Source organism: Acomys minous (assembly GCF_964271855.1).
Source record: "Acomys minous genome assembly, chromosome: 7".
Classification (NCBI taxonomy): domain Eukaryota; kingdom Metazoa; phylum Chordata; class Mammalia; order Rodentia; family Muridae; genus Acomys; species Acomys minous.
The window spans coordinates 120,803,069-120,875,157 of NC_140488.1; the positions used below are offsets into that span (position 1 = coordinate 120,803,069).

The window sequence follows — 72,089 nt, forward strand, 5'->3', positions numbered from 1 at the left end:
ATCCTGCATATCAGATATTTACATTATGATTAATAACAGCAGAAAATTACAATTATGAAATACCAATGAGATAATTTTATATCTGGGGTCACCACAACATGTAGTACTGTATCAAGAGGTCACAGAATTAGGAAGGTTGACAACCACTGCTCTAGATCTTGTGAAATTAACTGTGAGTGTAAACCATCACAGCATATTAATGTCAGCAGTAATTCAGTTTGACTTAAATGAAAAGCCCCTAGAAGTCCAGAGGAGATGTGCCTTCATAATGGGGACAGATACATTATAAAGTTATCCAGAAAATGGTAAGTGAACATTTCTACTATTCCCTTTCATTTCAGCCCCAAAGGCCAAAAATATCCCAAAGAACCAGATTGGTTTGGAGAAAGGGAATGATAATTTTATCAGCATTATTTCAAGGCACGTACTTAGGGACCTACATGCTCATCATGCCATCTGAAAAGAGCAATAAATGGTCACAGCCAACAACACATCCAGAAAACCTAAAAAAGTTCTTCACCTAATGTAGGGTACGTAACACCTCAATCAAGTGGCATACTCATTCAATATGTATCAATAAGGGTTTCTCTTACCGAAATGAAAATTCTATGACCAAAATTATCCCTTAGGGCATGGGAAAGATGTTTTATTTTATTTTTTTTACAGGTAGTCTACCATACAAGGAAATCAGCGCTGAAACCTGGAGGCAGCAACTGATGCAAAGGGCATGTAGAAATACTGATTATTTGTTTACTCTCAATGGCTTCTTTTGCCTGCTTCCCTATAGCACTCAGTACTACCAACACAGGGGTGGCAACACCCATAGTGAACTGGACCCTCTCACATTATTCATCAAACAATAAAATGGATCACAGGCTTTTCCACAGTCCACTATGGTGGGGAGAGTTTCTTAATTGAGGCTCTGTCTCCTAATAGAAACCTAGCTTTTGTCAAATTGACATAAATCTATCCAGCATACTACAAATGACATAAGAAAGAAAGTGTTGAAATTGTTTGAGGAGATAGAGCAAAACAGGTCAACAAAAAGGCATCCTTACCGAGTCTTGGAGAATAACCACTGTTTCCTCCAAAGATAGATAAGGTATAGCTGAAGTATACACTCCAAGAGGAAGAAAAGCTGTCAGCTTGAGATGTAGCCTTTGCCTCTTAGACACCTAGGTTCTGAGTGCTGACCACTACTCTATTGTCCTAATGAAGCACATATGATGTGATCTCAGTGAGACTTCCTCCCCCTGAGAGCCCTGCCTCCCACATCCTGTCCTTCTGCCCAGGTGATTGGCTAAACAGCGCTTTATAGATCATTGATACAGCCACTCAGCATTTCACCACACTCAGGACTGAAATCAGTAAATTAAAAACAGAAAGAATAATAGAAATAATCAATGAAACCAAGAGTTAGTTCTTTGAGAAAATCAGCAAGATAGACAATCCCTTAGCCAAACTAACTAAAAGGCAGAGGGAGAGCATCCATATTAACAAAATCATAAATGAAAGGGGAACATAACAACAGATACTAAGGAAACCTGAAAAAGTCATTAGGTCTTACTTCAAAAGCTTGTGTTCCACAAAATTGGAAAATCTAAATGAAATGGATGGTTTTCTGGATAGATTTAACTTACCAAAATTAAATCAAGATCGGAGAAACAGTTTAAACTGTCCTATGATCCTGAAGGAAATAGAAGCAGTCACTAAATGTCTCTGAAAGAAAAACAAACAAACAAAAAACACAAAGAAACGAACAAAAAACACAGAGCCAGATGGTTTTAGCACAGAATTCCACCAGACTTTAAAGAAGAGCTAATGCCGAACAGTTCCACAATATGGAAACAGAAGGAACATTACCAAACTCATTCTATTAAGCCACAGTTATCTTGATACCCAAAACACACAAAAACTTGACAAAGAAAGGGAATTATCACAGGGACACAGGCATGGTTCAGCATATGAAAGAGAAAAATATGTGATCATCACACTAGTTGCAGAAAAAGCCTTTGAGAAAGTACAACGCCACTTCATGATAAAAGTCTTGGACAGATCAGGGATACAAGGCCCATGTCTAAATGTAATAAAGGCTATTTACAGCAAGATGATAGGTAACATCAAATTACGTGAAGAGCAACTCAATGCAATTCCACTAAAATCAGGGACAAGACAAGGCTGACCACTTTCACCATGTCTCTTCAATACAGTACTTGAAATTCTAGCTAAAGAAATAAGACAATTAAAGGAGATCAAGTGGAAACAAATTGGAAAGGAAGAAGTTAAATATAGCTATTTGCAGATATAATAGTATACATAAGTGATACCCAAAATTCCATCAGTAAAATAAAGCTGATAAACACCCTCAACAAAGTGGCTGTATACAAGATTAATTTTTAAATTCAGTAGCTTCCTTTTCAAGTCTCTGATGGAGTTGAAGACCATGTAGCTTAGTTTTACAACAAAACTTAGTTGTCTAGGGGTTAAGATGTATTTAGGTCTAGATAGGTGTTTTAAGTTGATAATGACAATATGTGATAGAGATAGATTTACACTCAGAAATTTACATGCACCAAAATAGGAAAGATGTCTTCTTTAAGGCTGTCAATACAAATAGCCAAAAACACTAAGAATGTAGCCTTTATGTAATTCCTGATTGTGTCACAGTTCTTCTTGCCATAGGTAATCTATTGTGTCTATGTGTAATAATATAAATGTATATGCAAAAAAAAACATCAGTAGCCCTCTTGTAAACAAATGACTGTGAAGGAAATTAGGGAAACCACCCTCCACAAGTTACAAATAATATAAAGTATGTTGTTATAACTCTAACCAAATAAGACAAAAACCTGTATGGCAAGAACTACAAGTCTCTGAAGAAAGAAATTGAAGAAGGTATCAGAAGATGGAAAGATCTCACATGCTCATGGATTGGTAATGTTATCAGTAAAAATTACCATCTTACCAAAATCAATCTACAGATTCAATGTAATTCCCAGCAAAATTCCAACAAAACCCTTTACAGACTGTGAAAGATGAATTCTCAACTTCATATAGAAAAACAAGAAACCCAGAATAACTAAAACATTCCTGTACAGTAAAAAGATTTTCCGGAGGAATCTCTATCCCAGATCTCACGTTGTACTATAGAGAAATATTAATAAAAACTGCATGGAACTGGCATAGAAATTGACAGGTCGATCAATGAAATTGAATTAAAGACACGGAGATAAACCCACAGACCTATGGACACTTGGTTTTTGATAAATATTGATGGTCCAACTAGATATCTACATAAGTAACTGGAAATACATAACTATTTATGACCCTACACAAAACTCAAGTCCAAGTGGATCAAAGACCTCAACAAAAAAACAGAAACACTAAGTTGGAACCAGTCTTGCACTCATTGGAACAGGAGACAACTTCCTGAACAGAACACCAACAGCTCAGTCTCTGAGATTAGCAATTAGTAAATGGGACTTCATGAACCTGAACAGATTCTGTAAGGAAAAAGGACATGGTCAATAGCACAAAAGAGCACCCTACAGTTGGAAAATATCTTTAGGAAACATACATCTGAGAAAGGACTAATATCCAATACACATAAAGAACTCAATAAACCAAACACCAACAAACCAAATAATCCAATTTAAAAATGAGGCACACAGCTAAACAGAGAATTCAACTATACTACAAATCCTGGGCCCAAAGAAGCTAAGTAACAAGTAGGGTCCAAGGGAGGCCCTCCTTGAATCTCACTCAGATGAGGAAATAGATAGATGGTGGAAGAAGAAGTAGAAAGGGAATTGTATGAGAGAGGGTGCAGGGAGGGAAATGAGGGCTGGAAGCAGATGTGGGGAGAGTGTGGAGGGGAGGTTTGAGGGCCTGGAGGAAAAGGGAAACTGAAGGCATGGGCATTACAGAGACAACCTGGAGACCTGCAACTGGATAAGCTACAGGGAGGATATGGGGATGTCTCTAGCTGAGCCTACTAGCAGCAGGGGACTTGAGACTGAGGAGGCCAACTTCTAGCCAGGCAGGACATATAGTAGTGGGAAGGGAACACCAGTTCACCTAGAAAACCTTCTAACCAAAGTTTACCCTGCCTACAAGAAGTATAGAAATAAACATAGAGACTGAGGGAATGAACAACCAATGCCTGGCCCAACCTGAGATCCACCCCATGGGAGAGTGTCAACCACTGACACCATTAAGGACACTCTGCTATGTTTACATACAGGAGCCTAACTTAAGTGTTCTGAGAAGCCCCATTCAGCACCTGATTGAACCAGATGCTGAGATTCACAGCCAAGCATTAGGAGAGCTCAGGAGAGTACTGTGGATAAAAAGTGAGAGGGAAAGATAGAAGGGCTCAAAAGGGATAAGAATGCTGCAAGAAGACCAGTAGAGTCAACTAACGTAGACCCATGGGGGCTTACAGAGACAGAAGCACTATGAAAGAGAATGCATAGACTAAATATAGGCCCCCTATGCGTATGTAACCTGTGGGCAGTTTGATCTTCATGTGGGTCCACTAGTAAGTTGAGTGCTTGCTGTCTATATCATAGACTCTGTTGCGTACTTTTAATCACTTTACCCTAGCCAGGCTGTCTTGCCCTGAGAGGCTTCATCAGGAGCTCCACCCATCAGCCACTTCTCCCTGAGTCAGGGCCAGTTAACCCCTAGAACTTCCAAGGAAAATGCAGCAATATATCCACACTGAGACTGCAGCTAAAGTTTTAAAGGTTGATTGTGATCATAGATTCAGTATCTTTTATTTTCTTTTAAATGTGTTCTTTCTTATATTTTATTTAAACATAATAATAATAAGAATTATTATTATTATTATTATTATTATTATTATTATTATTATTATTATTATTATAAGGTGTTCCATTTCATAGTTAGCTATAAGAAAGATTTATTTAAATGTTTAAATATCTCACCCATCACCACTTTCTACTTTTTTGCCACTGTGTATACTAAGCAACATAAAGAAAACATTGCCCCACTTACTCTGTTATTTATTTATTTATTTATTTATTTATTTATTTATTTATTATGGGCATCGCTCCACTTAACCTGGCAAACATCTTCTGTAAACAGATAATTATTTTACTAATTCCAGAATTCTGTGGAAGAAACCTATTGACTTACATGGAGCAGGCGAAGTTATAAAGTATCTGCAAAGAATATTTTCTAAAAGTAAACAGGAAAATGGAATTTCCTAATCAAGATTTTCTGCTATACTGCTCTTTGATCAAAGGGTTCCCTTTTGAAGAATTTTACTTGGGGGACTCCTTTAAATTGGCATGGTTTTAAAGCAAGGCCATGGTGGAAGCAAATGTAGCACTTCATTTAAATGAGTTTTTCCTTGACCTTGTGAGGCGCCTGTCCCCTGCATCCAGCACATCTTTAATAAGGAAGCTAAACATGACTGTGCTCTCTTACCTTTGAATATTGATATCCTTAGAAGCCTCTCAGGCTTTGCCTCTGTAGTTATTGTGTCATGAGAATCTAGTTCCAGTCATTTTGTAGATTTAATATCCTATTCAACTCTTTAAGTAGTGATAGGCTGTGACCATATGGTGGAGGAGAAATTTCTCCTCTGTCACAGACCTAGGGGAGGGGAATATGGTGAAAAAGGGAGGGAGGGAGGAATGGCAGGACACAAGGGGATAACAATTGTGATGTAATCTGAATAAACTGTTAAAAAATAAAAACAGTCCTGGATTATCAGTTAAACAGAAAAGATACTACAAAATAAAAAAATAAACTTAATACCTGGCATGTCAACAGTGACACTGGCACCTGAGTATTTCTGAAGTTATTTGAGTGGATCTATTGTCTGTTGCTATATATAGAAAAAAGAAAATCTCAAATTGTTTGGTTTTACCAATAAAGTCTCAGGATCCAGAGTTGGGGTGAAAAACTAGAGGCAGATAAAGCACCCAGCTGATCTTCCTACTCTGCCAATATCCTAGAAGAAAAAAGCCTTTCTACTCAGCTCAAATCTTAAAAGGAAAAAGCCAAAGCCAAAGGCCAAAAGCTAAGTAAAAATAAAACCAGCAAAAGATTCCCCAAACCTCCTTCTTCTCAATGCTATATTAATTACCCATCTCTCAATGTAGTTCCTTTCTATTTAGTCCCTGTCACCTGGTTTCTTGCTCTGCATCTTGACCTAGGGTTAACTTTATTTAGCTCTTGTTTACAGAAAGCCCTTCAATCAAAGGTCTATGCTAGGTCTGAGTCAGACCACACACAACAGTTTAAAATAAACAGTAAATTCTTGGATTAAAAGTGTTGTTCTAGGGATGAGCCACTCCCCAAATAGAAAAAGGGTTTTACAGTTCACAATCTTGGAATTCACAATGGGATCAAATATTCTACAGCAATTGTCAGTGAACACATGGCATCCATCATTGAGATTGATGAATTCTCTCTTTGGAAAGTGGGGCATCATTATTTCTATGATCCTTAATCTTGGCAAAGCAGACAAACACTGCTTCGTTGAAGGTCACTCAGGGTAAGCCTTTCCATTGTCATGGGTTCCCACAAATTTGCCAAGGAGAGTCTCTTTGGACTCTCCTTGTGAGCAATGAGATGTTGAAGGAGGAACATCTAAGGATTCTGGCTGCTTCTTAATAATCATGCAGCACCTTCATTCATATTGGACAATTTTTACAACACACATGTGGAAATGAAATGTTAAATGTAGCGTTTGTTAAAATATCTTCATGGAATAAGAAGGCACCATACATGCTGGGTGCTGCCATTTTGGAGGGAGACCCTATATGAACCTGAGGTGTGGCAGGTCTCCTCAGGGAGACAGGTAGATCTGTAGACCCCTGGACCCCAGGACCTGTAGTCTTGGAGGTGACGAAGCTCAGGGGACCAGAGGCTGTAACTGTGAGCCTCCAGGATCCAGGGGCTTTTCTCAGGATGGTGTCACTAGCCAGGTTTCTAGAAGCTGGAACTGCCTGTTTCTGTCACCCATGAGCTCTCCTCTCACCAGGAAATGTAGATGCTGGTGTTTTGGAGTCTGCAGCATGGCCCTTTGTTTTCTCTGCAGTCACTGCGGTCCTACTTCCCAGATACCATGCAAGCTGGGTGCTGCCATCTGGGAGTCTCTCAAACTAGCATTGCACAAACATCCAAAATGCTGCTACTCTTAAAAATGTAATAAGAGGCTATATGGATGCATTGGCATATAAGAGCACAATCTGTACTCATAAAGAATATCAAAAGAATATCATTTCATTTCCCAGGACACTGGGAACTATGTAAACTATGAAAACAATAGTTTACAATTGCCTGTTACTCCAGCTCCAACCAAATGGAAGTAGACCCTTTCACAAAAAAATTGTTGTATGTCAAAGCAGGTGATACAGGAACCTGAAAAAATATCCATTAGGAGGTCAGCGAAATACTGAGCAAAGAGTAAGTAGGTACTCTAATGTGGTGTTTATTGTTTTACTTATTTATTTACTCCAATAATGAAAGAAAATGGAAGGCTACAAAGCAAAATGTAACTGAGGACTGACATATATAGTGATTTTTTCCTTCCATTTAATTTTAGGCTAAAAGTCCACATTGCTTGGGGTTTTGATTTTGTGTGTAGGGTGGAGAAGTAGAATGGAAACATGTTCTCATTATGTATTGTAAGGCTTCCAATGAAATCATTTTGTCATCACTGCTGACCTCAGACTTGAGTTAATTCACCTGTTTCAGTCTCCCAGGTGTTGGGATTATGGGCATGAGCCATCATGTATAACTTATGGAAGGGATTTTTATACTTGTTGTAAAAAAAAGTTCTGTGGATATAATTTAGCCACCTATGCATACTAAAAATATGCTACCAGTAACCTAAAGACTCATCGTGAAAATGTTTTCACTGACTTTACTATCAGGTATTCTTCATGCCTGCATTATTCTTGATGCTCCAAAAAGAAAATTTTAAGAAATGGGTTGCAGGATGTTACCTAAGGGAGTTCAGCTCCTTGAATCTTACTTATCTACAAAATTAATGGCATATACCTTCTATAAGAATATCTGAAAACACCTCCTGAAAGAAACACCCATTTAAATTCAAAATAGTATTATCGTTAAATACTATTAAGTTTACTCCATAAATGCTTTTCTTGCACTAATACTAAGTCCCAGATACTAAAGAGAGTTCCCCAGGAGATAACACCAAATGTGTCAACATAAAACACAATGTAGCAGATGATGAATAAATGAAGAGATAAGAAAATAAGGGATGGAAGACTATATTTAAGAAATTTCCAGGGCTGAAGAGATGGCCCATTGGTTAAGAGAACTGCCTTCTCTTCCAAAGGACCCGAGTTCAATTCCCAGCACTCACATGGCAGCTCATACTTGTCTGTAACTCCAAGATCTGACACTCTCATACCAACACACATACATTAAAATTAAATAAAAGAAAGAAATTTCCCCTAACTCTACCTAAGAGAGGTGTCTGCCTATGAAACTATGGGACTTGGGTATAAGAGATACTAATATGATCTTGTGATCTTCCCTAAATGGTGAAGTAAAAATACAAAGTCGATATATGGAGGCTGGTTAGGGCAGGTGTGCATTCAGATGAATGAAGGGTGAAGTGGTAGAGGATGCTCAGGTTTTCCAGAAGGAATATCATAAACAGGAGCACAGAGTGAGGGAATAATGCAGGCAAATTCTTCCTGAGATAATGTCTAATGACCAGAGAGAGCGATTCACGTAGAGAGCATTTTATAGCAAGCTTTATTCTTGTTGGGTAAATAATTTTGAACAAATTATGTTATTTTTCATACTGGAGCCTGAATCTACATCACCAGGAATGCTGGTGCTAGAATGTTTACCAAGTAACTATGTCCCCAAGCTTAAAAATCCTATTTTGAGACACGTTACAGCTAACATGGACAACCTGACATTGAATTTTTAAAAATTTTCTAGAAAGGAATTCTGTTTGTTGTTGTTTGAGATTTCCTTTGTTAATTCTGGAACATGGCCTCTCTTTGAACCATATTGGACTCAAACTCACTGTGTAACCCACACTGAAATGTAAATGGTTTTCTTCCTGTGTGTGTCTGCTTACAACTACCTACTATGAAATATTAATGAGGACTGTTATTTGACAAACAACCTAAACTCTTGAAATACATTCTTGGTATGTCCTTGAAGTCCCTTTGATGAGCAGGGTACAGTAAATAAGATTCTATAGTTAGGATAAAACATTGAGAAATTCAAGATGATGTTTCAATTCTAAACATTTATTCAACAAGTTTATGGGCACTGAACATAAGAAGTCATAAACAGCTAATATTGCATGTTGACCCTCACACAGAGATAGTGTGTAAATTTAATAGCACACTCTCACCTAGACAGGTCGTCTAGACAAAAGTAAAAAGAGAAATATTAGAGGTAACTTATGTCCTAAACCATATGGACCTAAGAGATATTTACAGGACATTTCACCCAGACACAAAAGAATCTATCTTCTTCTCATGGAACTTTCACAAAACTTGACCACATCAATCACATTTCAACACCAATGAAAATTGGAATAGCTCCTTGAATCCTATATCAACAAAATACTTGTGTATCAGAAACAAGAATACATCAAAAATATCATCCACCATAATGAAGTACACTTCATCCCAGGGGTGGAGGGAAGATCCAACATGCATGACTTGATAAATGAAATCTGCCATAAAAACAAACTGAATGGCAAAACCACATGATCATCTCATTAAATACAGAAAAGGACTTTGACAAAAATATAGTACCACTTCAGGACAAAGTACTGGAGAGACCAGAGATATAAGGGACATTCTAATTATAATAAAAACCAATTTATAGCAATCTCATAGTGAATATCCACATAAATTAAAGCAACTCAAAGCAATTTTACTAAAATCAGGAACATATTAAGCATATCCGTTCTCTCCATTCCTATTCAGTATAGTATTTGAAGTCTTACCTAGCAAGTGAATAAAAATAGAAAAGAAGTCAATGCACCTTTATTTGCCGTAGGTATGATTGTATAGATAAATGATTCTAAGAACTCAACCAAGAAACTTCTACAAACGGTAAACACTTTCAGTAACATAGCAGGACACAGAATTAATATACAAAATCAGTAACCTTTTTATATACTAGTGGCAAATGGACTGAGAAAGAAATCACAGAAACAGAACTTTCCACAATGGGTTCAAAAGTTATATAAAGTATCTTGGAGTAATTTTAACCAAGCACATGAAAGACTTGTATATTTAAAATTTTGAGAAGTTTAAGAAAGAAATTCAACAAGGTATTAGTAGATGGAAAGATCTTGGTGCTCAAATACTGGTAGGATTGATACAGTAAAAAATACTAAGCCCTACTTAAACTATTAGAAAATAAGGAACACTCCCAAACTCTATACAAAATCAGTATGACTCTGGCACTGAAAGAATGTAATAACACACACAACAACAAAATTACAGTTCATTATTTCTCTTGAACATAGAATCACAAATAACCAAAAAAAAAAAACTTGAAAAGACAATAAAGATGTACATCCAAAAGATTGTACATGTGGCCAAGGTCGCTTTATTCTTGACATACAGGAGTGGTTCAATATATGTAAATCAATATAGGTTTTAAGACAATAATCACATGAACAAATCAATATATGCAGGAATAAGCCATATAAAATCCATATGATTATCTGATAAAGACTTAAAGAGTGTAACAATAGAGGGAACCTCCCTCAAGAAAATAATGGTTACATGCAAGCAATCCACAGGCAAGATCATCTTAAATGGAAAAAAAGCTTGAAGCAATCCAATTGAAATCAGGAATGGAACACTATCCCTAATTCTTTTAAATATTATACTTGAAGTATTAGTTGGAAAAATAAAACAAGGCATGGAAATTAAAAGGATATAAATAGGGAAATAAGTCAAAGTGTCCCTGTTTGCAGATGATAGGATACTATACAATAATCATCATAACATTATGCCAGAAAACTCCTTGGCCTAGTTTGGATTTTATTGCCATGAAGAGACACCATTACTATGTAAATTCATAAAGGAAAACATTTAATTGGGGCTGGCTTAGAGTTTCAGAGGTTCAGTCCATTATCATCATGGCAGGAAGCATGGCAGCATACAGGCAGGCATGGTGGTGGAGGAGTTGAGAGTTCTGTCTTGATCCACAGCCAGCAGAAGGGGACTGAGTTCCACACTTGGTGGAGTTAGAGCAGAGGATACCTCAAAGCCTGTCCCCACAGTGACACACTTTCTCCAACAGGACCACACCTCTTAATAATCCCACTTGCCATGGGCCAAGCATTCAAAACACAAGTCTATGTGGGCCATACTTATTCAAACTACTACATTTCACAAAATCATAAATACATTCAGCAGTATGCTAGGATACAGAGTCAGGTTGCATAAATCAATAGCTTTTCTATATACCATCAACAAAATTACAGGGATCACTGACATATACATATTTACTACAGCTTCAAATAAAATAAAATATGTAGGAATGAACACATCCAGGGAAGTGAAGGACCTCTACAAAGAAAAATGTAAACTTATGACGGATATAGAAAGCAGCATAAAATGAAAAGGCATCTTATACTTGCTTTTTAGTATAATTAAAGTTGCAAAAGTGGGGGAAGGATCCAAGAAAGCATGCCAAGCACTCACTGTGTCTGATCTGCGGGACTGTACTGCAAGATGGGGCTGGGAGCTACAGAGCAGCAGAGCTGGAGTGCCCTGGGTGAGAGGGGTCCACATTGTGTGGAACGCAGATGGGTTTGGCCTCGGACCATCCAGGTGGTCCAGGGAGGAGTCCCTGCTTCTCTGAGCATGGGTGCCCAGTCCCCAGAGTCTGGATGCATGCCTGAGTTTGAGCTGCAGCTGCACTCTACATCTCAGACTCTGTGCCTTGGGATGAACTGTGGGCTGCAGTACACCCATGTCTGAGTCTACTATCCCAGAGGAGACACCAGGGTGTGGAACATGGGTGGATCTGACCTGAGATCACTGTGATAATACACGGAAGGCTCCAGGACCAAGGTGGGCAAGGGCATCGTCACCAAAGTCTACCATATGCTGTCCAGCATGCTGCACTGGCACTCTGTCAAAGACTGAATTGTGGGTTGCAGGGCACCAGAAACTGGGTCTGCTATCCCAGAGGCACCCAGAAGGTGTAGAGCACAGGTGAATCTGACCTCAGGACACCTGGCCAAACCATGGAGCATTCCCAGTTCCAAGCTGGCACAGGAGCAGTCCCCAAACCTTAGCCACAGGCTGGCAGGCACACGGCAATCTCTCTATTTCCAGATCAAGCAGCAGGCCTCAAGGCTCCAGTGTCTGGAGCTTCTAATGCAGAGGAGACCCTAAAGTGTGGAACACTGGTAGATCTAAATGTAGGACATTCAGCCAATCTACAGACAGTCCCTGAGTCTAAGCAGGCACAGTATCCACATAGCTAGCCACACACCGACAAGCAAGCACCACCCATCCATGTTCCATCTGTCTTCTGTGTTTCAGATAGAACTGGCCTACAGGGCAACAGTGTCTGGATCTTTTGACCCAGAGTATCCCCCATAGTGTAGAGCACAAGTGAATCTGACCTCACTCCACCTGGCCATTACACAGAAAGTTCCCGTATCTGAAACCATGTCACCTGTCTGATCCACCAAAGTGTTCCTTAATCTCCACAGGTGTGGAGTCTCAACCTGTAGGCATTCCCTTAGGAACTACTCTCCATGGCTTGTGAAGGACCCTAGAAACTACCACCCAATGCCATAGACAGCGAAATGACTAAAGGCCCACATCAAAAACACAAACAATAAAAGCCAAAATAATATGGCATCTCCAGAACCCAGTTATCCCAACCAGCGTTGTCCCATCACTGGAAACACAAACTCAACAGACACACAGGAAAATGACCTGAAATCCTTCATAATGAAGATGATAATGGAGGAAATTAATAACATCAATAAAAATATACAAGAAGATACAGCCAAACAGATTGTTTGAAACTCACTCCTTGAGTTCCAAGGATTCTTTTGAATCCTTAAGTCTGTTTATGTAGTCAATTACACTTTTTAATTTATGTGTGCTGAGCCATCTTTGCATGTCTGTGATGATTTCACAGATCTTAGTGGGCCCAAGAACTTAGCAAAACTTGACTCCGTGATGAAAGTACCATTCAAGCCATAAAACTCAGCACATAGACATCACTACCTGCTAAAACAAAGACCTAATCCATCAAAGTCCGTAGTTCTGGGAAAATCTCTAAATGTACTAACCTTGCTCTTTGCTTATGTAGTTCTGTTTCTAGTTTGATGTTCTTGTTAACTAAAATAGATCAAACAAGAACATTGTTTTTGTGCTGAACAGCTCTCACTGGGTTAGGATCAGGGCTACCTTGGCCTCCTGAGCACCAACTGTAGCTTTGGATGCCTAATAAACACTTTCTATTGGCTTAAATCTGTGGTTTAGCAGCCTTCTCTGAAGCATACTTCAAAAAAAATTAAGGCAAATAAGTCATGGTAGATTACCTTTTCATGTGTTCTTGAATTCTATTATGAAGCATTTTATAGGAAAAAGACTCATTCAATGTCACAGTTAATATGTCTTTTTTAGGGAAGAGACCTTTTACTACACAACAAACCAAACTCTACACAAGAGCCCTGTAGTGCAGAGTGAAGGCTAAAATATTTCCCATGAGAGATCACTGCCACCATCTATGTGCAAAACATGCATTGCAATGGTCATGTCTGTGTTAAGTTCAGGGTACAGTTCTCATCAAGTGAAGATGCAGATATTTCCATCTATGTGCAAAACATGCATTGCAATGGTCATGTCTGTGTTAAGTTCAGGGTACAGTTCTCATCAAGTGAAGATGCAGATATTTCCTTCTAACATAAAGTTCATGAGGTAGATATAATAACATTGGGTCCACCTTTTCAAATTGCCTGGTGGTATCTAGTGACTATTCTAGGCAACAGCACATAATTCTGTGAGTTTTGTGATTGAAAGTTCTATTACCTCACTCAACCAGAAGACATGGGCAATTGGAACACAAACCATTGTATTATAGTTCTGAGAAGCTATTTTTCATAAAAGGGGTACCCGAAGTGGCAAAAACATGAGTAGACATCGCATCTCTATTTAGGTGGATTGGTCATTGACTCAAGGCCAGCTCAGATCTCATTTGAGTTAAGATGCCCAGTAGGCCCTGCTGGGTCTGGGTGCAAGCTTTTTTACAAGTAGTGGAAAATAACTTGGAAGATCGATGTGTGGTTCTTACCCAATGCTCTAACCCAAAATAATCCATCACGAAGAAATTCTAGTCTTTTCCTTTCTTAAATAGTTAGCAAAATTTTGTGATAAAAATAGACTAGTAATTGACATGACCATGATTTGATGAATTAACAATTAACTTGTATTACATAATTATTCTAACCAGCCTGCAATAGCACTTTCAAAGTTTTGGAAGTAAACCTTGTATTAGAATTGAATTGTATTGGTACACTACCTTACATTAGAATAGAAGCATAATTCCTATGTGTGAAGAATAAACTTGAATTTGAATTCTATACCAATGTTTTGAAACTAAACATATTTTTCTTCAATATACATAATTCTATACCAATGAATTAAAAATCATTTTATTCATGAGCCATAATTTAGGCCTTAAGTTGAGGAGTAGAATCAATAAGCTACTTTTTGTTGTATCATTCTTAGGTATCTGCAGACCAAAGGCTTCTAAATGACCACTAACAGCTTACAACAATGTGATCATCTACTCCTTTGTTTGATGTTTTTACCTCAGATCCATGTAATGAAACTACAGGAAGAATTGAACTAATGGGAGGGTTTTCACATGCGATTCCTATCATAAAACAAAAACAAAGTATTTACGTCAATATCCGGCATAATTAACTACCATTATTACATAGCAATTAAAATTAAAGTTGTTGGGAGGAACAAGGTTGATGAATGTAGATTTTCAGTTTTGCAAGACAAATTTCTGTTAATCTATTCACAGCAACATGACTATAGTTAACAGTACCAGACTGTGCATTTTAAAGGGTGAAGTCTGAAAAAGAAGAGATTGCATAAATTGGTTTTTAACAGGAAAATCACCTTGTGTTTGTTTGTTTGTTTTTGGAAAGAGATGTAGATTTATATACTGTATGAACAAACACTGGGACCTGCCTGGAAAGCCAAGGGGAAAAAATACAAAATTTCTCTTTCCCAGTTTAGTTCTCTGCCACCTGTTGAAGACATAAGGACACGTTGTAGAAGTTTTGCTTGACAATGTTCTGGAGAACTCTGACTGTCCAGCATGAACTCCAGACATCCAGAGCAGCGGGTGAGGTTTTTCTTGACAATGTTCCAATGATCTCTGGCTGATCACCAGTGCCTGTAAATATTATGACTGCTCCAGTTGTAAATTTGCCTAAAAACTGTTTTGAAATATGGTCTTTCTTCTAAAACTGTCTTTCTTTTTTCAGTTCTAATGAATTTCACACAGGGAAGAAGTTTTCCCACAATGAGCATTCAAAGGAGGCATCTGGTCAAAGAACAGTCACAGTGATAAGGGTCTGTGATCTGACTGTGAGCACCCAAGCAGATACTGTTTGGCAAAAAAAGTGAGGACCTTGATATAACTGTACCTGGCTAGATACTGGTAGCTGTAGGAAAATGTCATTAGATTCTGCTTTGAGAGCAAAAGAAAGTGGGCTTTGAATGTCAGATTTTCAGATATTTTATAATAGAAGACCCTTTGTCAGCTAGCTTAAGCTAGGATAGCACACCTGTTGCTTTGAGAATGTAAGTCAAGTGTTTTCTTTATCAGAGAATATTTATCTCAAGCTATGCTTCTTTAACAATCATGTAAACACAGTGGTTTTAGGCCAGGGAAGTTGATAATTAAACTTTCCTGAGTATTTTTGAAGAAACAATAATCAGGTCATGCTGAGCATTGCTTGGAAATTGATTGATTTGTGCTGTTATGATTTTTTTTGTAGTTGACAATGATGTGTTCATATTTCTGTGTTAAGCTTCTCACTTACTTTGTCGATTTTTAAATGCCCTATTGATTGTAAAAGATGAAAAATCATGATGTAATGTGTAATGGAAACAAATTGATCTTCATTTTATTTATTTTTTTCTCCTTTATTAATTTATACTTGTTACATCTCAATGGTTATCCCATCCGTTGTATCCTCCCATTCTTCTCTCCCTCCCATTTTCCCATTATTCTCCTCCCCTATGACTGTTCCTGAGGGGGATTACCTCCCCCTCTATATGATCATAGGGTATCAAGTCTCTTCTTGGTAACCTGCTGTCCTTCCTCTGAGTGCCACCAGGTCTCCCCCTCCAGAGGACATGGTCAAAGGTGAGGCACCAGAGTATGTGAGAAAGTAATATCCCACTCTCCACTTTACTGTGGAGAGTGTTCTGTCCATTGCCTAGATCTGGGTAGGGGTTTAAGGTTTACCACCTGTATTGTCCTTGACTGGTGCCTTAGTTTGAGCGGGACCCCTGTGCCCAAATCTGCCTATCATAATGTTCTACTTGTAGGTTTCTAGGACCCTCTGGATCCTTCTACTTTGCCATTCTCCCATGCTTCTCTCATCTAGAGTCCCACTAGAATGTCCTCCCCTCTGTCTCAGTTTCCTGGTAAGTGAAGGCTTTCGTGGGACATGCCCCTTGGGCTAATATGCAGATATAAGTGAGTATATACCATTTGAGTCTTTCTGCTTCTGGGTTCACTCACTCATTATGATCATTTCTAGCTAAATCCATTTATCCACAAATTTCGGGAATTCCTTGTTTTTAATAGCTGAATAGTATTCCATAGTGTATATGTACCACAGTTTCTTTATCCATTCTTCTATTGAGGGACACTTAGGCTGTTTCCATGTTCTGGCTATTATGAATAAGGCTGCTATGAACATGGTTGAGCAAATTTTCTTGCTGTGTGCTGGAGCATCTTCTGGGTATATTCCAAGGAGTGGAATAGCTGGATCTTGAGGAAGCCCTCTTCCCATTTTTCTGAGATAGCACCAGATAGATTTCCAAAGTGGTTGTACTAGTTTGCATTCCCACCAGCAATGAAGGAGTGTTCCTCTCTCCCCACATTCTCGCCAGCATGTGGTATTGCTTGAATTTTTTATCTTAGCCATTCTTTCCCTGATGATTAAGGAGGTTGAGCATTTCTTTAAGTATTTCTCAGCCATTTGATATTCCTCTGTTGAGAATTCTCTGTTTAGTTCCATGCCCCATTTCTCAATTGGTTTATTTGGTTTGGTGGTGTTTAATTTCTTGAGTTCTTTATATATTTTGGATATTAGAACTTTGTCACATGTAGGGTTGGTGAAGATCTTTTCCCAGTCTGTAGGCTGTCGCTTTGTTCTCTTGACAGTGTCTCCTGCCTTACAGAAGCTTCTCAGCCTCATGAGGTCCCATTTATTAATTGTTGACATTAATGCCTGGGCTGTTGGTGTTCTGTTCAGGAAGTTGTCTCCGGTGCCAATATGTTCCAGGCTCTTTCCCATTTGTTCTTCTAAGTGACTTAGTGTCTCTGGTTTTATGTTGAGGTCTTTAATCCACTTGGATTTGAGTTTTGTACAAGGTGACAAATATGGGTCCAGTTGCATTTTTTTACACATAGACATCCAGTTAGACCAGCACCATTTGTTGAAGATGCTATCCCTTTTCCATCGAATGAATTTGGCTTCTTTGTCGAAAATTAAATGACCATATGTCTGTGGATTCATATCTGGGTCTTCGATTCGATTCCACTGATCAACCAGCCTGTTGCTGTGCCAGTACCATGCTGTTTTAATTACTATTGCTTTATAGTACAGTTTGAGATCAGGTATGGAGACTCCTCCAGAGCACCTTTTATTGTACAAGATTGTTTTAGCTATTCTGGTTTTTTTGTTTTTCCATATGAAGTTCAGAATTGAACTTTCAATGTCTTTAAAAAATTGTATAGGTATTTTGATAGGGATTGCATTGAATCTGTCGATTGCTTTTGGTAGGATGGCCATTTTTATTATGTTAATTCTCCCGATCCATGAGCAAGGAAGATCCTTCCATCTTCTCATGTCATCATCAATCTCTTTCTTTAGAGTTTTGAAATTTTTTTCAAACAAGTCCTTCACTTGCTTAGTTAGAGTAACTCCTAAGTACTTTATATTGTTTGTGGCTAATGTGAAGGGTGTAGTTTTCCTAATTTCTTCCTCTGCAAGCTTGTCATTTGTGTATAGGAAGGCTAAAGACTTTTTGGAGTTAATTTTGTATCCAGCCAATTTGCTGAAGGTGTTTATCAGCTGTAGGAGTTCTCTGGTGGAATTTTGAGGGTCACTTATGTAGACTATCATATCATCTGGAAATAGGGATAATTTGACTTCCTCCTTTCCCATTTGAATACCCTTGATCTCCTTTTGTTGCCTTATTGCTCTGGCTAGAACTTCGAGGACTATATTGAAGAGATATGGAGAGAGTGGGCAGCCTTGCCTTGTTCCTGATTTTAGAGGAATTTCCTTAAGTATCTCACCATTTACTTTGATTTTGGCTATTGGCTTCCTATATATAGCCTTTATTATGTTGAGGAAAGTGCCTTGTATTCCCGATCTCTCTAAAACTTTAAACATGAATGGGTGTTGGATTTTATCAAATGCTTTCTCTGCATCCAAAGAGATGATCATGTGGTTTTTTATTTTCATTTTGTTTATGTGTTGGATTACATTGATGGATTTCCGTATATTAAACCATCCCTGCATGCCTGGAATGAAGCCTACTTGGTCATGATGAATGATATCTCTGATGTGCTCTTGTATTCGTTTTGCAAGTATTTTATTTAGTATTTTTGCATCGATGTTCATCAGAGAAGTTGGTCTCAAATTCTCTTTCTTTGTTGAGTCTTTGTGGGGTTTAGGTATCAATGAGACTATGGCCTCATAGAATGAATTTGGTAATGTTCCATCCCTTTCTATCTTTTGGAGTAGCTTGAAGAGTATCGGTATTAGCTCGACCTTGAAGGTCTGGTAGAATTCTGCACTGAAGCCATCTGGCCCTGGGCTTTTTTTGTTTATATTTTCCTGAAAATTTTCCATTTCCACTCTATGTGCTTCTTTTATGTCTCGCACCTGCTTCGCTGCTTCTTCCTGCATCTGATTTCGAATTTTATTTGTTTCCTCCATTAACATCCTCATTACCAAGGATCTGAGGTCATTTTCTTGTGTTTCTGTTGTATTTGAGTTCTCTGGGTTGTTTTATTTGGGATAGCTGGGAACTGGAGATGCCATGTTGTTTTGGGGGTTTTTTGCGTATGGTTTTACGCTGTCTTTAGACATCTTGCCATCTCTGTTTTTGTTGGGTAACTTCCAGAGTTGAGTGGAGGGAGTCTGATGATAGATTCACTTGTTTTCTCATGATTTCCATAGGCTGGAAGCCCTGATACTTCACTGTTGTGGATGGCAGGAGGTTAGCCCTGGAGATTTTGGCTCTCACAGACAGTGATCCTCAGCTCCCCTTTGCTGTGGGTCCTCCAATCATTTTGGGTCTCTGAATGAGCGTTGGATCAGGCCAAGGTATCCACAACCTTTTGGGTCCCCTGCCAAGTCCAGCCAGGGATACTGGGCCCGAACCACACGTCGAGCTCAGCTAGTTTCTCAGGGCCTGAACCATCTGGCACAGCAGGAGAACTGCGAATGCACTGAGCAAGCACATAGGGTGGAACTGAGCGCTCCGCCCAGCTTGTGTCACAGCAGGAAAACTGCAACTGTGCTGAGCAAGCACCTAGGGTGGAGAGGAGGAGGAAGAGGAGGAGGAGGAGATCCAAGATGGCAGTGAGCGGTGCGGACTGTGTTTAGAAGCTCCAGTGAATAATTCAGGGATATGCACAGATTTCTGAACCAGGAACACCAAGGTCCCCACACCATAGCAACAGGAGTGCTCAATGGTTCGAAGGGACCAGGATGCAGAGGACCTGTGTGCTCCTGCACACAGGAGGAGTGTGGATTTTCTCAGATTGGAGCAGCAGCTGCAGCAGAGGCAGCGGCAGCGACAGCAGCAGCAGCAGCTGAGGTTTGCAGCTCAGAGCCCTCCAGGGGAGGCGATTGGTGTAGTGGCTGGTGGGAGTTGCTGCAGGAGAGGGGACTCTGGGCAGGATTTGGATCACGCGGTACCTTGAGACACAAACTGGACTTAGCAGATAGTTCAGCCCCTGAGTCCCAAGTTCAGCTCAGTGCTCAGTGCCTTGGAGACTTTAGCTCAACTCAGCAAGCAGTTCTGCCTGAGGCACTAGCTCAGCTCAGCAACAACTCCCCTGCTGTAACGCAGGTTGGGCAGAGCCCTCTGTTCCACCGTAGGTGCTAGCTCAGCTCAGCGGCAGCTCCCCTGCTGTGATGCAGGCTGGGCAGAGTGCTCAGTTCCACCTGAGGCGCTAGCTCAGCTCAGTGTGCAGTTCTGCTACTCTGATTCAGGCTGAGGTCAGTACGCAGATTCGGCCCTGTGTCTCTAGCTGGACTTGCTGGGAAGACTGGGCTCAGAGACTCTAGGTGAGCTTTGCACACAGTCTTGGCAGCCCTAAGACTCTGGCTGGACTCTCCACGAAGTTTAGGCCCGGAGTCCTGGGCTGAATTTGGTGTGCAGTGTGGGTCCAGAGTCCCTGGCCAAGCTCGGTACACAATTCTGCTCCAGAGACTCGGGTGGAGCTCGGCGTGCAGTTTGGGGCCAGAGTCCCTAACTGTGCTTGGAATACAGTTTGGGCACAGAGACTCTAACTTTTGGCACAATCCTGGCTCTAAGACTCTGGTTGGACACAGTGTACAGTTTGAATCCAGAATTCCTGGCTGAGCATGGTGGATGCTTTGGGCCCTGAGTCTCTAGTTGACCACAGCACGTACTTTGGGCCAAAAGCCGGTACCTGACTTTGTTGTGCAGTCCCAGCCCAAAAATTCTGGGTGGACTCTGCATGCATTTTGGGGCCAGAGTCCCTAGGGGAGCTCAGTGTGCTGATTTGGCCCAGAGTCCCTAGCCGAGCTCAGCAGACTGTTCGGGCCCAGAGAATCTAGCTGAGTTCAGAGGGTGGTTCGGGACCAGTGTCTCTGGGTGGACTTGGCAGGGGACCCAGAAGGCTGTGGATACTTTGGCCTGACAGTGCTCATTCAGAGACCCAGAACTATTGCAGGACCCACAGTACAGGGGTGCTGAGGATCACTGGCTGTGAGAGTCCAAAATGACAGGGCTATCCTCCTGCCATCCACACCAGTGAAGCATTCAGAGCTTCCAGCCTATGGAAATCATGAGAAAACAAGTGAATCTATCATCAGACTCCCTCCACCCAACTCTGGAAACTAAACAACAAAAATAGAGATGGCAAGATGTCTAAAGGACAGTGTAAAAGCATACCCAAAAAAAACCAAAACAATATAACGTCTCCAGTTTCCAGCTATCCCAAATAAAACAACCCAGAGAACTCAAACACAATGGAATTACAAGAAAATAACCTAAAATCCTTAGTAATGAGGATGATAATGGAGGAAACAAATAAAATTCATAATCAAATGCAGGAAGACGCAGCCAAACAGGTGAGAGACATAAAAGAAGCACATAGAGTGGAACTAGAAAAATTTAAGGAAAATGCAAACAACCAGATGAAAAATAAATAAATAAAACGGTTCAAGCTCTGAAGACCTAGAAAGAGGCAATGGAGGAAACTCAGGAATATACAAACAATCAGATGAAAGAAATAAAAAAATCAGTTCAAGATCTGAAGATGAAAATGGATTCAATGATAAACACACAGAAAGAAGAAAAATGAGAATGTGAGACCTAAGAGAAGAAGGCGAGCAACACAGAGGTGACCTTTTCTAACAGAATCCAAGAGATGGAAGAACGAATCTCAAGTCTAGAAGATACAATAACAGATCTTGAAGCAACCATCAAAGAAAATGCCAAATCTGGAAAAATCCTGACACAAAACATCCAAGAAATTAAGGACACCATAAAAAGAAGAAATCTGAGGATAATAGGCATTGAAGAAAGAGAAGATATCAGACTCCAAGGCCCAGAAACTATTCTCAACAAAATCATAGAAGAAAATTTCCCCAATCTAAAGAAAGAGATGCCTATAAACATACAAGAGGCATACAGAACACCAGATAGAATTGACCAGAAAAGAAAAACTGCCCATCACATAATAATCAAAACACAAAATATACAGAACAAAGAAAAATATTAAAAAGCTGCAAGGGAAAAGGGCCAAATAACATTTAATGGCAAACCTATCAGAATTACACCCGACTTCTCAGCAGAGACCATCAAAGCCAGAAGGGCCTGGACAGAGATCCTGCAAACCCTAAGAGACCACAGATGCCAGGCCAGACTACTTTACCCAGCAAAACTATCAATAACCATTGAGGGAGAAAACAAAATATTCCAAGACAAAACCAAATTCAAACAGTACCTATCCACAAATCCAGCTTTACAGAAGGTACTAGAAGGAAAACTCCATCCCAAAGGGTCAAGCTACAACCAAAACTACTCAGGAAATAGATAACTATACCATGGCAAAAACACAACTACACAAACGCTCGACTGGAACCAACATCAAAATTAAGACTCTTAATAGGAACTGGTCATTAATATCTCTCAACATCAATGGTCTCAATTCTCTAATAATAAGACACAGACTAACTGAATGGGTGCATATAAAGGATCCAACATTCTTCTGCATTCAAGAAACACATCTCACCCATAATGATAGGCATTACCTCAGGATAAAAGGTTGGAAAAAATATTCCAAGCAAATGGTCACAAGAAGCAAGCAGGCATAGCCATTTTAATAACGAACAATATAGACTTTCAACCAAAATTAACCAAAAGGGATGAGGATAGACACTTCATACTCATCAAAGGTAAAGTCAGCCAAGATGACATCACAATTCTGAACATCTATGCTCCCAATACAAGGGCACCCACATTTGTAAAAGACCTGCTAAAAAAGCTTAAACCACACACCGATCCCCACACAATAATAGTAGGAGACTTCAACACCCCACTCTCACTGAAGGACAAGTCATTGAAACAGACTAAGCCGAGAAATAACATCATTAACCAATGCCATGGGTCAAATGGATCTAACAGATATCTATAGAACCTTTCACCCAAACAAGAAAGAATATACCTTCTTCTCTGCACCCCATGGAACCTTCTCCAAAATTGATCACATCGTAGTTCACAAAGAAAGCCTCAACAGATACAAGAGGATTGAAATAATACCTTGTATCCTATCAGATCATCATGGGCTTAGCTGCAATTCAACAAAAATAGAAATAACAAAAAGCCTACACATATGTGGAAACTAAACAACTCTGCTAAATGACACATGGGTCAGGGGAGAAATAAAGAAAGAAATCAAGGAGTTTCTGAAATTCAATGAAAATGAAGGAACAACATACCCAAATTTGTGGGATACATTGAAAGCAGTGCTAAGAGGAAAATTCATAGCACTAAGTGCCTTTAAAAAGAAATTGGAAGCATCGCACATAAACACCTTAACGATACAACTGGAAGCCCTAGAAAAAAAGGAAGCAGAAACTCCCAAAAGGAGTAGACGTCTGGAAATAATCAAACTCAGAGGTGAAATTAACAAATTAGAAACTAAGAAAACAGTCCAAAGAATCAACAAAACCATGAGCTGGTTCTTTGAGAAAGTCAACAAGATAGACAGACCATTAGCCAAACAAACTAAAAGGCAGAGAGACAGTATTGAAATCAACAAAATCAGAAATGAAAAGGGAGACATAACCACAGAAAATGAAGAAATACAAAGAATCATAAAATCCTTCTTTGAAGGCATATATGCCACAAAATTTGAAAATCTAAGGGAAATGGATGATTTTCTTGATCAAATTCACTTGCCAAAGTTGAGTGAAGAACAGATAAACAAGCTAAATAGTCCCATTTCCTTTACAGAAATTGAAGTAATCATTGATAGTATCCCAACCAAAAAAAGCCCAGGGCCAGATGGTTTCAGTGCAGAATTCTACCAGACCTTCAAGGTCGAGCTAATACCGATACTCTTCAAGCTACTCCAAAAGATAGAAAGGGATGGAACATTACCAAATTCATTCTATGAGGCCATAGTCTCATTGATACCTAAACCCCACAAAGACTCAACAAAGAAAGAGAATTTGAGACCAACTTCTCTGATGAACATCGATGCAAAAATACTAAATAAAATACTTGCAAAACGAATACAAGAGCACATCAGAGATATCATTCATCATGACCAAGTAGGCTTCATTCCAGGCATGCAGGGATGGTTTAATATACGGAAATCCATCAATGTAATCCAACACATAAACAAAATGAAAATAAAAAACCACATGATCATCTCTTTGGATGCAGAGAAAGCATTTGATAAAATCCAACACCCATTCATGTTTAAAGTTTTAGAGAGATCGGGAATACAAGGCACTTTCCTCAACATAATAAAGGCTATATATAGGAAGCCAATAGCCAAAATCAAAGTAAATGGTGAGATACTTAAGGAAATTCCTCTAAAATCAGGAACAAGGCAAGGCTGCCCACTCTCTCCATATCTCTTCAATATAGTCCTCGAAGTTCTAGCCAGAGCAATAAGGCAACAAAAGGAGATCAAGGGTATTCAAATGGGAAAGGAGGAAGTCAAATTATCCCTATTTCCAGATGATATGATAGTCTACATAAGTGACCCTCAAAATTCCACCAGAGAACTCCTACAGCTGATAAACACCTTCAGCAAATTGGCTGGATACAAAATTAACTCCAAAAAGTCTTTAGCCTTCCTATACACAAATGACAAGCTTGCAGAGGAAGAAATTAGGAAAACTACACCCTTCACATTAGCCACAAACAATATAAAGTACTTAGGAGTTACTCTAACTAAGCAAGTGAAGGACTTGTTTGAAAAAAATTTCAAAACTCTAAAGAAAGAGATTGATGATGACATGAGAAGATGGAAGGATCTTCCTTGCTCATGGATCGGGAGAATTAACATAATAAAAATGGCCATCCTACCAAAAGCAATCGACAGATTCAATGCAATCCCTATCAAAATACCTATACAATTTTTTAAAGACATTGAAAGTTCAATTCTGAACTTCATATGGAAAAACAAAAAAACCAGAATAGCTAAAACAATCTTGTACAATAAAAGGTGCTCTGGAGGAGTCTCCATACCTGATCTCAAACTGTACTATAAAGCAATAGTAATTAAAACAGCATGGTACTGGCACAGCAACAGGCTGGTTGATCAGTGGAATCGAATCGAAGACCCAGATATGAATCCACAGACATATGGTCATTTAATTTTCGACAAAGAAGCCAAATTCATTCGATGGAAAAGGGATAGCATCTTCAACAAATGGTGCTGGTCTAACTGGATGTCTATGTGTAAAAAAATGCAACTGGACCCATATTTGTCACCTTGTACAAAACTCAAATCCAAGTGGATTAAAGACCTCAACATAAAACCAGAGACACTAAGTCACTTAGAAGAACAAATGGGAAAGAGCCTGGAACATATTGGCACCGGAGACAACTTCCTGAACAGAACACCAACAGCCCAGGCATTAATGTCAACAATTAATAAATGGGACCTCATGAGGCTGAGAAGCTTCTGTAAGGCAGGAGACACTGTCAAGAGAACAAAGCGACAGCCTACAGACTGGGAAAAGATCTTCACCAACCCTACATGTGACAAAGTTCTAATATCCAAAATATATAAAGAACTCAAGAAATTAAACACCACCAAACCAAATAAACCAATTGAGAAATGGGGCATGGAACTAAACAGAGAATTCTCAACAGAGGAATATCAAATGGCTGAGAAATACTTAAAGAAATGCTCAACCTCCTTAATCATCAGGGAAAGAATGGCTAAGATAAAAAATTCAAGCAATACCACATGCTGGCGAGAATGTGGGGAGAGAGGAACACTCCTTCATTGCTGGTGGGAATGCAAACTAGTACAACCACTTTGGAAATCTATCTGGTGCTATCTCAGAAAAATGGGAAGAGGGCTTCCTCAAGATCCAGCTATTCCACTCCTTGGAATATACCCAGAAGATGCTCCAGCACACAGCAAGAAAATTTGCTCAACCATGTTCATAGCAGCCTTATTCATAATAGCCAGAACATGGAAACAGCCTAAGTGTCCCTCAATAGAAGAATGGATAAAGAAACTGTGGTACATATACACTATGGAATACTATTCAGCTATTAAAAACAAGGAATTCCCGAAATTTGTGGATAAATGGATTTAGCTAGAAATGATCATAATGAGTGAGTGAACCCAGAAGCAGAAAGACTCAAATGGTATATACTCACTTATATCTGCATATTAGCCCAAGGGGCATGTCCCACGAAAGCCTTCACTTACCAGGAAACTGAGACAGAGGGGAGGACATTCTAGTGGGACTCTAGATGAGAGAAGCATGGGAGAATGGCAAAGTAGAAGGATCCAGAGGGTCCTAGAAACCTACAAGTAGAACATTATGATAGGCAGATTTGGGCACAGGGGTCCCGCTCAAACTAAGGCACCAGTCAAGGACAATACAGGTGGTAAACCTTAAACCCCTACCCAGATCTAGGCAATGGACAGAACACTCTCCACAGTAAAGTGGAGAGTGGGATATTACTTTCTCACATACTCTGGTGCCTCACCTTTGACCATGTCCTCTGGAGGGGGAGACCTGGTGGCACTCAGAGGAAGGACAGCAGGTTACCAAGAAGAGACTTGATACCCTATGATCATATAGAGGGGGAGGTAATCCCCCTCAGGAACAGTCATAGGGGAGGAGAATAATGGGAAAATGGGAGGGAGAGAAGAATGGGAGGATACAACGGATGGGATAACCATTGAGATGTAACAAGTATAAATTAATAAAGGAGAAAAAAATAAATAAAATGAAGATCAATTTGTTTCCATTACACATTACATCATGATTTTTCATCTTTTACAATCAATAGGGCATTTAAAAATCGACAAAGTAAGTGAGAAGCTTAACACAGAAATATGAACACATCATTGTCAACTACAAAAAAAATCATAACAGCACAAATCAATCAATTTCCAAGCAATGCTCAGCATGACCTGATTATTGTTTCTTCAAAAATACTCAGGAAAGTTTAATTATCAACTTCCCTGGCCTAAAACCACTGTGTTTACATGATTGTTAAAGAAGCATAGCTTGAGATAAATATTCTCTGATAAAGAAAACACTTGACTTACATTCTCAAAGCAACAGGTGTGCTATCCTAGCTTAAGCTAGCTGACAAAGGGTCTTCTATTATAAAATATCTGAAAATCTGACATTCAAAGCCCACTTTCTTTTGCTCTCAAAGCAGAATCTAATGACATTTTCCTACAGCTACCAGTATCTAGCCAGGTACAGTTATATCAAGGTCCTCACTTTTTTTGCCAAACAGTATCTGCTTGGGTGCTCACAGTCAGATCACAGACCCTTATCACTGTGACTGTTCTTTGACCAGATGCCTCCTTTGAATGCTCATTGTGGGAAAACTTCTTCCCTGTGTGAAATTCATTAGAACTGAAAAAAGAAAGACAGTTTTAGAAGAAAGACCATATTTCAAAACAGTTTTTAGGCAAATTTACAACTGGAGCAGTCATAATATTTACAGGCACTGGTGATCAGCCAGAGATCATTGGAACATTGTCAAGAAAAACCTCACCCGCTGCTCTGGATGTCTGGAGTTCATGCTGGACAGTCAGAGTTCTCCAGAACATTGTCAAGCAAAACTTCTACAACGTGTCCTTATGTCTTCAACAGGTGGCAGAGAACTAAACTGGGAAAGAGAAATTTTGTATTTTTTCCCCTTGGCTTTCCAGGCAGGTCCCAGTGTTTGTTCATACAGTATATAAATCTACATCTCTTTCCAAAAACAAACAAACAAACACAAGGTGATTTTCCTGTTAAAAACCAATTTATGCAATCTCTTCTTTTTCAGACTTCACCCTTTAAAATGCACAGTCTGGTACTGTTAACTATAGTCATGTTGCTGTGAATAGATTAACAGAAATTTGTCTTGCAAAACTGAAAATCTACATTCATCAACCTTGTTCCTCCCAACAACTTTAATTTTAATTGCTATGTAATAATGGTAGTTAATTATGCCGGATATTGACGTAAATACTTTGTTTTTGTTTTATGATAGGAATCGCATGTGAAAACCCTCCCATTAGTTCAATTCTTCCTGTAGTTTCATTACATGGATCTGAGGTAAAAACATCAAACAAAGGAGTAGATGATCACATTGTTGTAAGCTGTTAGTGGTCATTTAGAAGCCTTTGGTCTGCAGATACCTAAGAATGATACAACAAAAAGTAGCTTATTGATTCTACTCCTCAACTTAAGGCCTAAATTATGGCTCATGAATAAAATGATTTTTAATTCATTGGTATAGAATTATGTATATTGAAGAAAAATATGTTTAGTTTCAAAACATTGGTATAGAATTCAAATTCAAGTTTATTCTTCACACATAGGAATTATGCTTCTATTCTAATGTAAGGTAGTGTACCAATACAATTCAATTCTAATACAAGGTTTACTTCCAAAACTTTGAAAGTGCTATTGCAGGCTGGTTAGAATAATTATGTAATACAAGTTAATTGTTAATTCATCAAATCATGGTCATGTCAATTACTAGTCTATTTTTATCACAAAATTTTGCTAACTATTTAAGAAAGGAAAAGACTAGAATTTCTTCGTGATGGATTATTTTGGGTTAGAGCATTGGGTAAGAACCACACATCGATCTTCCAAGTTATTTTCCACTACTTGTAAAAAAGCTTGCACCCAGACCCAGCAGGGCCTACTGGGCATCTTAACTCAAATGAGATCTGAGCTGGCCTTGAGTCAATGACCAATCCACCTAAATAGAGATGCGATGTCTACTCATGTTTTTGCCACTTCGGGTACCCCTTTTATGAAAAATAGCTTCTCAGAACTATAATACAATGGTTTGTGTTCCAATTGCCCATGTCTTCTGGTTGAGTGAGGTAATAGAACTTTCAATCACAAAACTCACAGAATTATGTGCTGTTGCCTAGAATAGTCACTAGATACCACCAGGCAATTTGAAAAGGTGGACCCAATGTTATTATATCTACCTCATGAACTTTATGTTAGAAGGAAATATCTGCATCTTCACTTGATGAGAACTGTACCCTGAACTTAACACAGACATGACCATTGCAATGCATGTTTTGCACATAGATGGAAATATCTGCATCTTCACTTGATGAGAACTGTACCCTGAACTTAACACAGACATGACCATTGCAATGCATGTTTTGCACATAGATGGTGGCAGTGATCTCTCATGGGAAATATTTTAGCCTTCACTCTGCACTACAGGGCTCTTGTGTAGAGTTTGGTTTGTTGTGTAGTAAAAGGTCTCTTCCCTAAAAAAGACATATTAACTGTGACATTGAATGAGTCTTTTTCCTATAAAATGCTTCATAATAGAATTCAAGAACACATGAAAAGGTAATCTACCATGACTTATTTGCCTTAATTTTTTTTGAAGTATGCTTCAGAGAAGGCTGCTAAACCACAGATTTAAGCCAATAGAAAGTGTTTATTAGGCATCCAAAGCTACAGTTGGTGCTCAGGAGGCCAAGGTAGCCCTGATCCTAACCCAGTGAGAGCTGTTCAGCACAAAAACAATGTTCTTGTTTGATCTATTTTAGTTAACAAGAACATCAAACTAGAAACAGAACTACATAAGCAAAGAGCAAGGTTAGTACATTTAGAGATTTTCCCAGAACTACGGACTTTGATGGATTAGGTCTTTGTTTTAGCAGGTAGTGATGTCTATGTGCTGAGTTTTATGGCTTGAATGGTACTTTCATCACGGAGTCAAGTTTTGCTAAGTTCTTGGGCCCACTAAGATCTGTGAAATCATCACAGACATGCAAAGATGGCTCAGCACACATAAATTAAAAAGTGTAATTGACTACATAAACAGACTTAAGGGAGAAACCAGATTCAAAAGAATCCTTGGAACTCAAGGAGTGAGTTTCAAACAATCTGTTTGGCTGTATCTTCTTGTATATTTTTATTGATGTTATTAATTTCCTCCATTATCATCTTCATTATGAAGGATTTCAGGTCATTTTCCTGTGTGTCTGTTGAGTTTGTGTTTCCAGTGATGGGACAACGCTGGTTGGGATAACTGGGTTCTGGAGATGCCATATTATTTTGGCTTTTATTGTTTGTGTTTTTGATGTGGGCCTTTAGTCATTTCGCTGTCTATGGCATTGGGTGGTAGTTTCTAGGGTCCTTCACAAGCCATGGAGAGTAGTTCCTAAGGGAATGCCTACAGGTTGAGACTCCACACCTGTGGAGATTAAGGAACACTTTGGTGGATCAGACAGGTGACATGGTTTCAGATACGGGAACTTTCTGTGTAATGGCCAGGTGGAGTGAGGTCAGATTCACTTGTGCTCTACACTATGGGGGATACTCTGGGTCAAAAGATCCAGACACTGTTGCCCTGTAGGCCAGTTCTATCTGAAACACAGAAGACAGATGGAACATGGATGGGTGGTGCTTGCTTGTCGGTGTGTGGCTAGCTATGTGGATACTGTGCCTGCTTAGACTCAGGGACTGTCTGTAGATTGGCTGAATGTCCTACATTTAGATCTACCAGTGTTCCACACTTTAGGGTCTCCTCTGCATTAGAAGCTCCAGACACTGGAGCCTTGAGGCCTGCTGCTTGATCTGGAAATAGAGAGATTGCCGTGTGCCTGCCAGCCTGTGGCTAAGGTTTGGGGACTGCTCCTGTGCCAGCTTGGAACTGGGAATGCTCCATGGTTTGGCCAGGTGTCCTGAGGTCAGATTCACCTGTGCTCTACACCTTCTGGGTGCCTCTGGGATAGCAGACCCAGTTTCTGGTGCCCTGCAACCCACAATTCAGTCTTTGACAGAGTGCCAGTGCAGCATGCTGGACAGCATATGGTAGACTTTGGTGACGATGCCCTTGCCCACCTTGGTCCTGGAGCCTTCCGTGTATTATCACAGTGATCTCAGGTCAGATCCACCCATGTTCCACACCCTGGTGTCTCCTCTGGGATAGTAGACTCAGACATGGGTGTACTGCAGCCCACAGTTCATCCCAAGGCACAGAGTCTGAGATGTAGAGTGCAGCTGCAGCTCAAACTCAGGCATGCATCCAGACTCTGGGGACTGGGCACCCATGCTCAGAGAAGCAGGGACTCCTCCCTGGACCACCTGGATGGTCCGAGGCCAAACCCATCTGCGTTCCACACAATGTGGACCCCTCTCACCCAGGGCACTCCAGCTCTGCTGCTCTGTAGCTCCCAGCCCCATCTTGCAGTACAGTCCCGCAGATCAGACACAGTGAGTGCTTGGCATGCTTTCTTGGATCCTTCCCCCACTTTTGCAACTTTAATTATACTAAAAAGCAAGTATAAGATGCCTTTTCATTTTATGCTGCTTTCTATATCCGTCATAAGTTTACATTTTTCTTTGTAGAGGTCCTTCACTTCCCTGGATGTGTTCATTCCTACATATTTTATTTTATTTGAAGCTGTAGTAAATATGTATATGTCAGTGATCCCTGTAATTTTGTTGATGGTATATAGAAAAGCTATTGATTTATGCAACCTGACTCTGTATCCTAGCATACTGCTGAATGTATTTATGATTTTGTGAAATGTAGTAGTTTGAATAAGTATGGCCCACATAGACTTGTGTTTTGAATGCTTGGCCCATGGCAAGTGGGATTATTAAGAGGTGTGGTCCTGTTGGAGAAAGTGTGTCACTGTGGGGACAGGCTTTGAGGTATCCTCTGCTCTAACTCCACCAAGTGTGGAACTCAGTCCCCTTCTGCTGGCTGTGGATCAAGACAGAACTCTCAACTCCTCCACCACCATGCCTGCCTGTATGCTGCCATGCTTCCTGCCATGATGATAATGGACTGAACCTCTGAAACTCTAAGCCAGCCCCAATTAAATGTTTTCCTTTATGAATTTACATAGTAATGGTGTCTCTTCATGGCAATAAAATCCAAACTAGGCCAAGGAGTTTTCTGGCATAATGTTATGATGATTATTGTATAGTATCCTATCATCTGCAAACAGGGACACTTTGACTTATTTCCCTATTTATATCCTTTTAATTTCCATGCCTTGTTTTATTTTTCCAACTAATACTTCAAGTATAATATTTAAAAGAATTAGGGATAGTGTTCCATTCCTGATTTCAATTGGATTGCTTCAAGCTTTTTTTCCATTTAAGATGATCTTGCCTGTGGATTGCTTGCATGTAACCATTATTTTCTTGAGGGAGGTTCCCTCTATTGTTACACTCTTTAAGTCTTTATCAGATAATCATATGGATTTTATATGGCTTATTCCTGCATATATTGATTTGTTCATGTGATTATTGTCTTAAAACCTATATTGATTTACATATATTGAACCACTCCTGTATGTCAAGAATAAAGCGACCTTGGCCACATGTACAATCTTTTGGATGTACATCTTTATTGTCTTTTCAAGTTTTTTTTTTTTGGTTATTTGTGATTCTATGTTCAAGAGAAATAATGAACTGTAATTTTGTTGTTGTGTGTGTTATTACATTCTTTCAGTGCCAGAGTCATACTGATTTTGTATAGAGTTTGGGAGTGTTCCTTATTTTCTAATAGTTTAAGTAGGGCTTAGTATTTTTTACTGTATCAATCCTACCAGTATTTGAGCACCAAGATCTTTCCATCTACTAATACCTTGTTGAATTTCTTTCTTAAACTTCTCAAAATTTTAAATATACAAGTCTTTCATGTGCTTGGTTAAAATTACTCCAAGATACTTTATATAACTTTTGAACCCATTGTGGAAAGTTCTGTTTCTGTGATTTCTTTCTCAGTCCATTTGCCACTAGTATATAAAAAGGTTACTGATTTTGTATATTAATTCTGTGTCCTGCTATGTTACTGAAAGTGTTTACCGTTTGTAGAAGTTTCTTGGTTGAGTTCTTAGAATCATTTATCTATACAATCATACCTACGGCAAATAAAGGTGCATTGACTTCTTTTCTATTTTTATTCACTTGCTAGGTAAGACTTCAAATACTATACTGAATAGGAATGGAGAGAACGGATATGCTTAATATGTTCCTGATTTTAGTAAAATTGCTTTGAGTTGCTTTAATTTATGTGGATATTCACTATGAGATTGCTATAAATTGGTTTTTATTATAATTAGAATGTCCCTTATATCTCTGGTCTCTCCAGTACTTTGTCCTGAAGTGGTACTATATTTTTGTCAAAGTCCTTTTCTGTATTTAATGAGATGATCATGTGGTTTTGCCATTCAGTTTGTTTTTATGGCAGATTTCATTTATCAAGTCATGCATGTTGGATCTTCCCTCCACCCCTGGGATGAAGTGTACTTCATTATGGTGGATGATATTTTTGATGTATTCTTGTTTCTGATACACAAGTATTTTGTTGATATAGGATTCAAGGAGCTATTCCAATTTTCATTGGTGTTGAAATGTGATTGATGTGGTCAAGTTTTGTGAAAGTTCCATGAGAAGAAGATAGATTCTTTTGTGTCTGGGTGAAATGTCCTGTAAATATCTCTTAGGTCCATATGGTTTAGGACATAAGTTACCTCTAATATTTCTCTTTTTACTTTTGTCTAGACGACCTGTCTAGGTGAGAGTGTGCTATTAAATTTACACACTATCTCTGTGTGAGGGTCAACATGCAATATTAGCTGTTTATGACTTCTTATGTTCAGTGCCCATAAACTTGTTGAATAAATGTTTAGAATTGAAACATCATCTTGAATTTCTCAATGTTTTATCCTAACTATAGAATCTTATTTACTGTACCCTGCTCATCAAAGGGACTTCAAGGACATACCAAGAATGTATTTCAAGAGTTTAGGTTGTTTGTCAAATAACAGTCCTCATTAATATTTCATAGTAGGTAGTTGTAAGCAGACACACACAGGAAGAAAACCATTTACATTTCAGTGTGGGTTACACAGTGAGTTTGAGTCCAATATGGTTCAAAGAGAGGCCATGTTCCAGAATTAACAAAGGAAATCTCAAACAACAACAAACAGAATTCCTTTCTAGAAAATTTTTAAAAATTCAATGTCAGGTTGTCCATGTTAGCTGTAACGTGTCTCAAAATAGGATTTTTAAGCTTGGGGACATAGTTACTTGGTAAACATTCTAGCACCAGCATTCCTGGTGATGTAGATTCAGGCTCCAGTATGAAAAATAACATAATTTGTTCAAAATTATTTACCCAACAAGAATAAAGCTTGCTATAAAATGCTCTCTACGTGAATCGCTCTCTCTGGTCATTAGACATTATCTCAGGAAGAATTTGCCTGCATTATTCCCTCACTCTGTGCTCCTGTTTATGATATTCCTTCTGGAAAACCTGAGCATCCTCTACCACTTCACCCTTCATTCATCTGAATGCACACCTGCCCTAACCAGCCTCCATATATCGACTTTGTATTTTTACTTCACCATTTAGGGAAGATCACAAGATCATATTAGTATCTCTTATACCCAAGTCCCATAGTTTCATAGGCAGACACCTCTCTTAGGTAGAGTTAGGGGAAATTTCTTTCTTTTATTTAATTTTAATGTATGTGTGTTGGTATGAGAGTGTCAGATCTTGGAGTTACAGACAAGTATGAGCTGCCATGTGAGTGCTGGGAATTGAACTCGGGTCCTTTGGAAGAGAAGGCAGTTCTCTTAACCAATGGGCCATCTCTTCAGCCCTGGAAATTTCTTAAATATAGTCTTCCATCCCTTATTTTCTTATCTCTTCATTTATTCATCATCTGCTACATTGTGTTTTATGTTGACACATTTGGTGTTATCTCCTGGGGAACTCTCTTTAGTATCTGGGACTTAGTATTAGTGCAAGAAAAGCATTTATGGAGTAAACTTAATAGTATTTAACGATAATACTATTTTGAATTTAAATGGGTGTTTCTTTCAGGAGGTGTTTTCAGATATTCTTATAGAAGGTATATGCCATTAATTTTGTAGATAAGTAAGATTCAAGGAGCTGAACTCCCTTAGGTAACATCCTGCAACCCATTTCTTAAAATTTTCTTTTTGGAGCATCAAGAATAATGCAGGCATGAAGAATACCTGATAGTAAAGTCAGTGAAAACATTTTCACGATGAGTCTTTAGGTTACTGGTAGCATATTTTTAGTATGCATAGGTGGCTAAATTATATCCACAGAACTTTTTTTTACAACAAGTATAAAAATCCCTTCCATAAGTTATACATGATGGCTCATGCCCATAATCCCAACACCTGGGAGACTGAAACAGGTGAATTAACTCAAGTCTGAGGTCAGCAGTGATGACAAAATGATTTCATTGGAAGCCTTACAATACATAATGAGAACATGTTTCCATTCTACTTCTCCACCCTACACACAAAATCAAAACCCCAAGCAATGTGGACTTTTAGCCTAAAATTAAATGGAAGGAAAAAATCACTATATATGTCAGTCCTCAGTTACATTTTGCTTTGTAGCCTTCCATTTTCTTTCATTATTGGAGTAAATAAATAAGTAAAACAATAAACACCACATTAGAGTACCTACTTACTCTTTGCTCAGTATTTCGCTGACCTCCTAATGGATATTTTTTCAGGTTCCTGTATCACCTGCTTTGACATACAACAATTTTTTTTGTGAAAGGGTCTACTTCCATTTGGTTGGAGCTGGAGTAACAGGCAATTGTAAACTATTGTTTTCATAGTTTACATAGTTCCCAGTGTCCTGGGAAATGAAATGATATTCTTTTGATATTCTTTATGAGTACAGATTGTGCTCTTATATGCCAATGCATCCATATAGCCTCTTATTACATTTTTAAGAGTAGCAGCATTTTGGATGTTTGTGCAATGCTAGTTTGAGAGACTCCCAGATGGCAGCACCCAGCTTGCATGGTATCTGGGAAGTAGGACCGCAGTGACTGCAGAGAAAACAAAGGGCCATGCTGCAGACTCCAAAACACCAGCATCTACATTTCCTGGTGAGAGGAGAGCTCATGGGTGACAGAAACAGGCAGTTCCAGCTTCTAGAAACCTGGCTAGTGACACCATCCTGAGAAAAGCCCCTGGATCCTGGAGGCTCACAGTTACAGCCTCTGGTCCCCTGAGCTTCGTCACCTCCAAGACTACAGGTCCTGGGGTCCAGGGGTCTACAGATCTACCTGTCTCCCTGAGGAGACCTGCCACACCTCAGGTTCATATAGGGTCTCCCTCCAAAATGGCAGCACCCAGCATGTATGGTGCCTTCTTATTCCATGAAGATATTTTAACAAACGCTACATTTAACATTTCATTTCCACATGTGTGTTGTAAAAATTGTCCAATATGAATGAAGGTGCTGCATGATTATTAAGAAGCAGCCAGAATCCTTAGATGTTCCTCCTTCAACATCTCATTGCTCACAAGGAGAGTCCAAAGAGACTCTCCTTGGCAAATTTGTGGGAACCCATGACAATGGAAAGGCTTACCCTGAGTGACCTTCAACGAAGCAGTGTTTGTCTGCTTTGCCAAGATTAAGGATCATAGAAATAATGATGCCCCACTTTCCAAAGAGAGAATTCATCAATCTCAATGATGGATGCCATGTGTTCACTGACAATTGCTGTAGAATATTTGATCCCATTGTGAATTCCAAGATTGTGAACTGTAAAACCCTTTTTCTATTTGGGGAGTGGCTCATCCCTAGAACAACACTTTTAATCCAAGAATTTACTGTTTATTTTAAACTGTTGTGTGTGGTCTGACTCAGACCTAGCATAGACCTTTGATTGAAGGGCTTTCTGTAAACAAGAGCTAAATAAAGTTAACCCTAGGTCAAGATGCAGAGCAAGAAACCAGGTGACAGGGACTAAATAGAAAGGAACTACATTGAGAGATGGGTAATTAATATAGCATTGAGAAGAAGGAGGTTTGGGGAATCTTTTGCTGGTTTTATTTTTACTTAGCTTTTGGCCTTTGGCTTTGGCTTTTTCCTTTTAAGATTTGAGCTGAGTAGAAAGGCTTTTTTCTTCTAGGATATTGGCAGAGTAGGAAGATCAGCTGGGTGCTTTATCTGCCTCTAGTTTTTCACCCCAACTCTGGATCCTGAGACTTTATTGGTAAAACCAAACAATTTGAGATTTTCTTTTTTCTATATATAGCAACAGACAATAGATCCACTCAAATAACTTCAGAAATACTCAGGTGCCAGTGTCACTGTTGACATGCCAGGTATTAAGTTTATTTTTTTATTTTGTAGTATCTTTTCTGTTTAACTGATAATCCAGGACTGTTTTTATTTTTTAACAGTTTATTCAGATTACATCACAATTGTTATCCCCTTGTGTCCTGCCATTCCTCCCTCCCTCCCTTTTTCACCATATTCCCCTCCCCTAGGTCTGTGACAGAGGAGAAATTTCTCCTCCACCATATGGTCACAGCCTATCACTACTTAAAGAGTTGAATAGGATATTAAATCTACAAAATGACTGGAACTAGATTCTCATGACACAATAACTACAGAGGCAAAGCCTGAGAGGCTTCTAAGGATATCAATATTCAAAGGTAAGAGAGCACAGTCATGTTTAGCTTCCTTATTAAAGATGTGCTGGATGCAGGGGACAGGCGCCTCACAAGGTCAAGGAAAAACTCATTTAAATGAAGTGCTACATTTGCTTCCACCATGGCCTTGCTTTAAAACCATGCCAATTTAAAGGAGTCCCCCAAGTAAAATTCTTCAAAAGGGAACCCTTTGATCAAAGAGCAGTATAGCAGAAAATCTTGATTAGGAAATTCCATTTTCCTGTTTACTTTTAGAAAATATTCTTTGCAGATACTTTATAACTTCGCCTGCTCCATGTAAGTCAATAGGTTTCTTCCACAGAATTCTGGAATTAGTAAAATAATTATCTGTTTACAGAAGATGTTTGCCAGGTTAAGTGGAGCGATGCCCATAATAAATAAATAAATAAATAAATAAATAAATAAATAAATAAATAACAGAGTAAGTGGGGCAATGTTTTCTTTATGTTGCTTAGTATACACAGTGGCAAAAAAGTAGAAAGTGGTGATGGGTGAGATATTTAAACATTTAAATAAATCTTTCTTATAGCTAACTATGAAATGGAACACCTTATAATAATAATAATAATAATAATAATAATAATAATAATAATAATAATAATAATTCTTATTATTATTATGTTTAAATAAAATATAAGAAAGAACACATTTAAAAGAAAATAAAAGATACTGAATCTATGATCACAATCAACCTTTAAAACTTTAGCTGCAGTCTCAGTGTGGATATATTGCTGCATTTTCCTTGGAAGTTCTAGGGGTTAACTGGCCCTGACTCAGGGAGAAGTGGTTGATGGGTGGAGCTCCTGATGAAGCCTCTCAGGGCAAGACAGCCTGGCTAGGGTAAAGTGATTAAAAGTACGCAACAGAGTCTATGATATAGACAGCAAGCACTCAACTTACTAGTGGACCCACATGAAGATCAAACTGCCCACAGGTTACATACGCATAGGGGGCCTATATTTAGTCTATGCATTCTCTTTCATAGTGCTTCTGTCTCTGTAAGCCCCCATGGGTCTACGTTAGTTGACTCTACTGGTCTTCTTGCAGCATTCTTATCCCTTTTGAGCCCTTCTATCTTTCCCTCTCACTTTTTATCCACAGTACTCTCCTGAGCTCTCCTAATGCTTGGCTGTGAATCTCAGCATCTGGTTCAATCAGGTGCTGAATGGGGCTTCTCAGAACACTTAAGTTAGGCTCCTGTATGTAAACATAGCAGAGTGTCCTTAATGGTGTCAGTGGTTGACACTCTCCCATGGGGTGGATCTCAGGTTGGGCCAGGCATTGGTTGTTCATTCCCTCAGTCTCTATGTTTATTTCTATACTTCTTGTAGGCAGGGTAAACTTTGGTTAGAAGGTTTTCTAGGTGAACTGGTGTTCCCTTCCCACTACTATATGTCCTGCCTGGCTAGAAGTTGGCCTCCTCAGTCTCAAGTCCCCTGCTGCTAGTAGGCTCAGCTAGAGACATCCCCATATCCTCCCTGTAGCTTATCCAGTTGCAGGTCTCCAGGTTGTCTCTGTAATGCCCATGCCTTCAGTTTCCCTTTTCCTCCAGGCCCTCAAACCTCCCCTCCACACTCTCCCCACATCTGCTTCCAGCCCTCATTTCCCTCCCTGCACCCTCTCTCATACAATTCCCTTTCTACTTCTTCTTCCACCATCTATCTATTTCCTCATCTGAGTGAGATTCAAGGAGGGCCTCCCTTGGACCCTACTTGTTACTTAGCTTCTTTGGGCCCAGGATTTGTAGTATAGTTGAATTCTCTGTTTAGCTGTGTGCCTCATTTTTAAATTGGATTATTTGGTTTGTTGGTGTTTGGTTTATTGAGTTCTTTATGTGTATTGGATATTAGTCCTTTCTCAGATGTATGTTTCCTAAAGATATTTTCCAACTGTAGGGTGCTCTTTTGTGCTATTGACCATGTCCTTTTTCCTTACAGAATCTGTTCAGGTTCATGAAGTCCCATTTACTAATTGCTAATCTCAGAGACTGAGCTGTTGGTGTTCTGTTCAGGAAGTTGTCTCCTGTTCCAATGAGTGCAAGACTGGTTCCAACTTAGTGTTTCTGTTTTTTTGTTGAGGTCTTTGATCCACTTGGACTTGAGTTTTGTGTAGGGTCATAAATAGTTATGTATTTCCAGTTACTTATGTAGATATCTAGTTGGACCATCAATATTTATCAAAAACCAAGTGTCCATAGGTCTGTGGGTTTATCTCCGTGTCTTTAATTCAATTTCATTGATCGACCTGTCAATTTCTATGCCAGTTCCATGCAGTTTTTATTAATATTTCTCTATAGTACAACGTGAGATCTGGGATAGAGATTCCTCCGGAAAATCTTTTTACTGTACAGGAATGTTTTAGTTATTCTGGGTTTCTTGTTTTTCTATATGAAGTTGAGAATTCATCTTTCACAGTCTGTAAAGGGTTTTGTTGGAATTTTGCTGGGAATTACATTGAATCTGTAGATTGATTTTGGTAAGATGGTAATTTTTACTGATAACATTACCAATCCATGAGCATGTGAGATCTTTCCATCTTCTGATACCTTCTTCAATTTCTTTCTTCAGAGACTTGTAGTTCTTGCCATACAGGTTTTTGTCTTATTTGGTTAGAGTTATAACAACATACTTTATATTATTTGTAACTTGTGGAGGGTGGTTTCCCTAATTTCCTTCACAGTCATTTGTTTACAAGAGGGCTACTGATGTTTTTTTTTTTGCATATACATTTATATTATTACACATAGACACAATAGATTACCTATGGCAAGAAGAACTGTGACACAATCAGGAATTACATAAAGGCTACATTCTTAGTGTTTTTGGCTATTTGTATTGACAGCCTTAAAGAAGACATCTTTCCTATTTTGGTGCATGTAAATTTCTGAGTGTAAATCTATCTCTATCACATATTGTCATTATCAACTTAAAACACCTATCTAGACCTAAATACATCTTAACCCCTAGACAACTAAGTTTTGTTGTAAAACTAAGCTACATGGTCTTCAACTCCATCAGAGACTTGAAAAGGAAGCTACTGAATTTAAAAATTAATCTTGTATACAGCCACTTTGTTGAGGGTGTTTATCAGCTTTATTTTACTGATGGAATTTTGGGTATCACTTATGTATACTATTATATCTGCAAATAGCTATATTTAACTTCTTCCTTTCCAATTTGTTTCCACTTGATCTCCTTTAATTGTCTTATTTCTTTAGCTAGAATTTCAAGTACTGTATTGAAGAGACATGGTGAAAGTGGTCAGCCTTGTCTTGTCCCTGATTTTAGTGGAATTGCATTGAGTTGCTCTTCACGTAATTTGATGTTACCTATCATCTTGCTGTAAATAGCCTTTATTACATTTAGACATGGGCCTTGTATCCCTGATCTGTCCAAGACTTTTATCATGAAGTGGCGTTGTACTTTCTCAAAGGCTTTTTCTGCAACTAGTGTGATGATCACATATTTTTCTCTTTCATATGCTGAACCATGCCTGTGTCCCTGTGATAATTCCCTTTCTTTGTCAAGTTTTTGTGTGTTTTGGGTATCAAGATAACTGTGGCTTAATAGAATGAGTTTGGTAATGTTCCTTCTGTTTCCATATTGTGGAACTGTTCGGCATTAGCTCTTCTTTAAAGTCTGGTGGAATTCTGTGCTAAAACCATCTGGCTCTGTGTTTTTTGTTCGTTTCTTTGTGTTTTTTGTTTGTTTGTTTTTCTTTCAGAGACATTTAGTGACTGCTTCTATTTCCTTCAGGATCATAGGACAGTTTAAACTGTTTCTCCGATCTTGATTTAATTTTGGTAAGTTAAATCTATCCAGAAAACCATCCATTTCATTTAGATTTTCCAATTTTGTGGAACACAAGCTTTTGAAGTAAGACCTAATGACTTTTTCAGGTTTCCTTAGTATCTGTTGTTATGTTCCCCTTTCATTTATGATTTTGTTAATATGGATGCTCTCCCTCTGCCTTTTAGTTAGTTTGGCTAAGGGATTGTCTATCTTGCTGATTTTCTCAAAGAACTAACTCTTGGTTTCATTGATTATTTCTATTATTCTTTCTGTTTTTAATTTACTGATTTCAGTCCTGAGTGTGGTGAAATGCTGAGTGGCTGTATCAATGATCTATAAAGCGCTGTTTAGCCAATCACCTGGGCAGAAGGACAGGATGTGGGAGGCAGGGCTCTCAGGGGGAGGAAGTCTCACTGAGATCACATCATATGTGCTTCATTAGGACAATAGAGTAGTGGTCAGCACTCAGAACCTAGGTGTCTAAGAGGCAAAGGCTACATCTCAAGCTGACAGCTTTTCTTCCTCTTGGAGTGTATACTTCAGCTATACCTTATCTATCTTTGGAGGAAACAGTGGTTATTCTCCAAGACTCGGTAAGGATGCCTTTTTGTTGACCTGTTTTGCTCTATCTCCTCAAACAATTTCAACACTTTCTTTCTTATGTCATTTGTAGTATGCTGGATAGATTTATGTCAATTTGACAAAAGCTAGGTTTCTATTAGGAGACAGAGCCTCAATTAAGAAACTCTCCCCACCATAGTGGACTGTGGAAAAGCCTGTGATCCATTTTATTGTTTGATGAATAATGTGAGAGGGTCCAGTTCACTATGGGTGTTGCCACCCCTGTGTTGGTAGTACTGAGTGCTATAGGGAAGCAGGCAAAAGAAGCCATTGAGAGTAAACAAATAATCAGTATTTCTACATGCCCTTTGCATCAGTTGCTGCCTCCAGGTTTCAGCGCTGATTTCCTTGTATGGTAGACTACCTGTAAAAAAAATAAAATAAAACATCTTTCCCATGCCCTAAGGGATAATTTTGGTCATAGAATTTTCATTTCGGTAAGAGAAACCCTTATTGATACATATTGAATGAGTATGCCACTTGATTGAGGTGTTACGTACCCTACATTAGGTGAAGAACTTTTTTAGGTTTTCTGGATGTGTTGTTGGCTGTGACCATTTATTGCTCTTTTCAGATGGCATGATGAGCATGTAGGTCCCTAAGTACGTGCCTTGAAATAATGCTGATAAAATTATCATTCCCTTTCTCCAAACCAATCTGGTTCTTTGGGATATTTTTGGCCTTTGGGGCTGAAATGAAAGGGAATAGTAGAAATGTTCACTTACCATTTTCTGGATAACTTTATAATGTATCTGTCCCCATTATGAAGGCACATCTCCTCTGGACTTCTAGGGGCTTTTCATTTAAGTCAAACTGAATTACTGCTGACATTAATATGCTGTGATGGTTTACACTCACAGTTAATTTCACAAGATCTAGAGCAGTGGTTGTCAACCTTCCTAATTCTGTGACCTCTTGATACAGTACTACATGTTGTGGTGACCCCAGATATAAAATTATCTCATTGGTATTTCATAATTGTAATTTTCTGCTGTTATTAATCATAATGTAAATATCTGATATGCAGGATGATTGATATGGGAGTCCTGTGGGTGTGGTGATCGACAGGCTGAGAACTGCTGATCTAGAGTAAAACATAATAAATTTCTGGCCACAGATGTGAGAGATTTTCTAGATTTCATTAGTCTCTGGGGAATGGCTATATGGGGCTATTTTAAATAAGTGAGTTGAAGTGGGAAGGCCTGGCCTAAAATCAGGAAGAATTGATCTTGAGGCTTGCATCCTAGACTACATGAAAAGAAGAAAGCAGACAAAACACAACATTTCCCTCTTCTCACTGTAGATAAAATGTAACCTGCTTTCTAAATATCCTGCCAACATGATTATTGAAGGGGTGCCAGACTCCTTTCCAGACTTTATTGGGGCCTTAATTGGGGATCCCTCAAGCTAATGCATTCCATTAAATTTACACATAGTTAGAATTATTTCATTGTTCTACTGTGTGTGCTATTTCTGTACTGAGTAGGTGTTTTTCTTCTACATCTCCCTAAGAAATGTCTCCCAACAGGAAAATGCATGAAAATTGTAAGGAACTATAACAGAGAATGCCTGATACACTAATGAGCTATTGGAGGGTCTGAAATGGTTTGAATATAACATAATTGGAGCACATGAGGAATAAAATATGGGATGAGTTGTCTCAAAATTTAAAACCTTAGGAAATTAGACATCAATTTAAAGACAGTGAGAGAGCAAGGAAATATGAGGAAACTCTTCGCAGGTAGTTTGACAACAGCATTATGGAGATTTCTTACAGTAATCTGAAACATAGTTTGGGAATTACCATCTGGAAGATAGTTGCAATTATTATGATATGGGGGAAAGTACTTTAAATTTTATGAGCTTAAATAATGATTTAAGGTTGTCAGATATTCTAACACTCCTTTCTATATATACTATATTTTTTGATCATTTACCTTCCAGCACCAGTAATAATAATCCAGACCTCTTAAGACTAAGCAGGAAAGATTTTATTTAATGAAAATCCATAATCCAATCAATGAATTACTGAAGCAACCAAGCCAGGAAATATAACAGGAGGCCCACTTGTCCTCCTTGGGCATCATTTTGAATCTGGAAGTTTCAGGTAAGTATCTGAAGAATATTTGTGATTACTCCTTGTAATTTTGGATTTTCAGGTCTATGTAAGATGGAAACTTAAGTTTAAATGATAGAACGCACTTTGTATCTTGAGGGAAGAGTGAAAGAAAGGGCAATGGTGCCACCTATTAGAAATAAGACAGAAGAAAGAGTGGCCATTGCCAGTGCAATGCCAACTTTCTGGGTATCTGGGAAGGAGGGTGTGTGGAAATATGGGGGGAAGGCAATCCCATCCTTGCGAATGATGGATAAGTAATTGTACAAGATGGAAAGGAAGACAAAGCTGCTGGCAATGATGTTCAGAATCCCTGGAAGACAGAATGGATTGTAGGTAGCTTTCTTCCGAAGTCTCCCTGAGTATAATTTCCAAAGTGCAATGGTGTCAAAGACTCCCGCAATCATGCCAAGACAGCTGGAGATGAGTAGCAGGTGCTGGGCAACTCGAATATCCAAAGGAATGAAGGTGTCCTTGTAGCTGTATTGATAACACATTCTGACAATGCTGGAATTCCTTTCCTGGTGGTGAACGCAGGTTCTCCACATCCCCACTAAGGTCATGCTGGGCTTGGAGTCCCAGAGGTCTTGAAAGCACCACACTCGCCACTCGGGGAGGCCCATAGAAACACTACAAAGGAACCATGCGAGGGTGGCCACAGCAAAACCTCCTAGCTGCCTTTTGGCATGCTTTCTGATCATTGGCATGGTGACAGTGAACACTTGGTAACTGCAAAGAAACACAGGACATCATGAGGATGGGATTTTCAGGCCTGGGAGAATGTCCCCTTTGGGGTCGATACCAGGAGAGAAGGGTTATGTTGAGCAAGTGAGCCTTTGACCAGGAAATCTCTTTCCCAGACTCTGTTCTGATCAAAGTCAGAGAAGGGCCAGCTTGGTGGCAACATTTACTAGCAGGTTGGTAATGCATACAACAACATCTATGATTGTCTTTTTTCATTCTTTACAGGATCACATTGAAGTTTGGTCCCAAGTATCTAGCCACCCAGATGGTTTTCATAGCATGCAACTTCATACTGGAAATCGCAAGCCACTTCAAGCACAAAACATTGGATTATCTATGAAACATTAATACCATAGAGTTATATGCCAATCTTAAATACAAAACAGGAATCATACATTTAGAACGTGTAACTTTTTTCACATTGTATGGCTCTGCCATCCAGGCTGGCCTAGAACTATTACCCATCTGGCCTTCAGCTGGAGACAATCCTGCTGCCTCTTTCTTCTTCCCAAATGCTGCTATTACAGGCAGCAGCCACATCAGATTAGTAACATTATGTTTTCAATGTTGATCAATGTTACAGCCAGTGTGAGTAATTTGTTCTTCTTCATACATTGGCTAGTTTCTCAAGGTGTGGATGACCTCTGCTTTCTCGGCTCCACCATCGGGTTTTGACATCTGGGTTTACACAAACCTTTACCTATCATGTGTATTGTCATGTGCAGTGTATGTAAGCATATCATTCATTCATACATAAAAAACATATAGGGTATTTGATTTGGGGGTATTTAAAACCTCAGTCTAGTGGAACACTCATTCAGTGTGTCTTGGTAATGGTTTCTCTTGCAGAAATCAAATTCTATGACCAAACAAAAATAACCTTAGGGCATAGAAAATGGTTTATTTTATATGTATATATAAAACTCATGGTGATATATATTCTCATTTCTCTAGATTTATCTTAAGGAGCAGAACTGGGTTTGTGTACTATGGTGTCTAGTGTGTATTTTGGAACTTACTAAATCAAAGATACGAATAATATAGAAAATATACTCTAGAATGGAAGCAAATTAATGTATAATTACTGACATATATCTACAAATATCAAAACTACAAAATGACTAGAACTAATAAAATCTTTCAATAATAAATTTGTTTCTACTTCTCAATAAAATGACTCAATCTGGGTAAAGAAACAAGGCCTTTCTTGGTATGGTATACAAGGAGGGACAACTAACACCAATGGATATTTGAAAAGCCACATGAAAACCTACTGCTATAGTAGATTACTAAACTATATGCACACATGACAGAAATTTAAATAGAGTCATTTATAATGGGAAGAAACAATATCTCAACTATATATCTTATGCCACAAAGTAAAATATGCAGTGTTATAAGTGGGTTATGTTAAGATGAGTCATAGTGCAAAAGTTTTTCATAGACCCCAAACATCAGAGGTTACTACCAAGACTGTTGACTGTTCTCTATATTTTGACAATAAGGCCTTATTGCTGAATACACCAGTTACTTATATCACCAAACATAAAAGGTTCACCCAGACTGAGTAGCTAGAAAGTACTTTGTAGGCTACAAGGAAATAATATTCAGTTTCAAATCCTGAGACATACAGTAGTGAGCTGCTTTTAAGACATACTGGTATAATAACTCTACAAATGTTATGTTGATAACCAGCCACTCTTTATTGGATTTAAAATTCACTCAATGAAATAGGACCCATATTTCACACTAATATAGACAATACTCTGGGATAAGGTCACAGGCATAAAAGAAACCCTCATACCATCATTCTGCTAAAGGAACATAGCAATAATATGACTCATTATTATATAATGCTATGCCTATAGATCGATATCCCATTCACCACTCATCAGAAAAGCTTCTTATAGTACAGTAATAATACAGAGACACATAAGCTGAACAATACAGATAATAAATGATTTTTGGAGTATTCATGCTAAATTCGATCTCTTTATAAAATACTCTCCCTTTGCAGGACAGGAACCGATGTGGAAGAAGAAGAACAATTCTTAGAACTAGAGGTGATGACTTAATACAAGCAAACAGCATCTTCCACACACAAGGCTGATGCACACATGAACTCTGAATTTGCCAGCATGTGCAAGGCCTTTACAAGTTAAATATTACAAAATAAATACAAAGAAACAGGGGTGGATGTGGGGCCCATATCCTGCCCAAACAGTTATGTGAAATTAGTACTTCCTAGGAAATGGAAAATAAGTTATATATAAAAAACTATCACTGGGTAATCAACCACATCTCAGAGTTAAAGCCATATGCAATAGTAGCATACCAACTAAAAACAGACTTCATTTTCTGAAACAGACAACGAAGCAGGCATGAAAATAAGCATGCCTTTTCAAACACACACTCCATAGAAACTACTTAGGGCCCAACATCCCATTTCCTTCAGTTTTCTGATCCTCTCAAGTCAGCATTAACACAAGAGCCTGTTGAAGATACAGGCTACACTGAAATGATAACGCCATGGTGAATTAGGGACAAGCCATACAGGTGCAGGTGGTAGAATGATTATTTATAGAAGTGAGGACATAATTTTTCATAGGAGTGGCAAATGGATCATCCTTGTGTGCATTACACTGAAATGTCAGTCCCAAAAGATCAAGCAATATGTGATTCCACTAAAGTGAACCCTGATACAGTCACATCCAGATGAAGACAGCCCAGTGGGTGTTTCTAGCAGCCAGAGCAGTGAGAAATGATAGATGAGATTCAATGAGGACAGCATTTCAGTTGGAGAATGTGAACACTGGTGACATTTCCACATCCATATGAATATACACATAACCACAAACATACTTCTTTAAAGTCTTCTGATATATATGCTTAGCAACATTAATTACACCTACAACAACGATGGATGGATCTTCTACTTACATGTGATGTTGTCTCCAAGTGAAGACAAGTAGCCAAGTAGCCAGTTATGTGGCACAATGCGGAACTAGCTGGATCAGCAGTGCTAAGGAGGACAGAGCTTTCCTCATGTGCCTTTCAAGAGCTAGTTGCTGACTTCACAGTCAGCTGTGAGGTAACTGTCCTGCTTCACAGTTCTGAGACCTTTATTGTGTCATCAAATTCTAGCATTGAGCCCATCTTCCACATTTCAGCCTTTAGTGTGTGAGTGAAAAGACACTTTGGGTGCTAACCACACGAGATTTTATATTTCTATTGCGATATGTTTTATTATGCAACATTTGAAGGTTTTGATGTGTTTACTCATGTGTTTCCCTGCCTATAGTCAAGACCTACCTGAATCAAGACTGATTCAGCCCTGTTTGCTGTCCAGTACATTTTTTGTTCTCTTGGAGGATGATTTCTAACCTTTTCATTGGGGGGCAGTGACATTTTAGAAGAGTCATAGCCATATATAGATCCAGATGCCAACAGAAGTGGCATCCACAACCCAGAAAATATCCTGGTCGATTCATTATAGATTCTCACACAGATCCTGGGATTCAAAACAGCCAATGAGTTTAGAGCTGAGATTAAATGGGAAATTCCCTAAATCAAATGTAGTAAACGAATCTGTATACCACTGTTGATTATGACAACAGCTAATCCACATTATGTGGAAATGTATTGAAAGATGTTTCCCAATGCTGTTTAGTGAATAGTATATCATTTGTTCAATTCTGGTTCTATAAAAATAGAGAAGGAAAGTGGATAAATGGAGGGAGAACAGAATTTAAGGGGATGATGAAATTAGCTGCAATATGTCATTTTTCTTATTTTATTTTTGTTTTTGAGACAGTTTCTACATCTAACACATAGGCAACTTGAATGTGTAGTGAACTGTCTCACACCAGGGTACTGCTGTTTCAGGCATGTTCTACAATGATATTGATAAGTTCTCTTATTAGCTTATTTTCCAACGCTGTGATAAAATCCCATGACTATTTTATAAAAGGTAGATATAATTTGGGCTCATATATCCAGACAGACAGTCCATATTGACAGGGGAAATAATATCAGGGAATCATGATGGTAGGGAACCATGAAAATAGGGGAACCATAATGGCAAGGCAATCATGATGGCATGGGAACCATAATAGGAAGGCAATCATGATGGCAAGTAACTATGATGGCAGGGGAAATATAATGGCAGGTAACTATTATGGCAGAGGAATCATAATGGCAAGGCAACCAGGATGACAAGGGAACAAGGAAAACAGGGAGACCATGATGACAAGAAACTGTCATGGCAGGGGAACTAGAATGACAGGGGAATGATTTTGCCCGTGGAACCATAATGGCAGGGAACCATGATGTCAGGGAACTGTGATGACAGGGAACCAGGATGGGAGAGGAATCATGATTCAGGGAATGAAGATGGCAGGGGAACCATGATGCCAGTGGAATATGATGCCAGGGACCCTGATGGCCATAGAACCATGATGACACAGGAACCAAAGTAAACAGGTCAGAAAACTGAGAGCTCACATCCATATCCCAGGGAGACCAAACTAGGCCTGGACAAGACAATGAACTCTCTATGCCCCCTTTAGGTCATGGATGGAGGAGGTATTTGTCCCTGGAAGGCTTTATCTCCTAAAGATTCCAATACCTCCCCAAAGAGCACCATCATTCATGGTCAAAATATTAAAACATGTCAGCCTATGTGGGACCCTTCATAGTTAAACTACAATAGCCCCTAAAGAAAAACAATATAGTGGCTTCATATAGCTGTAATTTTTAAATGTTCTGCAATATGGTGACTTATCTTTCGAGCCTGACTACTGGGGCTGACTACTGGATACCTGTCACGATAGAAAAGACCCAGACCTATTAATTACCTTCCATTATCTAAAACACTATGTGCACTTTCAGATACCCACTGGGTCTCCTGGATCACATTCCCTGTAAGAAGGACAACTGTACTCAAAGCTTACATGCCTCCTTTGCACAAGGCCTGGGTTCAAAGCATATTGACATATTCAATGTTGCTCAACTTTCATTGTAAGGAAGAGCATATCATATGAGAAGTTCTGAATCATTTTCTCAGGCTGTGCTACCATGAAATGAGAGCAGCTTTTCACTAGGATAGCTTCTCATGGGCTTGAATGCTTTTGTCCTTGGGTATTGGGCTTCCTTCAGGTGACAGACGTCACTCGGCATCATATGGCCAAAGTATGGCATGTATGTTTATATCTTCATGCTGGTGTACATGCTGAACACCTGTCCAGGATACATGCCTCTGCCCAGTAAGATGATGAGGGTCATGTGGCACAGAACATATCCTGAACCACTCATTTTACATAAAAATTATGATCCAAGTAATATTATATATTGTGTACTGTTGAGACTTTGTAGGTGTGACACATAGTAATTTGAGTTACAACTAAACAATACAATCTCTGTTCCTTACATGGAAGCTTCTAACTTTCTAAAAGCTGTTTTATTTGGGGATCTTTAGTGCTTATACTTCCCTTCCAACTGACCTACCCTAGATAGGAGAGAAAAGAGGTTAATGGGAACATGAGAAGTAGACCTTTTTAAACTCAGTTCCTTGGAGTTATTCCACCAGCATAATAATCAGGACTCCAGCAGACCAATTAAATAGCAAATCAGCAATTCAAAAAAGGAGACTGCAAACACAGCTGCTGGAACCCAGAGCAGCAGGGGAAACCCAAATTCCCTAAGCATTCCCTGGAAATGTTCTTTCTAGGAGCACCTTGAAGTGGATCCCTGAACAGCCAAACAATAGGAAACAATATCATGACCCAACAGCCCAGCCTTGTGTTTTGGGCACATATTTTTTTTCAGAGTCCTTACTAAGATGTTTTTCGGGAACTAAAGATAAACCTCTCAGAAGAGGTAGTTCCTCTTCTTTTGGATAACCATCACTGTTCTCTCACAAGTCTCTTCCTCATTTCACATGTGGGATAAGACAAAAACATTTTTGTATTCACTCCAATCACATTAGGCCAATTCTACTTATTTAAGAATCTTCCACCAAGTGATTGTGGTTCTCTATTTTTCTATTCCTATTTCTCTTGCTTCTCCTCTTTTTGAAACATGGAACAATGTGTCCTGAGCTGTGCTTCAAGCTTCAGCAGTAATTATTTACCTGTTTCTTAATGGTTTTATAGAAGGATTGTGCTTCAGTGCCATGTGAAGGTATCCAGATGAGACCTGATAGGCTGCGATCATATGTTGGAGAAGGAGGTCCCCTTCTGTCACAGGTCTAGTGGAGGAGAATAGATGAAAGAGGGAGTGAGGGTGGGTAGGAAAGATAAAAATGAAGAGAAAACAACTGGGATGTAATCTGAATAATTCATTTTATAAAAATTTAAAGATATTGTTTGGTGTTACTGGTATTTGAACCCAGGGTCTCATGCACATATCCTCTTCTCCTGAACTACGTGTTTACCACTGGTACTTTGATTCTTTTAACGAAGCTATAATGTAGGGGGAAAAAGATTGTCTCCTTATGTTGTTGCTGTTGTTGTTGTTGCGACCAAGTCGGATGATTTTGTTGACAAGCTGGGATCATGAATTTGGCACATTTTCTGTGGTTAATTGCAGAATAAAGCCAGATAACCTGAACTTAAGCAAGTCCCTGTGTGTATACAGACTTCCAAAGCTGTGCCCACTCCTATGCATACTAAAGAGACAATCATTTGATGAGTTTTTTTCTCATTCAGTTCTGTCACTAAGTGTAGATATATTTACACTCTCTGGAATTCTTGGTTCCCTGCTAACTGGACATGAAGTAGGAGAGCAAGGAATACACAGAGAAATCATTATTACATTTGTTTCATTAAAAGCCTGCTAGAGTACTATACAGTGTTCTCCTGAGGGGAAAAAAACCAGGCCAAGTACAGGAAAAATTACATTATCATTATATAATTATAAAAATCATCACTGAATTTGGAGAAGACTCACAGGTTAGAATGTTGTTATAAATTAACATTCAACAAATAACTAGACAGTCAGTATGTGGTGTCTGCACCTAATGCCAATGTGATTAGTTTGGACTCTACCTGGAAGAGCCTATTTCCACATTTCAGTGTGTCACTTTTCTCAGTGCCTCTCTTTCACTTAATCCTCATACACAAGCCAATGTTAGAATTATCTTTAATGAAATTCCCATACTTTGTATCATATTTGTTATTCCTGAAGTCCTTTTCTGCTTTGAAGCTATGAATCATGTTTGGCTTGAGTCAAACTCCCTAAAAGAATATATGTGGTCCATCAGGTACTGAACTGGATAACATAGAGCTCTATATCTGTTCTCTCAGTACTGACACTGCCATATAGCAAGAAGGATCTTACCAGATGAAAGTACTGAGATATTTCACTTCACAGCCTTCAGAACCATGAAATAAATAACTTAGACTTTTTCCAGTTTGACAGTTTTGCTTTGTAATTCATGCTAATACTTCCCTTACTATATAGATCAGAAGTCAGAACTTGAATTGCTTTTACTTGATGCACATGTGCAATCCCAGCAGTTATGAGACTGTTTACAGCAAGTATGTCCTTCGTTAAGGCTAACCTGGGTAACTCAATAAAACATTCCCTGAAAATAAATGTGGCGTGGAGATGTAGCTGAGAGGCAAGACACTTACTTAGTGTACATGAGTGTCTAAGTTTAATCTTCAATATTAGCAATAAATATTGTAAGATAAAAAGACAACCAGATACAGAGGGATACATTTGTAACTTCTCAAGACGCTGAAACAAGAGCATATTGAGTACTTTTAGATGTCAGGAACATCATCACTATCCAATTTAGCAAACAAAACTGTCACATAATACTACCGAGTGTTTCATGATGGCAGAACAGTCTATGATGAGAACCTTTGTCCTGTGATAATACAGAACCATATGTATCTATGTGCAAGGAACTTAGTGGATGAATGACCACGTCTCTGCCATGCTCCATGGCACCAATTTATGCATGTTGCTTTTAAAGCTTTCTTGTTAATTAATATATTTATTCAATTTGAATCCCAGTTGTAGTCCACTCCCTCCTCTCCTCCCAGTCTCACACTGTCCCATATTCCCTACACTTCTCCTCAGAAAAATAGGAGAGTGCTCTTACTCACCTACTTAAACTCTTCAAGTTTCAGAAGGGCTTAACTCCTCCTCTTCCCCTGTGACCTGGCAAGGCAATCCCACCTGGGGTAAGTGATCAAAAAGTAGGTGACAGAGTCCATGGCAGAGAGAACCCTAGCTTCCCTTACTAGAGGACCCACATGAAGCCTAACTGTCATCAGGTACATTTATGTGGTGGATCTAGCTCCAGTCAATGAGTGGTCCTCAGTTGGTGCACAGACTCCACCAGCCCCTCTGGGTCCTGGTATGTTGGTTCTGTTGGTCTTCTTGTGTAGATCATGTCACCTCTAGGTCCTTTTCTTGTTTTCCCACACCTTTCCACTAGATTCCCTATGCTTTGCCCAGTGTTTGCTTGTGAGTCTCAGAATCTGTTTCAAAGTGCTGCTGGGTGGAGCCTCTCAGAGGACAATTCAGCATAGCAACCATAGCAGTGTATTGTTAATAGAGTCAGGGGTTGTCTCTCTTCCATGAGGTGGGACTTGGGTTGGAACAGGCATTAGTTGGAACTGCCATCACTCTCTGCTCTATTTGCTCTATCTTTAGCCAAGTCTTGTAGAATTCTGCACTAAAACCATATGACCTTGGAAATTTTTGTTTGCGAGTCTTTTGATGACTGATTCTATTTCCTAAGGGTTATAGGTTTGTATAAACTGTTTACTTTATCTTGATTTAACTTTGGGAAGGAAATCTTTTAAGAAAATAGTCTAATTCCTTGAGATTTCCCAATTTTGTTGAATACAGGCTTTCAAAGTAAGACAAAGATTGTTTCTATTTACTCAATGTCTGTTGTTATTTCTGCCATTTAATTTCTGGTTGTGTTGATTTGAATACTCTCTTTCTACCTTTTACTTAGTTTCACTGAGAGCTTGCCTATCTTTTTGAGTTTCTCAAAGAATCCTATGTTGTTTTCAATAACACTTTGTATTTATCACTTTGTTTCTAAAATATCAATTTCAGTCCTGAGTTTGATGGCTTCCTGTTGTCTATACCTCTTAGGTGTTTTTGCTTCTTTTCTCTAAAGATTCCAGGTGAGCTATTAAGTTACATGTATTCAATCTCTCCAATCTCATTATGAGGGCACTAATTCTCTGAACTTTCCTATTAGCACTTGCCTCATGGCGTCCCATAATTTTGAGTATGTAATTACCTCATTTTCATTAAATTTTAGGAAGTCTTTCATTTCTTTATTTCTTCCCTAACCAAGTGGTCTTTGTGCAGGGAATTTTTAAGTTTCCATGGGTATGTGGCATTTTTATTACTTCTCTTGTTGTTAAGGTTCAGCTTTAATAAGTGGTGATCTGATAAAGAACAATGAATAAAGAATCAATTTTTTTACATTGATTAAGGTTTGCTTTGTGACCAACTACATGGTCAATTTTGGAGAATGTTCCCTGAGGTGCTGAGAAGAAAATATATTCTTTTGTGTTTGGACTAAAAGTTCTGTAGACATCAACTTTGTCTTTTTGATCCATGTTTCATTCTTTCTTTCTTTTTTTTTGCATTTCTTTTTTTCTCCTTTATTAATTTATTCTTCTTACATCTCAATGGTTATCCCATCCCTTGTATCCTCCCATTCTTCCCTCCCTCCCATTTTCCCCTTATTCCTCTCCCCTATGACTGTTCCTGAGGGGGATTACCTCCCCCTGTATATGTTCATAGGGTGTCAAGTCTCTTCTTGGTAACCTGCTGCCCTTCCTCTGAGTGCCACCAGGTCTCCCCCTCCAGGGGACATGGTCAAAGGTGAGGCACCAGAGTATGTGAGAAAGTAATATCCCACTCTCCACTCTACTGTGGAGAGTGTACTGTCCATTGGCTAGATCTGGGTATGGGTTTAAGGTTTACCACCTGTATTGTCCTTGCCTTAGTTTGAGCAGAACCCTTGTGCCCAAATCTGCCTATCATAATGTTCTACTTGTAGGTTTCTAGGACCCTCTGGATCCTTCTACTTTGCCATTCTCCGACGATTCTTTCATCTAGAGTCCCACTAGAATGTCCTCCCCTCTGTCTCAGTTTCCTGGTAAGTGAAGGCTTTCATGGGACAAGCCCCTAGGGCTAATATGCAGATATAAATGAGTATATACCATTTGAGTCTTTCTGCTTCTGGGTTCACTCACTCATTATGATCATTTCTAGCTCAATCCATTTATCCACAAATTTCGGGAATTCCTTGTTTTTAATAGCTGAATAGTATTCCATAGTGTATATGTACCACAGTTTCTTTATCCATTCTTCTATTGAGGGACACTTAGGCTGTTTCCATGTTCTGGCTATTATGAATAAGGCTGCTATGAACATGGTTGAGCAAAGTTTCTTGCTGTGTGCTGGAGCATCTTCTGGGTATATTCCAAGGAGTGGAATAGCTGGGTCTTGAGGAAGCCCTATTCCCAATTTTCTGAGATAGCACCAGATAGATTTCCAAATATTTCTTTATTTAGTTTCTGTCTCAATGATCTGTCCATTGGTGTGAGTGGGGTTTTGAAGTCTCCCATTATTAATGTGCAGTGATGGATATGTGATTTAACCTTTAGTAATGTTTCATTTATGAATGCTGATGCCCTTATATTTGGGGCATATATGCTTAGGATTTTCCCTTTGACGAAAATTAAGTGTCTTTCCTCATCTCTTTTGATCAATTTTGGTTGAAATTTCATCTTATTAGATATTAGTATTGCTATTCCAACTTATTTCATGGGTCCATTTGCTTGGAAAACTTTTTCTAGGCATTTACTCTGAAGTTATGTCTATCTTTTTGCTAAAGTGTGCTTCGTTTATTAAGCAGAATGTTTGATTCCGTTTACACATCCATTCTATCACCCTGTGTCTTTTTATTGGAGAGTTGAGCCCATTAATGCTGGTAGATGTTAGTGACCAATGAGTGTTAGTTCCTTTTATGGTTGTGTTGTTGGTAATAGTGTTTTTAGTGTGCTTGTCTTCTTTTGGTTTTGCTGTTGTGAAATTATCTATATCCTATGTTTTCATCAGTGTATTTGCCCTCAGTGGGTTGGAGTTTTCATTTTAGTATCTTCTGTAAGGCTGCTTTGGTGTATACATTTATATATTTTAGAGTTTGATTTTGTCATGGAATATCTTGTTTTCTCCATCTATGGTGATTAAAACTTTGCTAGGTGTAATAGTCTTGCCTGACATCTTTGGTATCTTAGTGTCTGCATGACACTTGCCCAAGCCCTTCAGGCTTTTATAAACTCTGTTGAGAAGTCAGGTGAGATTCTGATAGGTCTGCCTTTATAGGTTACTTGGCATTTTTTCCTTTCCACTTTTAATACTATATCTTTGTTTTGTGGATTTTGTGTTTTGATTATTATGTGGCAGAGAAATTTCTTTTCTGCTTTATTCTATTTGGTGTTTTGTTAGCCTCTTGTATATGAAGGCATCTCTTACTTTAGGTTGGGTAAATTTTCCTCTATGATTTTCTTGACAATATTTTCTGGACCTTAGAGCCTGGAACCTCTCTTTCTTCTAATCCTACTAGTCTTAGATTTTATGTATTCATGGTATCCTTGGTTTCTGGAATGCTTAGTCTTGGGATATTTTTATTTAATATTTTCTTTGAAATATATATCCATTCCTTCAGAATTTTCTATTCCTAAGATTACCTCCTCTGCCTCTTGTCTTCTATTGGTGATACTTACCCCTTTGGTTCCTATTCTCTTCTCTAATTTTTCTATTTCCAAGATTTCCTAAATTTGTGTTTTCTTTATTGATTCTATTTCTATTTTCAGGTCTTTAATTGTTTAGCACTTCCTTCTCCTGTTTGGTTATATTTCTCTAAATTTCTTTGAGGGATTTATTCATTTCCTCTTTACATGCCCCAGCAACTTCATAAGCATAGATTTAAAGTCATTTTCCTGTGTTGTGGGTGCATTAGGATATCCAGGGTTTGTGGGGGGTTCCAATGCAACCATATTGCCCTGATTTTCTTATCTATTCAATTTAATCAGATTACATCTCAATTGTTGTCCCATTCCTTGTATACACACATTCCTCCCTCCCTCCTACTTTCACCCAATTTCCCTCCCCTATGTCAGTGACCAAGGGAGAACTCCATCCCCACTATATTTTCATAAGCTATCAAGTCGCATCTTGGTAGCCTGCTTATTTTTTCTTTGAGTGCCACAGGGCTTGCCGACCAGGGGAAGGTTGTAAAAATTGAGTCACCAGAGTTCATGGGAGAATCAATTCCCACTCTCCTCATAACTGTGGAGAATGTCCTGTGTATTGGCTAGATCAGAATAGCGATTTGATGTTTGTTACATTTATTGTCCTTTGTTCGTGCAGTAGTTTGAGCAGACTCTCCTGGGCTGCTCATATCATGATGTTCTTCATATAGGTTCCTGGGACCCTCTGGGTCCTTCTATTTCCTCATTTTCCTATATTTCTCTTACCTAGAGTCCCAATAAGATGTCCCCACATCTATCCCAATCTCCTAGTAAGTGAAGATGTTCACGGGGCATCCATTTTGGCCTAGTGTCCAATTATAAGTGAGTATATGGCATGTGAGTCTACCTGTTTCTGGGTTAACTCATTCAGTATGATCATTTCTACTTCCATCTATTTGTCCACAAATTTCAGGATCTCCTTATTTTTAATGGATGAGTAATATTCCAGAGTGTAAATGTACCACAGTTTCTTTATCCATTCTTCAACTGAGGGACATTTAGGTTGTTTCCAGGTTCTGGATGTTATAAATAAGGCCACTATGAACATGAGGATATGTCCTTGTTGGGTTGTGGATGGTCTTCTGTGTATATTCCATGGAGTGGAATAGCTAGGTCTTGAGGAAGCCTTATTCCCAGTTTTCTGAGGTAGCATCAGATAGATTTCCAAAGTGGTTGTGCAAGTTTGCATTCCCATCAGCAATGAATGAGGGTTCCCTTTTCTCCACATCCTCACCAGCATGTGATGTCACTTAAGTTCTGATTTAGCCGTTCTGATGTGTTTAAATTGGAATCTCAGAGTCATTTTGATTTACACTTCTCTAATGACTAAGAACATTGAGCATTTATTTAAGTGCTTCTCAGGCATTCAGTCCTCCTCTGTTGATAATTCTCTATTTAGCTCTCAGTCCCATTTGTTAATAGGGTTAATGTGTTTGGTGTTGTTTAATTTCTTTTTTAATTAATTTATTCTTGCTACATTTCTATGGTTAGCCCATCCCTTGTATCCTCCCCTTCTTCCCTCCCTCCCATTTTCCCCTTATTCCCCTCCCCTATGACTGTTCCTGAGGGGGGATTACCTCCCCCTTATATGCTCATAGGGTATCAAGTCTCTTCTTGGTAACCTGCTGTCCTTCCTCTGAGTGCCACCAGGTCTCCCCCTTCAGGAGACATGGTCAAATGTGAGGCACCAGAGCAAGTGAGAAAGTCATATCCCACTCTCCACTCAACTGTGGAGAATGTTCTTTCCATTGGCTTGATCATTCTTTATATATTTTGGATATTACACCATTGTTAAATGTAGGGTTGGTGAAGATCTTTTTCTAGTCTGTATGCTGTCGTTTTGTTCTGTTGACAGTGTCATCTACAAATTCATTGTCTCTGGTATTATGTTGAGATCTTTAATCCACGTGGACTTGATTTGTGTGGTGTGACAAATATGGGTCTAATCACATTTTTCTGCATGTAGACATCCAGTTAAACCAATACCATTTGTTGAAGATGCTATCCCCTTTCCATTGAGTAGATATGGCTTCTTTGTCAAGAATCAAGTGAACATATATGTGTGGAATCCTTTCTGGGTCTTCCATTTGATTCCATTGATTAACTAGCCTGTTTCTGTGCCAGTACTATGCTGTTTTACTGTTGCTCTATAGTAAAACTTGAAATCCGGTATGGAAATTCCTCCAGAGGATCTTTTTTTGTATAGGATTGTTTTTGCTAGTTTGGGTTTTTTGTTTCTCAGTATAAAATTGAAAATTGATCTTTCAATATCTTTAAGATGTTTTATAGGTCTTTTGATATAGCTTGTATGATTGTCATTTGTATAAAGGAAGGCTACTGACTTTTTAAATTTAATTTTGAATCCAGGAAATTTGCTGAAGGTATTTATCACCTGCAGAAGTTCGGTGGTATAATTTTGGGGAGATCACTGATGTACATTACCGTATCATCTGCAAATAGGGATACTTTGACTTCTTCCTTTCCCATGTGGATTCCCTTGATCCTCCTTTTGTTGTCTTATTTTTCTGGTTAGGAATTCAAGTACTATATTGAAGAAATATGAAGAAAGTGGGGATCCTTGCCTGGTCTCCGATTTTAGAAAAATTTCCTTGAATATCTCTCCATTTAATATAATATTGGCTCTTGGCTTTCGGTATATAGACTTTATTACATTGAAGCATGTGCCTTGTATCCTTGATCTCTCCAATATTTTAAACATGAATGGGTGTTGGATTTTATCAAATGCTTTTTCTACATCTAAGGAAATGATCATGTGTCTTTTTTTCTTTCAGCTTTTTTATATGGTGGATTACATGAATTGATTTCCATATATTAAACCATGCCTGCATGCCTGGAATGAAGCCTACCTGGTCATAGTGAATGATATCTTTGATGTGTTCTTGTATTCCTTTTGGGAGTTATTTATTGAGTATTTTTGGGTCAATGTTCATAACAGAAATTGGTCTGAAATTCTCTTTCTTTGTTGAGACTTTGTGAGGCTTAAGTATCAAAGTGACTGTGGTTTTATAGATGGATTTAGCAATGTTCCATTCTTTTCTATCTTTTGCAGTAGCTTGTAGAGTATTGGTATTACCTCTTCATTGATGGTCTTGTACAATTCTGCCCTGAAACCCATCTGGCCCTGGGCATTTTTTGGTTGGGATACTATCAATAATAGATTCTATTTATGTATTTGGAATGGAACTATTTAATTTGTTTATCTGATCTGGATTCAATGGCGTCACATGGAATTGATCAAGAAAATTGTCCATTTCCCTTAGATTTTCAAATTTGAGGCATAAATGCCTTTAAAATAGGATCATATGATTTTTGTATTTCTTTAGTGTCTGTTGTAATGTCTCCCATTTCATTACTGATTTTGCTATTTGGATAGTGTTTCTCTGTCTTTTAGACAGTTTGGTTAATGGTTTTTCTATCTGGTTAATTTTTAAAAAGAAACCAGCTCTTGATTTTGTTGATTTTTTCAATTGTTCTACTTGTTTCTAATCCATTGATTTCATACCTGAGTTTGATCATTTCCTGATGTCTACTCCTCTTGGGTGTTTCTGCATCTTTTTTCCCCAGGGCCTCCAGATGTGTCATTACCTTGCTTATGTGGGATGTTTCCAATTTCTTTATAAAGGCACTTAGTGCTATAAATTTTCCTCTAACACTGCTTTCATTGTGTCCCGCAAATTTGGGTATGTTGTTCTTTCATTTTTATGGAATTTCAGGAAGTCCTTAATTACTTTCTTTATTTAATTCCTGGCCCAGGTATCGTTAAGTAGAGAGTGGTTTAGTTTCCATGTGTGTGTAGTCTTTGTAAAATTTCTGTTGTTGAAGTCCAGCATTAGACCATGTTCCTCTGATAAGATACAAGGTATTATTTCAAACCTCTTGTATCTACTGATACTTGCTTTATGTCCTACTATGTATTCAATTTTGGAGAATGTTCTGTGGGGTGCTGTGAAGAAGGTATAATCCTTTTTGTTTGGGTGAAATGTTCTGTAGATATCTGTTCGATCCATTTGATTCATGAGGCTGTTTAATGCAGTTATTTCTTGCCTAAATTTCTGCTTCAATGACCTGTCATTCATTGCAAGTGGGATGTTGAAGATTTCCCCTATTAATGTATGGGGATCAATGTGTGTTTTAAGCGTTGTTAAAGGTTCTTTTACAAAAGTGGCTCCCCTTGTATTGGGAGCATAGTTGTTCAGAATTGTGATGTCATCTTGGTTGACCTTACCTTTGATGAGTATGAAGTGTCTTTGCTTGTCCCTTTTGAATAATTTTGGTGGAAAGTCTATGTTATTGGATATTAAAATGTTTACACAAGCTTGCTTCTTTTGACTGTTTGTTTGGAATAGTTTCTCCAGCCTTTCACCCTCAGGCAATGTTTGTCCTTGTATCTGAGATGTATTTCTTGAATGCAGAAGAAAATTGGATCTTGTTTATGGGTCCATTCAGTTAGTCTCTCTCTTTTTAATTTGGAGTTGAGGCTGTTGATGTTGAGAGATATTTATGATCAGTGACTGTTAAGTCCCTTAATTTTGATGTTGGTTACAGTAGAGTGTTTGTGTGGTTGTGTTTCTGTGATGGTGTAGTTATCTATTTCCTGTGTATTTTGGTTGTAGCTTGTTCTGTGGGCTAGAATTTCCCTTCCAGTATTTTCTGTCAAGCCAGATATGTGGATATGTACTGTTTTAATTTGATTTTTTCATGGAATATCTTGTTTTCTCCATCAATGGTTATTGAAAGTTTTACTGGGTATAGTAGTCTGGCCTGGAATCTGTGGTCTATTAGGGTTTGAAGGATCTCTGTCCAGGCCCTCCTGGACTTTAGGGTTTCTGGTGAGAAGTTGGTGTAATACTGATAGGTTTGCCATTAAACGTTAGTTGGCCCTTTTCTTTTGCCGCTTTCAATATTTTTTCTTTGTTCTGTATATTTTGTGTTTTAAGTATTATGTGACCGGAGGTTTTTCTTTTCTGATCTACTCTATTTGGCATTCTGTCGGCTCCTTTTATGTTTATAAACATCTCCTTTAAATTGGGGAAATTTTCTTCTAGGATTTTGTTGAAAATATTTTCAGGTGGCTTTTCTTTCCTTAATACCTATTATCCTTAGGTTTCATCTATTCATAGTGTCCTTGATTTCTTAGGTGTTTTGTGTCAAGTCTTTTTCAGTTTTAGCACTATCTTTAATGGTTGTTTCAAGTACTATCATAATATCTTCCACTGCCGTCTTTCATTCATCCATCTCTTGGAATCTGTTAGATAAACTCACCTCTCTGTTGTTTGTTTCCTCTTTAAACTTTCTTTTTCCTGTTTTTCATCTATTCAGGTATTTATCATTGTTTCCATGTTCTCCTTCAGATCTTGAACTGTTTTATAGATTTCATTCAATTAATTGGTTGAATTTTCCTGGTTTCATTCCCGTGACTCTCTATAGGCCTCTATTATGTCTTCTACCTGGTTGGCTATGTCTTCCTACATTTGTTTATGTACTTTATTTGTTTCCTCCATTATCATCTTCTTTACTAGGGATTTGATGTCATTTTCATGTATTTCCATTGTACTTGAGTTCGCCGGGTTGCTTTCTTTGTGACAGTTGGGTACTGGAGATGCCATATTGTTTTGATTTTTGTTGTTCATGTTTTTAAGCTAGATTTTAGTCATCTTGCTGTGTCTGATGTTAGGAGGTATCTTTTGGAGTCCTTCACTCATCATTGAAAACAGTTTGTTGGTGAGTGATTGTAGGTCAAGGTTCTTTGCCGTGGTGGTCAGGGAACTCTTCCTTAAGATGGGTAGACACCCTGGTTTTCACTCCTGAAGACTATGCTGCACACCCTGTACACCCCACTAGGTCAGCCAAAGTAGGTTCTAATGTTCTGCAGTTCCAGTATTGGTTTTAGGTAGCGTATGTAGAGCCAATTTTCCTACCCTTGGCTGGGCTTTGTATACCCTGTGCTCGGGCCCTGGGGCTTTTGGGTCCTAAGCTCATATATGCCACTTAGCCTGTCACAAAATGCATTTTCTCCTTCTATATGATAACAACAACGGTGTTGCTAAGAATCTCTGGAGGGGAAAAATGCACAAATAAAATAGTACAATTTTAAATGAACACTGATATGACCCTGGTGGCAAACATCTGTAATTCTAGCACTTAGGAAGGTGGGGCAGGAGGGTCATTTAGGGTATTAGACCAGCCTTTGATATTTAATGGATTCCAGGGTAGCCAAGGCCCATCAACACAGTTTTTATCTCTTCTCAAACCCAAAGACACTAAAATGAAACCGTACTTCTCTTGTAAAGTTAATGCACATAACTCTTTGATGGAGCTCTAGCCAGCTCTCCCTCCTGCTCATCCTTGGGAATCATTAGGAAAATAGCAACAAGAAAACCAGTAAAATGGCAAGATGTCTCAGGGCCTAAAATGGTTAATTAGCATGTCAGACAAACTGAGTTCTTCGTCAGAACCCACATCAAGGTAGCAGAGAAACAACTCCCTCCACAAAGTTGTCTTCTGACCCTCACATAGGTATTGTATGCTTGTGCTCACACATAAAAACATCACACAAACACACACAAATACATGCACACACTGTCCAAGTGTGGAGGCATAGTCCTTTATCCCAGCACACCAGAGACAGGTAGATATGAGTTCAAAACTATTTTTGTCTACAGAGCAAGTTCCAGGATTTTACAGTTCCAGGGCTATACAGAGAAACCCTCTACAAACACACACACACACACACACACACACACACACACACACACATGCATACACACACACACACACATGCGCACGCGCACACACACACACACACACACACACACACACACACACACACAACAAAAGCCAACAACTACAAAAGAAGAACAAAACTTTTGGGTCTTTGATTCAAAAATTAAGCCAGGAAATAACCTCATTAACCAATGTCATGAATCAAATGGATGTAACAGATATCTACAGAACTTTCCACCCAAACGCATAGGAGTATACCTTTTTCTCAGCACCCCATGGAACGTTCTCTAAAATTGATCACATAGTTGGTCACGAAGCAAACCTCAACAGATACAAGAAGATTGAAATAATACCTTGTATCTTATCAGATTACCGTTGTCTAAGGCTGGACTTCAATAACAACAGAAATAACAAAAAGCATACTAACACGTGGAAACTAAACAACTTTCTACTTAATGACACATGGGTCATAGAAGAAATAAGGGAAGAAATAAAAGACTTCCTGAAATTCAATGAAAATGATGGAGCAACATACCCAAATTTGTGGGACACATTGAAAGCAGTTCTAAGAGGAAAATTCATAGCACTAAGTGCCTTTAAAAAGAAAATGGAATCATCCCACATAAACAACTTAACAACACATCTGGAAGCTCTAGAAAAAAAAGAAGCAGAAACACCCAAGAGGAGTAGATGCCTAGAAATAATCAAACTCAGGGCTGAAATCAATAAATTAGAAACAAAGAGAACAATCCAAAGAATCAACAAAACCAAGAGCTGGTGCTTTGAGAAAATTAACAAGATAGACAAACCGTTAGCCAATCTAACAAAAAGACAGAGAAACACTATCCAAATTAACAAAATCAGAAATGAAAAGGGAGACATAACAACAGACACCGACGAAATACAAAGAATCATTAGAACCTACTTTAAAGGCATTTATGCCACAAAATTCGAAAATTTAAGGGAAATGGACAAATTTCTCTACCGATTCCATTTGCCAAAATTGAACCAAGACCAGATAAACAAATTAAATAGCCCTATTTTGCCTATAGAAATAGAAGCAACCATTGGTGGTCTCCCAACCAAAAAAGGCCCAGGACCAGATGGCTTCAGAGCAGAATTCTACCAGTCCTTCAAAGAGGAGTTAGCACCGATACTATTCAAGCTATTCCGAAAGACAGATATGGACAGAACAGTACCAAATTCCTTCTATGAGGCCACAGTCACATTGATACCTAAAACTCACAAAGACCCAACAAAAAAGGAGAATTTCAGACCAATTTCTCTTGTGAACATTGATGCAAAAATACTCAACAAAATACTCGCAAAGCGAATACAACAGAATATCAAAGACATCATCCACCATGACCGGGTAGGATTCATTTCAGGCATGCAGGGATGGTTTAACATAAGAAATCCATCAATGTAATCCATCATATAAACAAACTGAAAGAGAAAAACCACATGATCATCTCTCTAGATGCAGAAAAAGCATTTGACAAAATCCAACACCCATTCGTGTTTAAAGTTCTGGAGAGATCGGGAATACAAGGCACTTATCTAAACATAATAAAGGCTATTTACAGCAAACCAACAGCCAACATTAAATTAAATGGAGAGATACTCAAGGAAATCCCTCTAAAATCGGGAACCAGACAAGGCTACCCTCTGTCTCTATATCTCTTCAAAATAGTTCTTGAAGTTCTAGCCAGAGCAATAAGACAGCAAAAGGAGATCATGGGGATCCAAATGGGAAAGGAAGAAGTCCAATTATCCCTATTTGCAGATGACGTGATAGTGTATATAAGTGAACCCAAGAATTCCACCAGAGAACTCCTGCAGCTGATAAACACCTTCAGGAAATTGGCAGGATTCGATTGAAAATTCAGTAGCCTTCCTGTATACAAATGACAAACAGGCAGAGGAAGAAATTAGGAAAACTACTCCCTTCACGATATCCACAAACAATATAAAATATCTAGGAATAACTCTAACCAAGCAAGTGAAGGACTTACTCGAAAAAAAACTTCAAACCATTGAAGAAAGTGATTGAAAATTACATCAGAAGATGGAGGGATTTACCTTGTTCATGGATCGGGAGAATCAACATAGTAAAAATGGCCATCTTACCAAAAGCAATTTACAAATTCAATGCAATCCCTATCAAAATACCTACAAAATATTTTGAAGATATTGAAAGATCAATTCTCAAATTCATATGGAGAAATAAAAAAACCAGAATAGCAAAATATTCCTATACAATAAAAGATCCTCCAGAGGAATCTCCATACCTGATCTCAAGCTGTACTACAGAGCAACAGTAATTAAAACAGCATGGTACTGGCAAAGTAATAGGCTGGTGGATCAATGGAATCGAATTAAAGCCCAGAGATGAATCCACAGACATTTGCTCACTTGATTTTTGACAAAGAAGCCAAATCTATTCAATGGAAAATGATAGCATCTTCAACAAATGGTGCTGGTCTAACTGGATGTCTACATGTAGAAAAATGCAATTAGACCCTTATTTGTCACCATGCACAAAACTCAAGTCCAAGTGGATTAAAGACCTCAACTTAAAACCAGAGACATTAACTCAGTTAGAGGGAAAATGAGGAAGAGCCTGGGACACATAGGCACAGGAAACAACTTCCTAAACAGTACACCAACAGTCCAGGTCTTAATGTCAACAATTAATAAATGGGACCTCATGAGGCTGAGAAGCTTCTGTAAGGCAAGAGACACTGTCAAGAGAACAAAGCGACAGCCTAGAGACTGAGAAAAGATCTTGACCAACCCTTCATCTAACAAAGGTTTAATATCCAAAATATATAAAGAACTCAAGAAATTAAACACCACAAAACCAAACAACCCAATTGCGAAATGGGGCTTGGAACTAAACAGAATTCTCAGCAGAGGAATATCAAATGGCTGAGAAACACTTAAAGGAATGCTCATCCTCGTTAGTCATCAGAGAAATGCAAATCAAAACGACACTGAGATTCCACCTTACGCCCATCAGAATGGCAAAGATCAAAAACTCAAATGACACCACATGTTGGCGAGGATGTGGGGAGAGAGGAACACTCCTTCACTGCTGGTGGGAATGCAAACTAGTACAACCACTTTGGAAAGCTATCTGGACTTTTCTCAGGAAAATGGGAATAGGGCTTCCTCAAGACCCAGCTATCCCACTTTTTGGAATATACCCAGAAAATGCCCTAACACACAACAGGGACATATGCTTAACCATGTTCATAGCTGCTTTATACATAATAGCCAGAACATGGAAACAGCCTGTGTCCCTCAGTAGAAGAATGGAGAAAGAATCTGTGGTACATTTACACTATTGTAGTACTACTCAGCTATTAAAAACAAGGATTTCCTGAAATTTGTGGACAAATGGGTTGACCTAGAAATTATCATAATGAGTGAGTTCACTCAGAAGCAAAAATAGACAAACGGTATATATCACTTATATCAAAACAGTAGTCCAAGGGATACGTCCCATGAAAAACTTTACTTACCAAGAAAGTGGGTCAGAGGAGAGGACATGATATTGAGACTTTAGGCAAGAGTAGCATGGAAGAATGGGGAAATAGAAGGATCCAGAGGGTCCTGGAAACCTACAAGAAGAACTTTATGACAGGCAGATCTGGGTCCTGGGGTCCTCCTCAAACTAAGGCACCAGCCAAGGAGAAATAGGCAGTAAACTTCGAAACCCTACCAAGACCTAGCCAATGAACACGATATTCTCCACCGATGAGTGGAGAGTGAGATCTGACTCTCACATGAACTCTGGTGCCCCTTTTCTGACCACGTCCCCTGGATGGGGAGGCCTGGTGGCACTCAGAGGAAGGATAGCAAGTTTCCAAGAAGAGACTTGATAATCTTAGAGAATATATAGGGGGTGGAAGTCTCCCTCAATCACAGACATAGGGGAGGGGAAAAGGGGGAAAATGGGATGGGAGGGAAGGAAGAATGCGAGGAAACAGGGAAGGGCTAACAATCAAGATGTAATATGAATAAATTAATAAAAATGGTAAAAAAATAAAAACAAGAATCTGACTTTAAAATTAAAAGGGACCAAAAGGGGACATGGACAAGGAGCCAAGAACCAAAGAAAAAGACTAGAGGGTGCCTCACACTTGAGGAGTCCAGGTGTTTAAAGCCCTGAGGTGTAAATTGCAAGAGGCATACCCAGGATATATCTCAGGGCCTTCTTTCTGAATGGATCCTTTTGTTAATTCAAGGCAGCTTTGAAGTGTTTTTTCTGAATGGAGCCATGTTGGTGACACCTTTTCAAAGAATGATCTTTGAAATATGAATCCAAGGGAAGGAGAATCTTTTTCATTTTTCTGAGCTCAGGATACTGGCTTTTAAAGGGAAGTGCCTCTAGACCTCAGTCCAGCAAAAGGCGACACAAAACAAAAACAGACTAGCCTGGACTACAAGGCAAGTTTGAAGCAGCCTAAGTTACATAGTAATATTTATCTTTAAAAACATACAGAACAGTGCAGGGGAGATAGCTCTGGCAGTTACTTATCTACATTCCAATCATGAGGACCTGAGTGTGGATGCCTATAACCCATGTTTATCTCGCTGGTGTTTGTTCTTTCTCATGTGTGAATGAGCATGTGTGTCACACAATGCATGTGGAGGACAGAGACAACTTTGGGAAGTCGTTTTCTCCTACCATGTGGGTATCAGAGATTGAAGTTATGTCTTCAGGCTTGGCAGCAAGCACTTTTTCTGTCTGACCATCTGACTGGTTCCAGAACCCACGTAAAAAGCCAGGCACTGTTGTGTGCACCTTTAACTGAAGACATGGTAGAGACTTGAGTAGACACAGTAAGATCTCTGAAGTTTTTGGTCAGCTCTCCTAGCCAAATCAGTGAGCAACTGAGTTCACTGAGGCAACATTTCTCAAAAAACATATTGTGGAGTATGATTAGATAAAGACATCTGACATTAACCTCTGGCCTCCACACCAATTTAAAACGCACACACACACACACACACACACACACACACACACACACACACACACACACACTAAGCTATGCTGCTGTCGTGGACCCAATTTGTAGAACAGGATGGCCACAAACTCACAAAGATTCATCTGCCTGTGCCTCACTGAATGCTAGAAATACAGACATTTACCACCACTCCTGGGTATGATGAAAGTTTTTAATGGCTGAACCATCTCTGCAGCCTCATTAACTCTATTGCTCCTTAGAAAAGGTCTCTAGTTAGAGTAACTCCTAAATAATTTATATTGATTGTGGTTAATGTGAAGGGTGTGGTTTTCCTAATTTCTTCCTCTGCAAGCTTGTCATTTGTGTATAAGAAGGCTACAGACTTTTTTGAGTTAATTTTGTATCCAGCCAATTTGCTGAAGGTGTTTATCAGCTGTAGGAGTTCTCTGGTGGAATTTTGGGGGTCACTTATGTACACTATCATATCATCTGTAAATAGGGATAATTTGACTTCCTCCTTTCCCATTTGGATCCCCTTGAACTCCTTTTGCTGTCTTATTGCTCTGGCTAGAACTTTGCGTACTACATTGAAGAGATATGGAGAAAGTGGGCAGCTTTGCCTTGTTCCCGATTTTAGAGGAATTTCCTTGAGTATCTCACCATTTGCTTTGATTTTGGCTATTGGCTTGCTTTATATAGCCTTTATTATGTTGAGGAAAGTGTCTTGTATTCCTGATCTCTCTAAAACTTTAAAGATGTATGGGTGTTGGATTTTATCAAATGCTTTCTCTGCATCTAAGGAGATGATCATGTGGTTTTTTATTTTCAGTTTGTTTATGTGGTGGATTACATTGATGGATTTCCATATATTAAACCATCCCTGCATGCTTGGAATGAAGCCTACTTGGTCATGATGAATGATATCTTTGATGTGTTCCTGTATTGTTTTGCTACTATTTTATTTAGTATTTTTGCATCGATGTTCATAAGAGAAATCAGTCTGAAATTCTCTTTCTTTGTTGGGTCTTTGTGAGATTGAGGTATCAACGTGACTATGGCCTCATAAAATAAATTTGGTAATATTCCATCCCTTTCTATCTTTTGGAGTAGCTTGAATAGTATTAGCTCGCCCTTGAAGGTCTGGTAGATTTCTGCACTGAACCCATCTGGCCCTGGGCTTCTTTTGGTTGGGAGACTATCAGTGATTGCTTCTATTTCTGTAGGGGAAATGGGACTATTTAACTTATTTAACTGTTCTTCACTCAACTTTGGCAAGTGAAATTGATCAAGAAAATCATCCATTTCCCTTAGATTTTCAAATTTTGTGGCATGTATGCCTTCATAGTAGGATCTTATGCTTCTTTGTATTTCTTCAGTGTCTGTTGTTATGTTTCCCTTTTCATTTCTGATTTTGTAGATTTCAATACTGTCTCTCAGCCTTTTAGTTAGATTGGCTAATGGACCCATATTTGTCCTCTTGCACAAATTCAAATCCAAGTGGATTAAAGACCTCAACATAAAACAAGAGACACTAAATCACTTGGAAAAAAAGTGGGGAAGAGCCTGGAACATATTGGGAGAGGAGACAACTTCCTGAACAGAACACAAACAACCCAGGCCTTTATGTCAACAATTAATAAATTAATAACAATTAATAAATGGGACCTCATGAGGCTAAGAAGCTTCTGTAAGGAAAGAGACACTGTCAAGAGAACAAAGCGACAGCCTACAGACTGGGAAAAGATATTCACCAACCCATCATCTGACAAAGGTCTAATATCCAAAATATATAAAGAACTCAAGAAATTAAACACCACCAAACCAAATAACCCAATTGCAAAATGGGGCTTGGAACTAAACAGAGAATTCTCAACAGAGGAATATCGAATGGCTGAGAAACACTTAAAGAAATGCTCAACCTCCTTAGTCATCATGGAAATGCAAATCAAAACATCTCTGAGATTCCATCTTACACCCATCAGAATGGCTAAGATAAAAAATTCAAGTGACACCACATGCTGGCGAGGATGTGGGGAGAGAGGAACACTCCTTCATTGCTGGTGGGAATGCAAACTAGTACAACCACTTTGGAAATCTATCTGGTGCTATCTCGGAAAACTGGGAATAGGGCTTCCTCAAGACCCAGCTATTCCAATCCTTGGAATATACCCAGAAGATGCACCAGCACACAATAAGAAAATTTGCTCAACCATGTTCATAGCAGCCTTATTCATAATAGCCAGAACATGGAAACAGCCTAAGTATCCCTCAATAGAAGAATGGATAAAGAAACTGTGGTACATATTCACTATGGAATACTACTCAGCTATGAAAAACAAGGAATTCCCAAAATTTGTGGATAAATGGATTTAGCTAGAAATGATCATAATGAGTGAGTTAACCCAGAAGCAGAAAGACTCAAATGGTATATACTCTCTTATATCTGCATACCCAAGGGGCATGTCCCACGAAAGCCTTCACTTGCCAGGAAACTGGGACAGAGGGGAGGACATCCTATTGGGACTCTAGATGAGAGAATCATGGGAGAATAGCAAAGTAGAAACCTACACGTAGAACATTATGATAGGCAGATTTGGGCCCAGGGGTCCAGCACAAAGTAAGGCACCAGCCAAGTACAATACAGACGATAAACTTTAAACCCCTACCCATATCGAGCCAATGGACAGAACATTCTCCACAGTTGAGGGGAGAGTGTGGTATGACTTTCACACATTCTCTTGTGCCTCATATTTGACCATGTCCTCTGGAGGGGGAGACCTGGTGGTACTCAGAGGAAGGATAGCAGGTTACCAAGAAGAGACTTGATACCCTATGAGCATATACACGGGAGGAAATCCCCCTCAGGAACAGTCATAGGGGAAGGGAATGAGGGAAAATGGTTGGGAGGGAATAATGGGAGGATACAAGGGATGGAATAACCATTGAGATATAACAAGAATAAATTAATAAAAAATTTAAAAAAAGAGAAGGTCTCTATGTAGCCCTGGCTGGTCTTGAACCCATCATAGAATCCAGGCTGACCTCAAACTTGAATAGATCCTCCTGTTTCTTCCTCTTACATGCTGTAGTTAGCAGTGTGATCCCCCACATCCAGATGCGCTTTGTTTTTTTTTAATATAATTTCATTCTTTCTTGATAATTTCATACACAAGATAGCACTTAGGCACCTCTACTTCTCGCTCTAACTCTCCCTGCAAATTCATGCTCTCTTCTTTATTGTTGTTTTAAACACACACACACACACACACACACACACACACACACACACACACACACGCAGATACAGTCACAGAGACAGAGACAGACAGAGACAGAGACACAGAGACACAGAGACACAGAGACACAGAAACAGAGAAAGAGAGAAGTTACATAAACTAACTATTGAGATTTTCATTGAGAGATATGGTTGAGATTGCCTTTGCTGCACTGGAACTCAAGGTGCAAACAAGGAAGGCCTTGGTGTACTTAATTCTGACCCTGACTCCCAAGTACTGCTACTAGAAGTGTGGCCCACCATGCCCAATGTTATGATAATTC

General features: G+C 38.8%; 1 protein-coding gene across 1 annotated transcript; it reads right to left on the reverse strand.

Moving 5' to 3' along the window:
• Positions 1–44,119: 44,119 nt before the first annotated feature.
• Positions 44,120–48,085, reverse strand: LOC311601722 (claudin-34-like). The gene is made up of 2 exons (XM_084789414.1): positions 47,948–48,085; positions 44,120–44,992 (listed from the first exon to the last, which is right to left on the reverse strand). Exon 2 carries the CDS (start codon positions 44,968–44,970, stop codon positions 44,332–44,334), a length of 639 nt encoding a protein of 212 aa, XP_084645540.1. The 5' UTR covers positions 44,971–44,992; positions 47,948–48,085; the 3' UTR covers positions 44,120–44,331.
• Between the last annotated feature and the right edge of the window lie 24,004 nt (positions 48,086–72,089).

Coding starts and splice junctions, on each gene's coding strand:
- LOC311601722 (XM_084789414.1), bottom strand. CDS start 44,970: ATGCCAATGATCAGAAAGCATGCCAAAAGGCAGCTAGGAGGTTTTGCT.